The sequence below is a fragment of the Lygodium microphyllum genome, chromosome 9 (genome assembly GCF_053477565.2).
Source record: "Lygodium microphyllum isolate KBCC chromosome 9, Lygodium_microphyllum_v1.1.10, whole genome shotgun sequence".
NCBI lineage: Eukaryota > Viridiplantae > Streptophyta > Polypodiopsida > Schizaeales > Lygodiaceae > Lygodium > Lygodium microphyllum.
The window spans coordinates 4,501,139-4,573,227 of NC_141143.1; the positions used below are offsets into that span (position 1 = coordinate 4,501,139).

The window sequence follows — 72,089 nt, forward strand, 5'->3', positions numbered from 1 at the left end:
TTTTCCCTTGATATTCATAATTTTTAGCTATTTTTAAGCACTTCTTGGCATCAAAACTCCGCTCTCATTGCCGACCACAGGATAGGGCGACTCAGCCCGTCAAATCCCACAATAGATCTGTACAAAACAAGCAAAGGAAGCACCAAGCTGATACAAAATAGATACATATTAAAACACAGCACAATGCTCACCCTACCCCCTGACAAAACCAAGGCATGACATCCACAAGGAGTAGGCCTAGTATAATCTGATAGAAGGTCTGAAGCTAGTCACCAACTAACTGCTCCAACACGGCCAAACTAAAAAGAACTATCAAAGAGGTTGCCCTAAGTGGTGGTCTGAACTACCTACCTAACTAAGGACAACACAACTAGGAGCTTCTATTAGGCGAGGACTCCTATAGCCTGATCAAGAAGTATTTTCTTTTAGCACATTTCTTCTTTTAGGTTTTTTATTTTATTGACATACTCGGGCATGTAAAAAGGAGGGAGCTGAGCGTAGTGACCCAAGGAGAACAGGGCATCGGTCTCAGGTCCTGTCTTGGTACCCAAGAACCTACCAAGCCCTCGCAAGGCGACACTTAATCCTTTTCTAACGCTCACTTTTATTTTCGCTCCAACCTTCCTTATTTTCTTCTTTTCTAGCAAGATGCCACGCCTAGGAAGACAAGGCATCGGCCCCGGGTCTGACTCGTCCCCAGGAACCTACCAGGCCCTCCGCTAGGCAATGATCAACTGCTTATAAATTTTCCTTTCTTTTCTTTTTTGTGATAGGGGTTAGAACCCCTTTTTACACACCTCTGTATATATTTATTTTCTTTAAGATATTCAGGATTTTTCTTCCCTTATCATTATTTTCTTCTGGCAGGCTTCTCTAACTGCCTCACAACTAACAAGAACTCCTAAAACGGCTACCTAGCAAGCTAGCAGAATAGGGTCACTAGAACTGCCTTCTAAAACAGGTCTTTCAATGCCTGACAATGTCTTTACAAGAGGCAACAACTACTCAGACCTCCCTTAAACATACTGAACCTAAACCTGGGACTTCATGCCTTGGACGCCGGTCCCCAATAAGAAACGAAAAATCCCCTTAACAAGTACACAGACACATATAACATAACAACCACAGTACTCATAAAGGAGAGATATCACCTGGATAGGCCCACGAGAAGCTTCTGCGCAACAAAAGGCTCCTTCCAAGCTCTTTTTCTGAACCTGTCTAGCACAAAACTAAAACAAGAAACCATTAACTGCACCTGCACTAAACAGACAACTGGCCCTCTTCGCCTAATGAAATAAAACACTTCACTACAAAACTTAATTGGCCCTCTTGGCCTAACGAAATAAAACATTCAAAACTTCGCAAAACGGGCCCTCTTGGCCTAACGAGATCAAACAGAATAACACCTACACATCCCTCCTGGGAATAGCACAGATATACAATAATAAGCTCCTTCACAAGGAGGAAAACACAGGGCTCATAGCCCTAAACTAAATGCATAAGGTTATGACCCATCCCTCCTGCATATATAGCAAGAGGCGTACGCATAAGATGCTGTCTAATCAACCTATGGGTCCAGGATAATAATGGTAGATTGGTCTCGGCTACTCTTTGCATCACCCATATCAACCATCGTCTGCCATATATCGCATGCTCTGACAACATTCCCCACAAGCGATCGGGTCCTGTTTCATCATTGATCACAATATCCAAACAAGGACCACAGTTAAAGAAAATGTCTTCCTCATAAGCGAGATTTGCCAGTGAATCCACAAACTGATTCCAATATCATGGAATCAGCTGAAAAGACACTCTCAAACTCTTCAAATACGGTCATAGCAGTCCGATGATACATACAAAGGATGGGATTCCGCACTGTCTATGTCCCATCTAGCTGATTCAGGATCAACTGGGAATCCCCTTTTACTAACAACTGACGAATACCACCTTGTTTGGCAATATACAGTCCCATAATCAAGGCTTTATACTTTGCCATATTGTTAGTGAATCCTACCCCGAGATAAGCAGCTAACTTCATCGTAACTCTTCATCAGGGATCTCGGATTACTACCCCAACACTCCCTTTTTTATTAGGGCCCTGGACGCTCTGTCAAAATATAATGTGTACGTCCACAATGTGTTTACATAGCCTGCCATCACAAACTCCTCTATTCGTAATTATGGTAATCAAAGTTTAGCATATTAAGAGGATGAACTGACGACTCCATCCCACCTTCTTCATTAAACTCAACAGGGATACTTGTCAATAGTCGTAAGCAGTGATGGCAGAAGACTTTAATCTCCCACACAAAGGTTCCATCTTCTTGCTCAATCACTTTGTATCCTTTGCTCCACCAGATAAGTTTCCCCTGATGGTATCTCTGCTCCAGATATGGGTGCTCCAAATAAGGAATTAATCGATCCATCAACCAGCTTTTAAGCTCTTTTGCATGTCTCAAATCATCCCCAGCATGGACATGCAATACATTTCTCTATATTAGCATACTTAGAAATAATAAGGTTTAATCTTATTAAGATTAACCTTATTCTTAAACTCTACTCCCTGTAGATCAGCTAATAGGGCCGTAGACCTATTTTCCCCTAACCTAACAATCTTGTAGGGGCCATCCCATTTAGGTTCCAGCTTCCTGGAAACAACTCCCTACACGCATCATAATAGAGGACTAATTGCCATTTTTTAAAGGTATACTTCTTCGCTCTAAGGTCGTGCAACTGCTTCATCTGACACTTGGCTACCTCCTGGTGTAATAAGCTCTGCAATTTCAGCTCATCTAGGTGGGCTATGGTCGTGAAACGTTCAAAAAGGGAATCCTCATCTCCCAAGGAGTGGTTAATTGCAAACCGTATGGTCGGCAATTCGATTTCAAGGGGTAACACACACTCTTCCCCATAAACCAATTTGAATGGAGTATGGCCGGTAGCTCGCTTGAACGTTGTATTATACGCCCATACTGCCACATACAACTTCTTGTCCCAGTCCCGTTTCTTCTCGGAGACTATTTTAGACAAGATCCCCACAAGCTACTTATTAGTACTTTCAACTTGCCCATTTGCTTACGGATTATAAGGAGTCGTTTTATTATGCTTGATTTGCCAAGCTTCAATCAAGCTTTTAATCACTTTATTAAAAAAATGGGTTCCACGGTTCGACACTAATTCTTTCGGTGGACCAAAACGGTAGATAATCTGCTCTAAAAGGAAACTTGCAGTCTCTTTTCTATTGTCCTGCCTCGTCACCCGCGCTTCTGACCATTTTGTAAAATAATCAGTGGTGGCTACTATAATATACCTCTGCTGGGTAGTAGACGACGGGGTAACAGGACCCACAAAATCAATGCCCTACTTCTCAAATGGAAGGATAGCCATGATAGGCATAAGTGGCCGTTTCCTATTCTCTCTGCTGTCATGTCTCTGACAGGTATCACATTTCTTTACATACTCAGAAGAATCTTGGAAGATGGATGGCCACCAATATCCGGCTCTTAAAGCTTTCTGCGCCGTCAACCATCCCACGAAGTGCCCTCCACATGCAGAGTCATGACACTCCTCTAAGATGAAAGGAACCTCGTTAGGCATTACACATCGGCGGTAAATATCATTAACACCCTGTCGATATAGTGTCCCTGCGATCAAGGAAAACTTCAATGACTGTTGTTTGATTTTCCTCTTTTCAGACTTTGACAAACCAGCTCCTGTCTCTCCTATTGATAAATAATGCGTAATAGCAGCATACCAAGATGGGATAGAAGCTATATCAATTTTAAACATTGCCTCAATATCACTTCCTTCAGCCAAAGTCTCTTTCGGCTCCCCAAAATCCACAAGGCATTCCACAATACCTTGTAGCCTCGGTGGCTTACTCTTAATATCATAATCGAACTCCTGCAAAGTGATTAACCACTTACGATCAGGCGGCTACAACTTGTTCATAAGCAATCTAAGCCCTTCCGCATTCGTATAGAACACTACCTTTTCATAGAGGATGTAGTGTCTGAATTTCTTAGTCCCAAAGACCATCGCAAGACACAACTTCTCCATGTAGGTATAATTGATCTCTGAAATGCCCAATTTTCGACTAGCGAAAGCTATCGGATGATACCGCGTTTCCTCCCAGATTTGGGCTAAACAACAGTTGATACTATGCATGGTGGCTGCTGAAAATATATAGAACATCTCGCCCCTTTTAGGTGCTTTTAAAACAGGTGCTTTTACTAGCTCCTGTTTCACATCCTCAAAAGCTACCTTACAAGGGTCGCTCCATTCAAATAGACAGTTAAAGGATAATAAATTCGTTAATAGCAACGTTCTTTCTGCCAAGGCATTTATAAACCTCCGATAGTACCCTATCGATGACAGAAAGCTATGAACCTCTTTCGGAGTGCGTGGTGGACTCATAGCAACTATAACCTTGATCTTTTCAGGGTCAGTTGCTATCCCTACTGAACTGACCACATGGCCTAACAATAGCCCATAAGGTACTCCAAAGACACACTTCCGTAGGTTAAGAGCGATAAAAAATTGTCTGCAACGCTCAAAGCACTTTCTTAACATAACCAACATCCTTTTCCTTACAGTGGCTGCCCCCAGGTCATCAATAAATACTTTCAACTCATCTGGGGAAATGTCACCAAAGGTCTTATCCGCTGTTCGTTGCCATGATCCAGGTGCATTGCATAAACCAAAGGCCATCACATGGTACACAAAAGTACCAAAGACAGTAATAAAAGTTGTTTTCAACTTGTCCTCTTCTGCAATTGCCATCTGGTTATATCCCGCAAAGCAATCCATGAATGAATATATTTCCCTACCCGCTAATTGATCCAAAATCTGATCAATATACGGCAATGGGTAGTAATCTTTAACCATTTGCTTATTCAGCTCTCTAAAATCCACACATAATCGGATCTGGTTGTTTTTCTTCTTCCTGATAACAACTGGTGAACACCATTCTGTGTGTTGTACAGGGAAGATTAACCCAGCTTTCCTTAACTTCTGCAACTCCTCAAATAGCCCGTCCCTCAATTCAAAAGGCATATGCCTTACCTTCTGACGCACAGGACGATTGCCTTCTTTTACAGGAATAGTATGAACAGCCAGGCTGGGAGGAATACCTCTCAACTCATCATAACTCCAAGCAAAGATATCGCGGAATTCTTGAATCAAGGATACATAGTCCTCCCTTTCTGCTAAATTGAGCATGGAACCTAATTTAATCAGCCGCGAATCATTTGGCGTGCCAAGGTCTAACTCAATCACATCCGCATCTCTTATCCTATCTTGCGGCTCTATCGGCTCATTTAGAGTTATCTGATAGATATTCTCTGTAGTGGACCCCTCTTTAGATTCATAGCTGGATGATGTCTCACTACCAGATGGATCGTTTGCTGTCTCTAATTCCGTAGAAGATAAAGGAGCTCTCTCACTTTGAGGAGACCCAGGATAAGCATCGACTATTACTCGATTAGCACCTCTACCTAGAACCACTCGACTGGCGGGTATATCGACTTGACAGTTTGTTCGTAAGATCCAAGGCCTACCTAGCAAGACTCGATAGCTAGGGTGTCCTGCAAATCTTATCACCCTAAAGTCCAAAAAACATTCTACACTCGCAACTTTAACATGGACCTTAGTAACGCAACCTTCTGGTTGTCTTAGACTATCATCAGCCATTCTCAGAAGGGTGGAGCTGTCTTTCTGGATGCCTAGACCCAACCTCTCCATCAATTCTGAACTCATGATATTGACAGAGGATCCAGTGTCTACAATGGCATGTTCCACTAATATTCCATCCACATAAGCTGGAACCCTAGGGCAATTCTTTTCAACATGGTCAAACCAATCTTTTCCTACCCGTGCTATGCCCAGAGGTTCCACAATATACCCGATACGCAGGATCTTCTTAAATTCCTTACGTACTCCTGGAGATAATTTGATCAATTGCAAGAGGTTCACATCTGGTTTAACTTCGCAAAGAGAACTTGCTAAATCAAAGTCATGATAAGTAGCCAAAGCTCTCTTTTCTCGCCAAACCATCCTCTCTTTTGGTCTTTGGACCGGTTTTGGTGCTTCTTTCTTAGCTCTTGCCTTCTTTCTTGGCACTTCCTCATCCTTTTTAGGGTCAACTTTCTTGTCAACTGGTCTTAGCGGTCCCCCTTCTATGCTAGAAGTCTGAACTTGCGTCCCCTTATCCCCTTGTTTAGGGTTTGCCTCAACCGGTTTTTCCTTATCTTTGTCAACCTCTTTAGTCTTTTGGCCTCTTGTCATGGCTCTTAAGTTAGAGGTTTTCGCATCATTAACTCGTACAGCCTCAATAAGACTGACTCCATTGCCTTGTGGCAACTCTTCTATATTTGTTTTTCCCCTCTGCAATATTTGCCTAGGTGCATCATTCTGCTGCAAGTTATTTCCTTGTGCTCTATGATTCACTGGGCCCGGCTGTTTACTCCCTTGTTGGAGAGAACTAATCTTACTCCAACAGGTAGCAGCTAAATGGCCTGACTTTCCACAAATGTCACATTTCACATTTGGACAGTTTCTGGAGAAGTGCTGTCCACCAAACATTTACAACTGAATCTAGAGGGTCCACCCTCTTTAAGGCATCGACTCCCTATCAGATTTTGTCGCTTCTTCAAGAAATTAACGTCGACAGCTATTTGTCGATATTGTTCGGAAATCATATCGGTATAATGCTTCATCATGTCCTTAACTTCACCAAGGACATTAGATGCACTCGACTCATAGCCTCGATCATCAACCCGTCGTTCCATTGGCCTAACAATCTGATTTGGCATTGACTGTTGACCCACAGGAACAACATTAGAACTCGAAACTTGGCCTCCAACATTTGATGGAGCCAACTGACTTGCCATAGGCATGGTCACACTGGGAGGAGCCGGTAGTAAAGGTACATTCGAAACCACACTCCCTCTCCCAATAGGGTTAGTCATAGGCATCCCTTGACTTCCATTCGTCAATGCTGGATTGCCGCTAGGTACTAAACTCCCGTTAACATTCATTCGAGAGAAGTAGGCCATTTGTAATCGTGCTTCTACTCCCTCTGCCCACGTAATAGTGGTGTCTATATCTGCCAAGGCCACACTGCTCAATTGTACTTGGATATTAAAATCTAACCCATGCAAAAAGTATTATAATTAGGCAGTCCGCGGAATGGGAATGTAAGTTTGTAACTTACGGAATACTTCAACTTCTTAGCATATGCTTTCACATTCTCATGAGGATCTTGACGTGTTACATTCAAGACCCGCAACCAATATTGGCCACCTCTTTCAGGGGCATATTCCACTCAGAAAGCTGCATAGAATTGATCAATGGTGGTTATGGTTCCAGACTCTATGCTGTGATGCTATACCGCAGCCCTTCCTTTTAACGTCATATTGAAGAACATCATGAGATGTCCCTCGTCCTGGATACGATAATTGAACATCAATCTCTGAAATTCACAAATGTGAAATTCTGCATCCTCTTCTGCTAACCCATTAAAAATGGGTAAGGGAACTCCTAAGGCTTGTAAATTCGGCGTCCCTGTAAGAATCGCAATAGGCTGTGCCATGGCGACAATCGGATTAGCAAAAGGAGCTTGAACAGACGGATTCACACCCCCACTTGAAGTGGGTAAACTTGGTGGAGGAGGGGAAGAACTTACGCTTCCTCTTGCACCTAACGGAATATGTGGAGCAGTTGGATGACTAAGACCACTGCTTTGTATACGTACTGGGATACTCCTTTGAGGAGAATGACGGCTTATGATCTCTAACTGCCATCTAACCCTCTCAGCACGTTCTGCTTTCTAGATTTCGGCTCGACGGGTCCTAGTCCGAGGACATAAACCAACTTCCTTTTGGTCCCTAGAAACCCTAGATCCGAAAACCACCACTTATAAGTGGCTCCTGATAGACACACCACTGATGGGACCTAAAATAGGCCGGCACTGGCTATAGCACTAGTCGGACCTCATGCTCATGACACACAAATACCCTCACGGCCTCGCGGACCAGGAGCGTCAATCTAATACTGAAGGACAAACCGCCCTAAAGCTTAATTCCTGCGTTTATAGTTTATAGCCCAATATTTTTCTTAAACTCCTCAGAGGGAGATCCCAAAGTACTTAGGCATAACGCCTCGTCACACACACATAGGAGGCACTCCACCGACTAATAGTCGGAGCCCCATTGCAGCTCTTCTACACCTCAGGGATTGGCCCTTTGATACGCTGCTAAACATATAACACATACGAACACAAACTTCTCTCAAGGTACTAATATTTTACGTTCCTGGATGTACCATTTCTCACTACACTTTCCCCTTAGGACCCAACGACTAACCTACAGCTTAGGACATCCTCCCACGCTCATCGTTGGTCTCAATCTAAGGAAGACAAGTGCCATGCATCCAGGAGATTTTTCTGATACCTTTTAATTATTATGCTTAATGCAAATCATGTATGGCTATGTGCTTAGACAAAAGAAAAATCAGCATCGTGCATAGTGCATAAAGCATTCTTTCCATGAATTTCACTAACGCGTGCTGCATTGAAAGGAGGCATTGAGCCATATGCTCATGCTACCATCCTCTTTATTTAAACCGTTTCCTATATGCCAAGTGCAATGCATAAATCAAAACTTTTCTTATATTTCAATGTTTCAGTCCCTTTTCATCTAACTCTTAGCATTTTGCATTTTCCCTAATTTTAAACCCATTTTTCCCATTTTTTGGTATTTTCCTCTATTTTCTTCAATAAAAATGACTAGAAATTAAGATTGATTGTGGGTTGTGGCCCTTAGGTTCTTTGACAGCAAAATTTTAGGTTTTGTTAATATTATATCTCATATTTTCCCTTTATTTTGCAAAAAATCTCCATTTTGCCCCTTAAACGCATGTTTTACGGGTTTTATACTGTTAATTTCAGCCATAACACTTATGATTTTCTGATTTTCTGAGCATAAACTGATCAAACTCATAGAAAACAACAACATAATGCATAATCAGTCCATGGGAATAATATTTCATCAACCAAATAGCATAAAAACTCATTTTTCCTTCATAAAAATTGAATTACCGCTTAGGCTTTGTGTCTCGAGATCTCGGTTTTGCTATGGGACTACATGTTAGCCCTCATTCAATGTCCAGCATCTTCAAGAACAGCACTCTTCATGTCTTCATCCACCCCGGAAGCAATCCGGTCTCATCTGGACAAGCTTTCCTCCATCATTCTTCATTGTCTTCTTCCACACAAGAACAACCCCTTAAGGGAGAGAGAGGGAGGAGAGAGAAAGACTAGAATCAGAGATTTCCAACCAGGCCACCATTTGAGGAGCGAAAGGTGGCGATAAGATCAGCAAGGAGAATGTAGGCAAGCCCCATGCTCAATTGGGGGGGTTGTTTGCAGGCAGGAGATTCCATCCCATCATTCCATGGTGCAAATTTTGGACGTCTTCATGGCGCTTCTTCTTCACGCTTTGTTCACCTCTCTCTCTCCACGTTTTGGTTTTTTTATGCCTCATAAAACTTGAGCCCCCTAACTCCCAAAAAGCACAACCCCACTTGGCCAAAACAAGTCCACCTTTTCAAATCTTGACTGGTTTCTTGGCCATTTCCCCGTTCGGACTCCGAATTGAGCTCTGAAAAATCCTGGGCGTCCGGCTTGACATCCCGCATTGTCCGGTTTCTCTTGACAACCCACATGGAAATCTGAAAAATTATCAAAAATCAACGAGTGTCGCTCGGGCGCCTTTAAAGCACTTTGACGCTTAAAATCGTCCTAGGTCGCCGCCGCTTTTGACATTGAATATTTTTCCCTTGATATTCATAATTTTTAGCTATTCTTAAGCACTTTCGGCATCAAAACTCCGCTCTCAAGGTACTCCCTAACCTTTGCGCTCCCCTTCTTAGCCCTCTTTCGAGCTAAAATTTTTGCCTCTACGTCTATCACCTTTTTTCCAAGAGGCAACATCATGGCACTCTCAGTTTTTAGTGTGACATTTGTGTCAGCTTTCTTTCTTCTTTGCCTACAACTTTTCTTTTCGATTGAGAATGCATCAAAGTTGCTTGGGCCCTGGCAATGATATGTCGGCTTGCTTTGTCTTTGTGCCGGTCATGACATGCAATGAGATGGGCGTGTCCTCCCCATCAAGTGTTTGACACCAAAAAACCCCAATGGGATAGATGGCATGATTGCCAAGCTAGGGGATGATTTCCACCTAAGGTAATCTGCAAAGAGATGAGTGATTCCACACTCAGGGTATTTAACATCGGTCTTATTGCGATTTGCTTGCTTCCTTTCTGGGTAACATGAGGAGATGTGCCCTAGCTTACCACAAGTCTAGATTGGTTGCCTTTGCCTCTACCTCTACCTAACAGCATCATGGGTACAGGTTGGTAATCCATAAGGATTGCATTGCCCTCTTTGTCATACGAGACGTAAGGGTGCATGTAAGGCTCTTTGTCATTCGGCTCCTCCATATAGTGGATTGGTGGAGCAATGCTTGTCACTGGATGGATTATGTAGTGTCCAGGTGGTCTAGGTATGCCTATGGGGTTTATCTCCATCCTACGAATGGTCAGTTTAGCATCATTGTCTGCAGGGAGAGCCAATGGGGCTCCCCTTCCAAAGAAGTTTTGTGGCTTATTCGCTAGGTAAGGCTATCCATATGGTTGTAAGTATGGGTATCTCCTCAGTAGCCTGCAATATAGGGTATCATGGTCGAACCTACCACAATTTATGCAAGGTGGTTTCTGCCACAGTACACACATTGGATGTGAGGGCATGTTGGTCATCTCATCATCTCTTGTAATTTGGATAGCTCCATCTTTGTCTCTGCTAGCTCGTGACTTGGGTCAGTGCCCTTTTCTTTATCCTGAGTACTTGGGCCTGAGACATTGAAGCTCTCTCAGAGTTTTTAGCATTAGTCTCCTCTTGGGTCAAGATCCTAGAGCTTCTCTCTTTGAGTTGGTCGTCCACTCTAATTGCCTCATCGAAGACCCTAGCTAGCATGTCTCGATGCAAGCTTGAATTTCCTGCCAAGGCCTTGTAGAGTTTCTCACTTTGTATCCCATTGATTAAGACTGTGGATACTGCTCTTTTGGTGTGTCGCTTTCCAATTGGGATTCTCCTGAAGAGACTCTGCATGTGGGTGGCATAGTCTCTGATGTCCTCCTTGTCTTTCTGCTCAACAATGTCTAGACTTGTGTACCAGGTCCTACCCTTATCACCTAAGCATAAACTGAAAGGTTGTGAGTGCTGAGTAAGATCAATGAAGCTGTTGGCCTCATAGACTTGCTCGAATCGCTCTATGAAGTTGTATAGATCATCGTTTGGCTGGTACTTGTCTAACTACTTAGTCACAATGGGGATTCTTCATGGGCTCTTAGAGCCTTGGTTAACTCCTAATCCTGCAAGCAATGAGGTTGCCAATGCAATGTAGCTTTTCTCTATTGAGACGAGCTATCTAGTAGTCCTTTCATAAGAAGATCGCTCAACGTGAGATTGCCTTCTAGCACTCTTTACCTCTCTACGTTAGGTCCTGTCCTATTTTTACTTACTACGGCTAGCACTCATTGAATCTCATGCATTTCTATATTCTAACGTAAGCTCCTAGCTTGTTGCTCTTGATTGTAGGCCGCTATGCTTTGCAAGGCCTTTCGTGCTAGCTTCCTCTCCTCTTCGAGGTTAGCTATGATTTCCTCGGATGGTCTACCATGGTGGTTCATTGGGGTCTACAAATCGTAATTGGTGACCAATTGTTGAATTGACATAGGAAAATCACCTAGATCAAGCTCTTCGCTACGTCTATGGTTAGTGCTTGACTCTACCATATCCACGGCCTCCTGCTCCACCAAGTTGTCGATGAGATTGATCAAGTCAAGTAGATCCACTCCTCCAATGGTGTTAGTCCTTGTTGCATTTGCTGACTCCTATGTTACATCCTTGCTTGGTCCTATACTTGGGGTTCTCAATCACCCAACTACATTTTAGGGTCTTCTCTTAGTGGTGGGTTCATTCTAATGGTTAAATTTGAGTGAGTTTCTTATTATTCACAAACAGTCCTAAACTTACACTCACTCGGTGTGCGTGCATGCTCTCTTCCATGCACCGTGCGAAATCAGGCTTTCAGCTTTTCTTAAGTACACTTTAAGTGTTGGAAAAAAATGTGGGTGCAAATACAAAGAGACAATTGTAGCTCTCGCACTCTCTTCTACGTACTCAGCCTAATGGGACTCTAGGCTCAGTTCATGGTGGTTCTTATTGGTCATTAGGGTCTGTGATGTATCGTTCAACTCATTCAAGGTCAAATTGGGGTATGTTGCTAGTTAGCCTACGGCTCTAAGTGTGTCGAATATGCTGATATGAGTGTTAGCACTATTCTTGGCCATTTGGATGCGATTTCTAGGGTTAGATTTTCCTGTAAGGCTTTTGGCGAATTCTCCTGTTGCGGGTTGTACTCTTCGTCATCCCAGATGCACTTAATTTATCAATTTTGATGTATCAAAATCTGGTCCAATTCTACAATGTCCGATTCTAGGAATTGGATGTTTGATTTACCAAGTGCCTGATTTTAGCTGTCCAATTTACTCTGTTAGATTTGAAGTGTTCGATTATGAATGGTCTAATTTTTATGTCTGATTATGGGATGTTTGATTTTCAAAATTGAATAGGGTATGTCCGATCCGACAAGATACTTTCATCTGATTTGAGTGTGTCCTTACCGAAATTGGATAGGGTATTCGATTTCCAAAATCAGACGAGGTCATAGGTCCGAGTGTCTGATCCTCATGATCTGACACATGGGAGTGGTATAATTGTGTTGGCCCTATGATTCTCAAAATTGGACGGGTGTAAGGCTTCTCCGAGCATCCAATTCTTGGAATGGGACATTCGATTCTAGGAATCAAACACTAGTAAGGTGGTCCGATTCCGTTGGTCGAGGGGGCGAAATGGTGAAAAATTGAATCGACAACATGATTATGAGCAAGCTAGCAGTCGAGGACTTCCAGAATGTAACTATGAACACAAGTCAAGTTTTGCATATAACTGGAATGCACTAACAATGCCGGTGGGAGTCGATCAATTCGTAGGAAACCTTGGTTGTCCAAGCTCTCTCTCTTTCTTTCTCTCTCTCTCTCAATTCCACAAGTGAATATGAGGTCTCCCTTCGCTTCCCAGGGTCTTAAACCCTTGTTGGACTCAATCTTAATTTTTTTGATTACTCCCTGTGCGACTCTAACACCTCTAAGCACTATTTTTTCCTGTTTTTTCCCTATTTGTGTCCTGTTTGGGCATGTTTCACATCAGCAACCCTAAAGCTTCCTGCTTCAATTTCTCGGTCCTATCCTACTCTAAATGCAACAAAAATCAAAAGAAAAATATTGAAATGATTTTTCCTACTTGCCTAATCATCAAAAAACCAAAATACTTGTTGCTAAGATTAATGACCCAAAACCTTCTACATATCTTAAGCTTCGATTCAGGGATGAAACCCTTACTTCGTTGCTCGATTTGAGCTGCGCAGGAGCTCAATCTTGAATCCGTTAGTCCTAGTGGCAATGGAACCAAAATGTAGAGATGAGCTCATGCTCAACCACCAAGACCCACAGACTGCTTATTGTTTCAAGCACTTCAAGTGAGCACCTATGGCTATCTCTCACCTAGCCGACACACCTTTGATTCTACTGGGGTGTAGTGAGCTTACCTTGATGCCCAAATGAGTTTCCTCCTCCCTCAAGAACACCGGTAGCTCCATAATTCAAGATGCAAGCTTAAGCATCTTCAAGCCTTGACCTCCAAGCTCCATCCTCCGTAGTAGCCGTGCGCGAAACAAGAGAAGAGAAGAGAAGAGAAGAAGAGAGGAGCTGATGGAGAGCATTACCTTTAAGATCCCTCACCCTCACACACTCACTCCTTCACACTCTCACACCTCCCTCTCTCAAGCATACACAAGCAAGCAAGGAGGAGAAGAGGAGAAGATGAGTCCACTTTGCCACACATAAAAGAATGAGCTTCTCATTCAATTTTTAAGTTTATATACAAAACCCTAATCCCTTTTGGGCGGCCGTGGCCTAGGCCCTCTTTCCCATTGTCCTCCTATCTTCTTAGCTTCCTTTCTACCACCGGTCTATCCTTACAAATTTCACAAAGGGATCCTGGTGCTCTTTTACAAAAGTTTCAGGGGCACCTTGCATTTAAAAATGCGCTTTTGCCTTTGACTTGGATTTTGAGGCCGCCCTTGCACTTTCAATTGTTTCCCTTCTTGCTTCTTCTGTTGTGTCTGATTTCCTTCTAGGCTTCCTCTTTCAGCTCCTGACTTGTGCTTTTTCACTTTTTTCTGCTTTTTCTTATGCTAAGGTTATTATTCTCCTCCATGGAAGTCTCTCTCTAAGAGTGACAATTCTAGTTGGATATAAGTAAAATCTTCAATGATAGGCTTTATGACATTTCTCAATTGTGGGGGAACATTGAGGATGTCAAAGGATTTATTATCAATTATGGGCATTGGCTTCAACACTTTGTCAAAGCCTACTCAAGCATCATTCATAAAATCTATGATGAAGTCTTTTTAGTATCTTATAAACATAGAATAGCTGAAAGTTAACAGTTCCTTTGGAGTCCATCAATTGTGGCAACCCTAGATAATCTATTTGAAATATCCTTGACCACTTTAATAAATATGGATTTTGGGATAAGATGGTTAGTTTCTTTCTGGGCTTTCCTCATTTCTTCGAAGCATCTCTACACGTGAAATCACCTTGACTTCCTTTTTCTCTTGGCTTGGGTTGGTTTGGAAGGTTCCCACCCAAATGGCATAGCTAAAGCTTGGGTAAGTTACTCATCAATATGTGTGTAGCACATGGGTTCAAAATAAGGTATTTTTAAAATACAATTTTTATACATTTTTCACATACTGAAGGGTATAATATAGAGGGACTATTTACAGATTGAATAGAAAAGGGTTATGTTTTATTTAGGAAAAACTCAGAGATAAGGATATTTATAAAAAGGCCTTGAATGCACGTGATGTAGAGGACATACATATAGTAACCTCCCCGAGAGCTGAAGGCTCACCAGGCTTAGGAGAAAGAAGGGGAGGTCATTGCTCTCCTTGGGAAAGGATAGTACGAGGCGTTGAAGCTTGAGGACTAGGAGAAGTTGGTATTTGATTGTCATTTGAAGAAATGTTTCTTCAGTTGGAGTCTCACCGTGAACCTCCTAAGATATTGTGGGATTTTGTAGGACAGACTAGCCAAGTTGTTCTAAAGGAACATCAAAAGCTTGTTACTGTGGCTGCTAGATATACACCTTACAGTCTACTTGGTCCTAGCCATTGAACATTGCCAAGAGAAGAATGAGAAACTTGGGAAGTTGGGAAGAGAAGGATGTTGAAATTGGGAAGTAAGGGGCAACTGCCATCATGGCGCAAGAAGAAGACTAATAGCAGAATGTGGAGAGACAATCATGCCATTGTAGACCAAGGCCATAATGGCACAATGGGAGAGACAATCATGCCATTGTAGACCAAGGCCATAACGGCACGATGGGAGCTTGTTCTGGTGGCCAGGATGTGATCACATTTGCACCATTGCGGACAAAATTGGTGAGTGGAAAGGAAGCCGTCACGATGCAAGGAGATGTGCTATTGGAGGCCGGCTAAATAGGATCACATAATTGCAGATACTATTGGTGAGTGCATATCAAGCCATCACAACATGAGAAGATGTGATTCCAAGGGATCGATGAGCATGATCACACCATTATGAATGACAGCAAGGAACTCGGTTATGAGCTGTGAGGGACGATTGCTGCCATGGCGCAATGGAGAGTGTATGTGTATACACAACAAACTCTAGACCACTTACTATATAGAAAGTTCACACTATAACTAGGAAGAATAGCAACCAAACTAGGAAGAATGTAGAATTTTCTAGTTATAACTAGATAATTTTGTCATCATGAATCTCTTCTAACTAGTAAATCCTTTTTTTAGATAGTATCTAGAAAGTTGAAGCCTTATCTAGTAACATTATCTAGTAAGTTATTGTATATCTAGTAACAATATCAACATAACTAGGAAATTTTTGTTTTCACTAGTCATAACTAGCAAGTACTATCATCTAACTAGGAAATTATGGAGTCTTTCAAGTTAACATAGACTCACGATTTTGCTAGGTAAAACTAGTAAATAAATATTAGTTTATTTGAAATTTACATTTGTATATTACTCACTTATGAGCTAAGCTTTCGATTCCACACTTATAGCTATACTCACTAGTTTGTGTAGATTATGCTTAGTCTAGCCTATCCATAGCTTATATCTAGCCTAGCTTATACATTAGGCATAGGATAAGCACATGCTAGGTTAGGCATTGGCTCGATAATATAAAGTAGGAACATTATATGCTATGCATAATAATACAACTTATATCTAGCATTTTCTAGGCACAAGGTAACCATAGAATAGGATAGGGTTGTGTTAGGTGTTGGCTCCTAGAATATGCTTACCCTATGTCTAAACTCTTCCTAGAATATGCTTAGACTATGTATACATATAGGGTTGGCTTATAGTATTTATTTGCCTAACTTGCCATATGTGTACCCTATGCCTACCCCTTGCGTATTTATGTTAGACATACCTATGTCTAGCCACTCTATAGCCTCTATTAGTTTGTCTGTATGAGGAGCCTCTGGATATACCTTGCCTATATCACTAATCCAATCTAAACCTAAGCCTAAGCTTAAGCTCTACCTTACTACGAGCCTAGCCCTAACACTAACCTTTAATGTAGTATAAGCCCAGTATATATTGAGTCTAATTCTAATTTAAGGTAAAGAATATAGAGAGTAAGATAGGCTTATACATCATGTGTTACTTCTATAAAAATAAGTTGTATTTAGTCATTTTGTGGATTCTCATTAATTTTGGCCTATTTGTAGTACAATTCTAACTTTTTATATGTGTGATGATCATATTGTGCTAAATAGACGATAATAGGTAATTAATTTGTTTTACTTTTGGTGAGCAAATAACTAGACAAGTATAGAGATGTAATGATTATAATATTGATCATTAGTGGAGTGCAATGTGAAATTATTACTATTATGGAGACTATTATCACATAAAGCTATTTATATGCTTTAGCTTTAAAGCGATTGTACTCATCTATTTAGAGTGCATTATTGTCTCTATTTTCTTTTATGTTATTCATAGTCATTCATTTTTTCATTAATTAATTGTAATTATAATATTAAAAATAAAATATTAGAGCTAAGTTGAGGCTTATGTTAGAACTAATCATTTCGAGTGCGATTGAGTCATCCTCATTTACACTGTTTGCTAGTTATAATATGCTTTTGTAATTAATTTGGCTCAATTTTCCATTGCAATCATCGCTCTGATACCATCGAGTTGATTCTTACACATGGTCTATGATCATAACAACAAAGTAATGGTTGAAGTATTGGTGTAGTGAACCACTAAAATGTTACACCACATACTTCATAGATTATCTTAAGGGACTGAGAATTAGCAAGATTAGTTGAAGAAGTTGATCTCTCACTTGTGCACAAGTAACTAGCTTATTGACGAGTGGAGCATTTTTCTCACTTGGCTATAGGTTGAGGTGTACATGGCATCTCCCCTATATCATAAGTACCTTGGGGGGGTCACTCATGAATATATGTATATATAACGTGAGTTCAAAATAAGGGGTTTTTAAAACACCCATTTTATACATTTTTTACATACAGAAGGGTGTCATATAAAGGGGTTACTTACAGGTTGAATAGAAAAGGGTTATGTTTTATTCAAGAAAAATTCACAGATTAGGATATTTATAAATAGGCCATGAACGCATGTTATATAGAGAATATATGTATATAGTGAACCCCCCCACCCCCCCCCCCCCCCCCCCCCCCCCCCCCGAGATAAGTACCTACATGAGTCTCATCTTGCAACATATCTACAAGCTATCAATATTGTATGGGTATATATTTGCATGAACCATGGCTATGCATGAGCATTCACCACATTGGTTAGTACCCTTGAACCACACTACCTTTTCCCTCTTCATCATGCGGACCACACATTGCCTTTTTCACCCAACCACTTAAGCACCTTAGTCCACTCAACTACTATGTAGATAGGCCACATGATTGTTTAGCCACATTAGAGAACTCGATCACTTGAAGCACATCGTCCTAACTACTTGGAGCACTTTGGCCACACGTTTAATTCGACAAAAATTCAAGCACACTCTTCCACGTGCACATACTCAATCACATAGTCACGTAGTTGCACAATCATTCACTTTATCTCAACTCACTTTACCATCTCCACTCTCTTACCTTTGATCACGAGGCACCCCCTGACCACATTGAGAACTTCATTTTTTAATGAGAATAACCTCACTCAGCAATTTAGGCCACATTAGGCACTCATGAATCACTCTAGGTAGCATTAGCACATGATTATATAATACTTAGACACTATACCACCATCACACTCTATTACTTAGTGCTCATAGCATAGTGATGTGGATGGTTTTGGGAATGGGAATGGGAATGGGGATGTGGACTAGAATTGCCCTCCTTTGTCACCATCAAAGAGGGCTCTTATAAGTGGATGGGATTGAGATGTGGGTTGGTTTGAGGATAAGCTAGGTCTAGGATGGCAAGCTAGAAAATGGCCATCCCATGTCATTATGGCTCATAGCATTTTACTAAAAGAACACCTTATCCACTCGATTACTTAGACATATTGAAGCAGATGATTACCTTACGCACTTAGGTAATATATAAGGCCAAATTTGCACGATTCTTGGACAAGAGTGCAAATACTTTCACACATTGTAGATGCATTTGTACACACACTTTCAAGTACCTTAGGATAAGAACTAGGGTACAAGGTCTTTGGGGCAATTTGTACATGTGTGAGAGTAAGATGCCATACATTAGTCCACTTGTACATATCGTGTTTGGAGAAATTGAAGTGCGAGTGTGGACACACAAGTACATTTGTATAGAACATCTAGTATGCATTGTGCATAACATACTTTTATTTTATTTGAATTCTTCTTCAAGCTTCTATGTGGTTCTTTGAATATGAATTAGCTCTCTTATAGATTAGGAACCCTTCACATTAGCAAATCTTGTAGGAAAAAGGATAACATGCAATCTATTGATTTTAGTGGGGATTAGAAGAATAAGGGTATATAGCACATGAAAGACAGTGTGGAAGAAGAGATTTTACTAATGGCTAGTAGGGTTTTGCATGTTTTCTACCTAATTAGCTATGAAGCCAAAGAAGCTTTGTAAGACCTCCATTGAGACAGCATGATGCATATAGATATCATCAAGATAAGGTTTCTTAAAAAGGGCATCTATGATGGTGTTGCCTAGCTCTATGTGTATTCAAAGTGTGTTGGACTCACAAAAGGAAAAGAAGTGTTTGACAAGTTCCCAGTACCAAACAAAGTCTCTTGAAGTGCCTTGATCACTAGAGATAGGCAAAGCATGGACATGGTGCCAAATCTTTGAGATGTTTTGGCAACATCTCAAAGGTGAGTGTCTACAAATTTGGTCACCCATACTTGCATTATGAAAGCTTGTATCAAAGAAGGGAAAAAAGATACATACCAAGGTACACAAGCTGGGGCTTATTTAGTCACTTTTGGTTGCATCTTCAAGGCATGTGGATGCATAGAAGTGGCATAGAAGGGCTAAGAAATACACATGATATAGTAGTTGTGGCATTGTATTGGTAGATATGTGCGTTGAACTTAGCTTGTTTGCAAAAGCACAAGAAGTGTTTAATAAGCTGCCAACTCGAAATTTAGTTAGCTTACTAACCAAGCCATTGAAAGCCAAAGTTGGAGGCTTTGATCATATATTACACGACTCTTTACATATTGGAGGGATTTCAGAGCACTAAATATTGGAGGGATTTCGGAGCACTAATTAATGGTGCCAGGTTACCATCATCGATCTAGACAAGGTGGCTCAAAAAGACCATTCGCTGTGGAGGTTGGGGCATAAACATGAGTCAACACTTGGTCACTCAGTTCTGTTGAACTCCATTGCTAGCCCCTTTTCCTCTATACATGCTTCTTCAGCAATACATCTATAATAGTTTTACTTGACAAATGTCACAGAGCATATCATGCTCTAATACCATGAAGAAATTGTAAGCAAGAAGGGAATAGAGACGGAGCAAATAGAGATGGAGCTAGATGCTCTCATCCTCTTCCATTATTCTCCAACAATTATTATATATTCACAGTCTCACACACTACTAATAAGATGACTAGGTTATACAACCAAACCATAGTTAACTAATAAAAGTTAGTTTACTTCCAAGATTTTCAAGATTTTCTCACCTTTTGAGGCCTTTGGACAAGGTTTAGCAGGTCTCTTTCTCTGTATCTAGTCAGCAAGAGGGTGAAGGTAGGCTTGGAGAATTTATTGTTGATCGAATAGTCACTTCACTTGCGCTCTTATTAGTGCTTCCTCAAGTTACCTAATTCTTGGTTGCCCAAAAGATCTTCTACGTTGGTTTTTATTTTCTACCTCACTTGACTATAGAATAGAGGGGTTAACATCCACCACTCTAAAGGTATTCTTGTTATTCAAAAATTCATGCCATCTTGGTCTTTCATCTCTTGCACTCAAGCTCTAACATACTCGTTCAAGCAATGGTTGCTTGCTAACTACAATTACTTTATCCACATCTATCACCACAATCTATTCAAAAGGAAAACCCTTTGTTGGCATGAATGATAATGACAATTCACAAATAAGGCAAACATAAACTCATGATTTACAACTTCAACAATTATGCAATCTCTCTTTTCCATTGAGTTCTTTTCATCATAATTGACCCCAATGCAAGTAATGAAAATAGTTCTCGTGTTAGAAGTAGCTCAAAGAGGTAAAAAAATCCATATGAAATCCAAAAGGAGAGTAAGGGAGGGAGTACATATATGACAACCAAAAAAGCCAATTCAAGGTACATTAGTAGGTTGAGTATTCACCATCATGCTAGATGACACTACAAGAAATAAGGAGTCGCATTGCATCATAAATGACTTGATCCTTATTTGAAAGTAAGATGTTCTAGAACAACATATATGATAGCTATAAAATCAAAGATGTTGTCTACACATAGATTCATTACACCTATCACCACATTTGCTTACATTATTCATAGATTCGTTAGACCTACCACCACGTTTGCTTAGTACACTATACATAGATCCATTAGACATGTCACCACATTTTCTTACACTCAAATAGGGAATAGTTGATGAAATGAAGGGCAATTGTTTAATATAGTGGATAAACATTTAACACATACATGCTTACAAGTAGGCCTCATGTTCTTCAAAGAAATTAAACTATGCCAAATGTGTGCCTCATGTTCTTCAAAGAAATTAAACCTTGGGATAGTTAAACTATGCCAAATGTGTGCCCATGTTGGAACTACCAAGTTAATTGGTTACGCTTATCGTGACTACCATCTTATGTGTGCAGCTCACCTCTCAAGGCTATATAATATAAGTACAACAAGGATAAGTAAAGTTTACCGATTTGGTAGTGAGAGGAGGGAATATCTCTTAAGTTAGGATTCGAATGCAATTCGATGGTGAAAATATTGATTCAACATTACAACTTTAAAATTAAACCTTAAGCCTTAGAAGCTATGCATTGGTTCAATATTAATGCAGCTTCAGCAGCATTCACAAGCAGGCTACCGACCTCTTCTTATGGCTAAGCCATGCCCAAGCAAGTTCTAATACCATGTTAGAAAGAGCGGATCTAGAGCATGGCAAGAGCTATGGAGGATTGAAGATGAAGACAAGACTTATGTTGACACATGCAAAGAGAGAGTGACTCTTACACAAGTGAATTAGGTTCCAAGATAGATTAGCTTGGACTCATAAAGATAAACTTGTGTAACAAATTGACACCGACAAGACATTGAGTGAAAGTACAAAGCATCATGATATTGTATTTATTCAATGTGAAAGTGAGAATCAAGTACAATGCTTTATAGAAGTTGGATTTGTTCCACTCTCCTCACTATGCATATGGGATTCATGACATCTCTTCCTGGAGCATACATCATTTTTCTATTTCTGAATAGTGGGTTGGTTTGAGGATAAGCTAGGATTGGGATGGCAAGCTGGAAAATGGCTATCCCATGTCATTATGGCTCATAGCATTTTACTAAAAGAACACCTTAGCCACTTGATTACTTAGACATATTGAAGCACATGATTACCTTATGCACTTAGGTAATATATAAGGCCAAATTTTCACAATTCTTGGACAAGAGTGTAAACACATTCACACATTGTAGATGCGTTTGTACACACACTTTTTTAAAATTTGAACTATTCTTCAAGCTTCTATCTGGTTCTTTGAATATGATATAGCTCTCTTATAGATTAGAAAGCCTTCACATTAGCAAATGTTATAGGAAAAAAGATAGCATGCAATCTATTGATTTCAATGGGGATTAGAAGAATAAGGGTATAGCACATGAAAGACAGTGTGGAACAAGAGGTTTTAGTAATGGCTAGTAGGGTTTTGCACGTTTTCTACCTAATTAGCTATCAAGCCAAAGAATCTTTGTAGGACCTCCATTGAGGCAACATGATGCATATAGATATCATCAAGATAAGGTTTCTTAAAAATGACATCTATGTTGGTATTGCCCAACTCTATGTGTATTCCAAGTGCGTTGCACTCGCAAAAGGAAAAGAAGTGTTTGACAAGTTCCTAGTACCAAAACACAAACTCTTGGAGTTGCTTGATCACTAGAGATAGGCAAAGCATGAACATGGTGCTGAAGCTTTGAGATGTTTTGGCAACATTTAAGAGGTGAGTGTCACTGTTTTCTACTCACCTCCTCTTCTGTGATCATGGACATCACCCCCACATAAGCTTTTTGTATCATCCTTAACAATCTCATTACCAGAGATTGCACTTCATATTTCACAAACTCGATGCCTCTTTTGTCCATAAATTCATAAGGATCAACAAAATTGACCGCCTTATTAGAATACATACTTCAATCCTTTTCAAATTCATACAAGCAATTGGTATAAATGTGATAGCTCACCCATAGCTAAAAGATCTTGACAATCCTTTTTAGAATAGTAGAAAGGTGATGCAAAAAACTACATCACTCTAGAGTATGCACAAATGCTCTAGAACATTAGAAAGGTGATGCCAAAAACTACATGAATCCAAAGTAAGCACAAAAGCTCCAAAATAAGGCAACAAATCGATACAAAATTTAATATTGCACTTGTTGGTTGCAGCTGCCAATTGGTTGCTCTTGCAACTGCCTATGACATACTTCAATCCAATTCAAATCACACAAGCAACTGGTATAAATATGACAGTTCACCCATAACTAAAATATATTGACAATACTTTTCAAAACAACAAAAAGTTGATGCCAAAAACTATACATATCTTCAAATACATCCACGTTGAGGTATAAACTTCAGAAACATATCTTCAATGTGTTTTAGAAGAATGAAACTCTGAAGAGTTGGAGAATAGATGACCTCCAAACACAAGTCTTGAGTCTTTAGGTACTTCTACAGTAAAAACATAGCAACTCCATCCTCCTCATTGTCCATCCTCCTCATTTTGTCTATGTCATTGTTCATGGCTTTCTTCCCCTTAGTCTTGCTTTTCTTAGGGAGAGGAAGAGTAAGCGACACATTATTGGGTGCTAGTACACGCTTCTTTGTTCCCCGAGAGATTGGAGGTCATTGAGGTAATGGCAAACTTGCCTCATGATGGTCTAGATTGTAACCTTGGGTAGAGAAGGGTTGAACCCCTAGCAGATTGTGTAGCTTGAGGTGTTGACCTTGGTAGCTTGAGAGAGAGAGAGAGATGCACCGATTTACACTGTCATAGAGAGAGAGAGAGAGAGAGAGAGAGAGAGAGAGAGAGAGAGAGAGAGATGCCGGGACCGTTCCCATGGTCATGTGCCCCAAGGAGGTCAAGGGCTATGGCACATGCAAAGCCAACGAGGGCATCTTTCGCCCTGGCCACAGTCCTATCTCGTCATTAAGGACCTCGTCACCAATGGCGCCTTTGTCCTTGAGATTGTCGCTCTGCTCATCACTGATGTCGAGCTCACGATCACCGATGTTGTTGTGTTGTTCGACCGACAGCAACAAGGGGCCATGCAAACCTGCACCAGAACAGCGTGAAGCTTCATGCTGCGCTCAAACTAACTTAGATGGTGGAGGTGCTCGTGTGGCTTTGGAAGCTAATGAAAGATGTGGCTACCTCTGTGTGGCAATTTTTGGTAGATAATCAGACTTCCTTATCAGGCCCAGCACAAGGACAGGTTCCCCATTCTTCAAAGAGCAGTATGTCTTTACAGCCAGTGTTCTCTTCTTGCACAGGATGTAACAACAAAGATACTTTTTGAGCTCATGGAGAGGGAAAAGAGCAACTTGTCATTGGTTTTATAGATGTGAACACAGCAGATGAGCTGTTGGCTATTGCTGAAAAGGTATGTATAAGATTTTTGTTTCAGTTAGAACAACTTTGAGATCTGATGGTATAACTTAATCAATAACACAAGTGATTGATCAGTGTGAGCTTTTCTGTCCTTTACATTGATTTCAAGTTACATCATGCATGAGCTTCTAAGTACAAGTGAATGGTTTTCTATTCTAAGTGACTATTTGGGGAAAAACCATGCATGAGCTTCAAGCAATATATTGAGACCGTGCACATTTAATCAAGTATGAAAAGAATGGTCATTTTAAAAAAATGGTAGTGGGCAACTTCAAGCTTGTTATACAGTGAGAAGGGGAGGAAGAGTTCCAAGATGGGTGCCAAATACAGAAGCCTTGGTATCGGGGAAGGTATGATAACCAGGTAATGTTTGTATGTCGCCATTAGGGTTCACTAAGATGGGATATGGTAGGAGGTGGCCAGGCAAGTCGACAACCGTGTCTTGTGTGTAAAGGTTCCATAGATGCTGGGCTATACTTTGGACCTTAGCCACACAGTTTAACGCCTCTGGGTAGAGAAATTCTTGGTGCAAAGTTCCCAAATGTTCACTCCAAAGGGACAACCGAAAGGCATGCACTTGTCCTCGTGGGGATTCCCCAGCATAGTGTGGTTGGAAGGCTCCTATTGCAATCTCCGAGTCACGAGCACCATCCAGGGATCTCTGGTTGCAATTTGCTGACCCGACGATTATGTACTCATCGTCCACTGCAAGACATGTTACGATCAATCAATCAATGAATCAATCTATCTCTCTGTCTGTCTCGTGTTCGTGGATAAGTCAACTAGTGATCCGACGCGGTCGGACAGTATATTACACTTTCAGAAGCGTGCGGTGCAATTATAGATTGACCTTTGATGAGATTCCTTTCTTTTGTTGTGCTTTATTATTATTATCATTGAGATCTTGCAGACACGTACCTATCATGGTTTTTGCATGCACGTAGATCATGAATCGACGATGCAGTTGCGCACGGCTGTAAGCGGAGCCAGGCTTGGGGGCATGAGGGGGCTGGTACTCACCAGGGAGGCGGGTCTCACGGTTGCCCAGGCAGAAGAAGTTGAGGTAATCAGTGGGTTTGGCACGGCCACTGAGGCCTTTCGCATCGAGCGCCTTAGCGATGCGGGAGTACATGGTCTCCATGGTGAGGCGCTGCCAGTGGAGGATGGCCTGGACGCTGGAGCTCTCGGGAATACCTTCGGGCCACATGGGGAGAACCACGTACACTGCGAAGCGCTGTCCAGCCTCGATTTTGCTGAGGATTTTGAGGGTGAGCTCCATGGGCACCAGCTGCAGGGCGCCAGCGTCGCGGTGCGCCGCCCAGGAGGCCGACCCGCCCACGAAGTACTGGTTCTCGATGTACACGAAGCGTCGGGCCCTCCGGATGGCGCACACGTACGCGTCTTGGATGCCCCGGTCGATAATGTTGTCCTTGCCCACCACCAACCCCAGGCAAGACGCCATGTCGGGGTCGCGCGGGAATCCCGCCACCGCGCCCTCGTCGATGGAGCGGAGGATCTGGGCCGTCCACGCGTCTGGCGCGTCGGCGGCGAGGATTGGCACCGGCGGCCAGAGGCTGCGCACGCGCTTGATGGGGAGGAGGGCGTCAGGTGGGGAGCCCTGGCGCAACCAGCGCTGCTCAAAGGTGAAGAGGATGTCCCAGGCGCAGGGGCCCTCGACGCGGGCGTGGATGTCATGCCAGGGCTGGCGGGGCCCGCCGTGCCGCGGCGAGGCGTCCTCGAGGCAGCTCTGGTGGAAATCGGACCGGTGGAGGGAGTCGAGCGTGCGGAAGAGGCTGTGGGAGGGCGTGTCGTAGCGGCCGTCGCACAGGTCGATGCCGCCCAGGAAGCTGACCAGCTTCCGCTTTTTCACATTCAAGGGCTCCTTCTCAATGTCAGCATCGACGTCGATGTCGTCGCTGCCATCATCGTCGTCGTCGTCGCCGCCGGCCAGCTCGTCATACTCCTCCAAGCCATCGTCGCAGTCGTCGGCGGCCGGCTCCTCGTTGGCTGCCACGTCTACGATTACCACCTTCTGGTGGTGTGTGAACATGAGGCCCACCTCCACGCCCAGCACCACGCTGGCGCCGTCGTCCGGGTTCCGCGGGCACAGTACGCAGTGCACCTTGGAGCCCTGGAAGTAGGCCTGCGTGTTCTCGTCGTGCGTGTGCATGACGCCCGGGGTTCTTACCCCGAGCACGCTGACCGACGTCCGATCGTCCCACACCAGCAGCAGCACCCGCACCCCCTCCTCCGCCTTCCGCTTCAGCAGCTCCCCGAGCGTCACGCCGTCAGCCCCCGGAATCATCCTCTCCATGTCCCTCACCAGGCTTATCTGTGTATACACCGACCAACCCGCCATGTATATCACGTGCCTCGCCCTCGACATCGCCTTGTACATGTCCTCCCAGCACCTCGCCGGCTCGTATAAGCACTTCCCGTCCCCCCCTGATCGGCCCGGCCCCATCGGAATCCCTGGCTTGAATCCATTCCCTACGTGTGCATCCTGATATAGCCTCACCCTGTTGCCCTTCTGTTGCCTGAAGTAGCTGTACAGGAGCCCGTGTTGCATCGCCTCCGCGTTGAAGCCTGCCCCCCAGCGTATCAACGGGTCATCCTCCACTTTGATGAACTGCAGCTTCACCAGAATTCTGCCCCTGATTTGGGCGTCTTCTGGATGGTGGTGGCTTATCAGATCATACCATTCTTCTATCACGTCTCCTGACAGCACCTGAGAGGCAGGGATGTGGGCTTTGCCCACTATTTTGGAGCCGAGCGGATGATCATCCTTCACATTGATGGTCACTCCAGTCGCTTCATATGCACAGAATGCATGGAATGACTCGTTCCACTGAGGGTTGAATGGCGCATGCTTCATCACACGCGTCCTAGCAACCGTTGCATGCTCACCAAAATTAATGGTGGCATACAGCTTGCTCAGCCCCGCCCCTATATGAAAGAACTCCTCCATCTCCTCGATGATTAGACGATCATAGCACGTGCACAGCTGCAGATCAGAAGAGACAATTTCCCAGTTAGCTCCTGCATATTTAAGTCTATTATAAACGTCGCAAGATCCTCTATCAATCGACAAGAAGACGCCATGTGGTATGGATTTCTTATTGCGGGGCTTGACTGAACTGATGAATTCAGGCCGCGAAATACCAATTAAGCTATGTTGCCATGCCCCGCGAGACAGCCTATCAGAGCGAGATCCGGGTGTTATGTCACTTTAATGTGTGAAAACTCCGTAGTCATATGCAATCAAATCGATAATCTTAAGTCTTGGGGCAATATGCATGATTGCTCTCGGCTCTCTCGTACTTATACTAGGCCTAGGGTATCTCTCTTAGTTACCTTTCGCAGGAAATGAGGACATCTCCTGTGTTCATTGACGAGCTCAACTGCCTCGCAGACGGTTGCAAGGAGCACCCCATGGAAGGCAAATTCTTCCATTACTTATGATCTACTCAAGTGAAACTGGTGCTCGGGAATCGGTAAATTGATTGTACCTCTGTATTATAACAGCATACATTAGCTATCATGTAGCTTAGCAAATACATAAGGGGTCTTGGTCACATGATCCATGTGTCTATAAGAGCGCTGGGATTATTAAAATGTTAAATAGTGAATCAACCGATCGACTTTTCTTGACTTAAGACGATTGTATCAGGCTTGCGCGTATTACGTGAAGCAATGCTCCTTGAAGAATGCATGGTCAGGGTCGAGATCCTCTTTAGTAGGTCCACTACCATCTAATTCCATCTACCCCCACTCCCACTAGTCACAACCGAATAATATCTTTGTTACACGAGACAAGTAAACTCTCTCTGAGGGGCCCTGATATGTCGTAAATCAATGACAGGTCAAAAGTCTTAGCGTGCAATCATCTCTCTCTCCCCATAGTAAGAAATCAACATGAACAGGTGTGGGTGCATAAGATCAGAAAACTTCTCCCCCATCAGATATCGACCCACCCATGAGATTTCCATTCACTCTTCTTGGAAACATAACTTTCACGATTACTGATCGTTCCGTGTACGTACGTCGTTAAGCTACTTAGTAACTGTAAATGTCTGTTCAATCGAGCATCGTTTTTCGTAATATTTCACCAGTGACCTGCGTCTAGTGCACCTCTAGCGAACCGATAAGAGAGCATCTTAGTTGTCATCCATCAAAATGATATTTTCGAGTATATTACTCCGGTTCTGGCCTCCCCAACTGAACAATCTCAAAACAGCAAAACGTAATAGTTGTATTAACGTATTCCTCTGTTACTGCACCTTTTTCCTAGTTAAAGACACACCCGAATGTCCAAAGGGTGGGCCTTCCTCTCCAAACATTAACCTAGGGAGTATTATAAGTACACTAGCATTTTCCGGTACACACATAGGATAGGTTGCGAGCCCAATAAACAATGGAGCTTGATCTCACTAGGACCCTTCCTCCTCGGTGACCCTACCAAGGATATGGACCAACCAAGTGTTTGAGTGGGCAAGAGCCCAAACTTACACAAATACACCATGTGAATATAGGTGTCCAATCAAGTGATCCACCAACCAATGAGACTTGAACCCTTGAAAGTTGACCTTGTGATTATGAGTCCAAGTGCCAACTCCTAGGCCCTCGCTCTTATTTCGCATCTTTTAATAAAATACATGCCAGCAAGATTAAATGATCACCTACTATTTGAATTAAATTTCTTACCACATGCAAACTTCCAATGTAGATGTTGTATCTTTAATTATTTTTTAAAAATGTATACATTTGTTATTGAATATAGGAGCGGCAAAAAAGTGAAGATATTAAAAATGTAAAATGTAAAGGTAGTGACCAAGGATATTACAAGACAAGAGGCTGAAAGCATCACAAGTGGCCATAAATAGTATCTACTATAAATAGTGACTCTCAAGAATAGTAAGTAACAACTTTTATAGCTAAAAATAGTTAGAAGAGACTAAGGCATGGTTTAGATAAATAATAGAGTATTTCTTATTGAAGATAGTTAACATTGCTTGAATTTTTATTTCTTTTCATTTTCCACTCTCAAGACTAGTCCATTGTATTTTCAAGTCAATTGTAAAACACCACAACATAAGGAGATTAATTATTAGAAAAGCGAGAGTTTGGCTCACTCCTATGTATATTTGATATCTCCACTATAACAAAAAGCTCCATAGACGCGCTTGTAGACACAATATTTGAATTGTGTTAAAAAATGTCGGGCGCATTTATTACCGCGTCTATTGCTGCGTCTAAAATTTCGCATCTAAAAACGCACTTATAGTCAGAGTTATGGACGCGTTGACAGACACGCACAGTCGGACCATCTTTTTCAAACTTGGTTAAAAAACACACAAAAAAACCTCCATAGATGATAGTCTATAGCATGTAAAGAGAGAGAGAGAGAGAGAGACAAACAGACAGAGAAATCAAACAAGATTGAGAGAGAGAAGAAGAACTCACCTTCTTTGCTTGTTCCGACGGGTGGCGGCTAGGTTGCAAGCTCCTTGTCCTCCTTCTCCCTTCCCTTGGTAAGTTGCTTGAATCTTCTTCTCTTCCTTGCTGTTTGGCTCTTGTTCTTTACTCTTTGGCTCTTCCTTCCTCCTGTCCTCTTTTTACTCTTATTTCCTTCCCTCATTGTCTTCATGAAGTGATAGATAGACATGATTAGTGATGTCGAGCTCGAACTGCAGAAAACGCGCAAAAAACGCAGAAAAGCACTGGTTTGAAAAGAAAGCCACAACTTTTTAAAAAAAATTTAAATATTTGCATAGCGCGTCTGTAAGCGCGTGTATATGTGCAGATAATACTTATTACACGCGCTGATAGACGTGCAGTAACAATTAAACTGATTAGATGCTACCTTTTGGTTGTTTTTGGATCAACATGACATGACTTTCCTAGTCTTTCAATATCAAAATGTTTGCCTCCATGTTGTAAGTATCAATGCATGCATTTAGGGAATATGACATATATACCAAATGAAATTACATTTGTCCTTATGATCCAGGTGTAATTATGTCGTATATACATCCAATCATGCCCCATACATGCATACAAATATACATCCAATCATGCCCTATACATGCATACATGCCACATAGATGATTAAATGCACGCAAGGCAATCAAGACTTTGTTTTCTTTATAGCACTCCACAAACCGTGATCCTATAGATTTGGAGACTCGATGTACAGAGAGACATGGTCTCACTACACTCATTGATAGATTATATGTGCATAGTGGTCCAACAAATCAAGCCTCTTTCTTATTTGTAGGCATTATATATTTGCAAGTATTCAATATATAATGGCTTTATGGAACATTATTTAGCACATGATGCTAGAAGATTAGCATCACTAATTTACTACACGCATTGCTATCCATGTCAATATATGCATTAAAAAATGCAGCTACTTGTTGCGATGCTAATAGTGATTGATTTGTAGAGAAGTATATACCGATGCTTTTAGTCAATTGGCATATATGTGGTGACTTACTAGACCATACCACTTGCAATTGCATACAAGTATCAATATGTGGATAAAGCACAAATGGTTTTTAGCTAGAGAGAGATAATGCAATGAAGGTGTATACGAAAGAGATAGAGAAATGCATATTATCCATCAATCAATCAAAGATATGCACATGAAGTGACTTGATATAGTAATTAGAGTATCGTCATTTTTAGGATGCTCCATTGACTTCTTCAAGTTCCCATAACCTTGAAGTAGATAGCCAACCACACTGTCCATGGAAGGAAAACTTGACATCATCAAATTAACCAAGTTAATTTACTTATACATTTCATAGATAAGAGATTTGTAGTTGGCTTGTTGGTATTGCAAAGTATCCTTACAGTGATCTATTTTAGTCACCAACAAGTGGACACACTGGCTAAAGATGATGAAAAGAGGACATGTGCACATTGGCTACATGTGGTCCACCTTATCTAAAATTATATGTGAGCTATAAGTGCACCTTGACATGATTGGAATAGCTTGCACATGCACAAGCCAACTGATTTACATCAATCTACTCATGCTATGAATTGGCATGCATGTCTTGCTTTTGCTTTGATTGTATTGATTGTGATGTATATTCCTCGAGAATAATGAGAATCAAGGGACTACCCTAAAAAGTGAGGGTACTCCCTTGAATCACCGATTACGCTTTGATCTATAAGTTTATGCATGGCTAGGTTAAGTGTACAACAAATGAGACATGTGAGTGTATTGATCAGTTCTCTCTCTCTCTCTCTCTCTCTCTATATATATATATATATATATATATATATATATATATATATATATTGCACATGCACAAGTCAACCTTTGATCTATAAGTTTTAGCCATGGCTAGGTTAAGTGCACAACATATGTGACATGTGCATGTATCGATCACTTCTCTCTCTCTCTCTATTGCACATGCACAAGTCAATTTATTTGCATCATTCTACTCACACTATGAATTGGCATGCATATCTTGCTTTTGCTTTGATTGTATTGATTGTGCTGCATATTTGTTGAGACTAATGAGAGTCAAGGGACTACCCTAAAAAGTTAGGATACTCTCTTAAATCACCAACTAACCTTTGATCTATAAGTTTATGCATGGCTAGGTTAAGTGCACAACAGATGCGACATGTGCATGTATCGATCACTTCTCTCTCTCTCTCTCTCCCCCTGTGTGTGTGTGTGTGTGTGTCTCCCTCCCTCCCTCCCTCCCTCCCTCCCCCTCTCTCTCTCTCTCTCTCTCTCTCTCTTGCACATGCATAAGTCAACCTTTGATCTATAAGTTAGGTATGGCTAGGTTAAGTACACAATAGATGCAACATGTGCATGTATCAGTCACTTCTCTAATAATTATGTCGTATATACATCCAATCATATCCTATCTAATCACATTTGTATAGGGCATGATTGGATGTATATAGGGCATGAAATCACATATATATAATTAGCTTTGAATGATTGGATATATATTTGTAATACTCAAAAAGAAGTAAAGTTGGTAATGTATATCATGTCCTATATATGTATGCCCTATACATGTATATCATGTCATATATACATGTATATCATGTCCTTATGATCCAGGTGTAATTATGTCCTATATACATCCAATCATGCCCTATCCAATCACATTTGTATAGGGCATGATTGGATGTATATAGGGCATGAAATTACATATATATGATTAGCTTTGAATGATTGGATGTATATTTGTAATACTCAGAAAGAAGTAAAGTTGGTAATGTATTCAAACAAGTACTAGTTGTTAAGAGGTTTGGTCATATTTAGGGACTTTATGAGAAATTAAAAATATGTGCGTTTATTTTAACATCTATAGGCGCGTTTATAAACGCGGATATATAGACGCGTTCTGTATACTAGCGTAAATAGACGCGCTGATACACGCGCCCCACTACAAGATATAGACCTTATAGCGACGTTTAAAGCGACGAAAATACAAACAACAAAATTTGCCCCCGTCGTCGCAAAAAGCGTCGTTATTGACGACGCCATGGAATCGTCGCTATTTGCGTCGCTATATGCGTCGCTATTTGCGTCGCTATATGCGTCGCAAATGCGACGCATATAGCGACGCAAATAGCGACGCATATAGCGACGGTTACAGAGAATTTGCGACGCTGATAGCGACGACAATAGCGACGCCTGCAGTAAATTTGCGACGCAAATAGCGACGGTAACAGAGGAAAAAAAAATTTTGTGGCAGGGCAGCAAGCTGCCCTGCCACATATAGCACTGTGTGCTGTATGAGAGCCATACAAAATAGTTTCTGCACTGCTGCATACAAAGCGTTTGCAAACAAAAAGAATCTATACTGAAATCATAAAATTGATAGATGAAATAAATACATGATATCGCATAAAATGCGATTGGTACAATCATAAAACAATATCACTAATACATAGAAAATGTCTACATAGATCGGGCGACTAAAAACTAAAGGTATGTGAGCGCTAAGGATCCGAGGGCGAGCTACAAATCGTCGTCCCCCGAAAGCTCGTCCCTCTGTAAAGGAGCATCAAACGGATTCTGCAGAAAAAGAAACAACATATCAATCCACCATACAATAATGCATTCAAATATCTCATGGTAACTACGGACATGAAAGATGAGAGACTTACTGGGCCGCCGCGTCTGTACAATCGGTCGATCAATGATCTGAGACCGTGCCTCTCTGCATATTGAGTCTCAAGGCCTTGCGGATCACGATTTGTAATGGAGTGCTGCAAAGAAAACAAAATGCTAACTGTTAGAAATATGATTTTCAGTACAAATAATATCTCAAAAAAACAAATAAGCAAAACAAAAGAGAAACTTACAAAGTCCTCCAAATATGTCCTGTGGCCGCCACTCCCAAGATGATGTACCGATCCGGCCTCGATTCGTGCCCTCGCCGCCTCCCGCTGCTGACTCCAACGTCCTGGCGAATTTGTAGCCTCCTCCCTCAGTCGGCGCCAGTCCTCTACATCTAACCACTCGGGCTTTGGAGCCCCACTCTTGATTGCCTTGCGTGCGTCGGATCGTCTATGTGACATGTATGCACGCATGCAATCCATCATCCAGCCCGTAGAGAATCTATCCACTGCGGCTGGCACCGGGAACTCCTCATGCAAGGATGCTATTATGTACTCCTTGCTCCCCTCCGGTATGTTCCTCCAATGATCCAGGACGTTGTGCCGAAAAACTTGTTGGCACAACTCCCTCATGCGAGCTATCACCCTCCTCCCCTCATCATTCATGATGATAGCTCCTGACCTGCCATCCACTAGGTATCCATAATCCCTAGGAGTGTGCCTCGTATGGGCCCTCTCCCATCTCCGTCCACGCTCCTGGGCATATCCAGGAGACCCCTGAACATCCGGTGTACCGACGGGGGTACCCTCTCCCGGAGTGCCACTGAAAGGGGTGCCACCAGAGGGGGTGCCACCAAAAGGAGTGCCACCAGAGGGGGTGCCACCAAAAGGAGTGCCACCAGAGGGGGTGCCACCAAAAGGCGTGACATCTGCCGACGGCTGCGCAAAAGCCGGAGTAACTGGAGTGGACGTCCCCACAGGTGTGACAAATCCTGGAGGTGACCGAGCTCTAGCTGAACGACGAGACGGAGACACCGCATCCGTGTCTCCACAGCAGCACCCCCCTGATCCTCCTGCAGTCGCAGTCCCTCCCTCTGGCCCAAGTCGCGAGCGTCGAGATCGTCTGCTCGAAGCTGAAGCATCTGATCGCACTGAAGCTGATCTAGCAGAGCGCCCTGACGAAGAACGAGACAGCTCCTGATCTGCTATCTCTCTGAATCTCTCGAGCTGATCTGGAGACATACGTGCCATCATCTCCTGAAACTCCTCATCGCTCATCCCTCGACTCATCCTGAAAATAAAGATACCTGCAGAGATAAAAAATAATGTTAGAATAATCAATTGAAACTATACAAAGCGCATTAATATAAATCATTTTTGAAAAATCCATCTTAAAATGCATATCTTATCTACCTTTATGGAAGATCTAAACAACGAATTGAGTAATACAATTCTCCAAGAATGAAGTATTCTATGGTCCCATGTTAATCTCCTGACATAACTCTGCATACACTGGAAGGTCGATAGACATGTCACCACAAAAGAACGAGTCTGCCTCGTTCTCAAAAAATTCTACGACTTCTGTATTTCCATCATTGTTAGCCGATGCGGGCTCCAAGCTTGCGGTGGCCTCCACCCCTTGTAATTTCGATCCCTCTATTTGCATATATTCTTCATCTATGCCTGGAACATCGCTTTGATCGTATACTCTCGCACCTCTAGGAGTTGAAGGTATAACATACCACCATCGAGGTTGTCGGGGATTTGGATAGAAGATTACCTATTCACAAACACTTACAAACCGTCTTCAAATCATTGTGACATAAAGCATGTCGTATTACAATTAGCAAGCAAATGACTAGAAGATTACCTGTTCACAATGTGCCGGCAACACAAAGGTGTCGCGCAAATCCATCCATTTTTTTTCGGAATCTATTTCGAGAAATCCAGATGGACCTCGTCGAACCGTTGCGCCAGCTCCTCCAAGTACCACTTTGAACCACTGCACATCGAATATTATCATGGAGAAGCTACGGTAATCCACCGTAATAATACTTTGCAAATTCCCAAAATACTCCATCTCATCCACAACCGTGTTCGGATCCGTTGCTCGTCGCCGGCTCTCTTGCTCAAACCTTGCCATGACACCACAGTCCATTGTGGAGCGTATTTTGTCAATACGCTCCACCCGAAAATGCCGTCCGCGCGACCACGCTGCACTATATATTTTGTACTGCACATTGAAACACTCAAATTAGATGTAGCAAACAAATTCAGATACGACACATTCTAAACCCCTCATTACCTTTGGACTACATCCCCTCGAGAACTCCCACTCCTCCACTGAGACCTCTGCCCCTTCGCTGGATGCTGCGATCAAGGCTCCATGCAACCATCGTGTTGACATAAACCGCGGCATCTCCTCCATGCCTTCGGGATATCGAATCGGTCGGTGACGCGTACTGCGTCGGAATTCAGCTCGCGCTTCCTCTCGATCTTGCCTTGCAATCTGGTACTTGGCGAGCCACGTCTCCATGGAGGCATGGTGCAACATACAAAAGCGATTCACTTTCTCTTCCATTGAGGCATCCATTCTTTTTTCTACCCCATTTCCAACCACCACATCTCCAGTCAGCCTGTCATCGTCCTTGAGCGTCCATAGCATTTCATTGTCTGGTTCCACCGTTGGTAGCCATTGTGAGATATGCACTAATGCCTCTGACACCAACCAACCCTCCGCCATGCTACCTTCCGGACGAGCTCGTTGTCGCACAAAGCCTTTCAGGGTTTTCATGAAGCGCTCCAGGAAGAACATCCATCGCGTATGGACAGGTCCGGCAATCTCCACTTCGTCCACAAGATGCACAAGAAGGTGAACTTGTATCGTGAGCATGCTAGTGGGCAGGTATTTCTCAAAGAGACAGACCGTCTCAACTGCTCCCCGCCTTGCGGATTCAATAGAGGACGTCTTAATCTCTTTCTGTGAGATCCATTGCACCAAAGTCGACAGCTTGTAAATGGCCCCGCGAATTTCTGGAGTTAGGCATCCCGCGATCGCGATCGATAGGACAAACTGCCACAAATGAGAAAGCATTAAGAATAATGGTCACTTTTCAAATTTCAAAATGTCCACGCTTATTAAAATCCATTCTGTTCACAAACCTGACATATCTTATGCCAATCATGGGATTTTAGCCCAGACATTTGGTCATCTTTAGAAAATGCGGACCTGAGAGAACGCATCATACCCGTCGGAGTGCGGATAGACTTGATTACTTGCTTCACAATGCGCTCTTCTTTGGTAGACAAAACCCAGGGAGCGCGAGGAAGCTGCACTCCCCCTTCAGCACTCGACTGCGGCCAAAGCGCCTCCATCTTACCTACCTCCTTTAAATCCATTCGTGACCCTATAGTGTCTCTCTTTCCTGTGATGTGGTCCCATAGCAAGCTGCCCACATTTTTGAAAATATGCATGGGATCCAACAAGTGGTTGACCTGTAAGTGGGTCCAATATGGCAACTCGTAGAAAACTGAGAACCGTCGCATTCCATTTGGATGTGATTCCGGGTTTACCATTTTCAGCTCGTACCAGCTTGCAGCGTTCATACGTGCTGGAGGTCGTCCAAGAAAACCTTCCCTGAGTTCATGATCCTCCGGCAAGAAAGTGGCGTGTCCTTGATATACCATCTTCTTCATGGTTCGTGACCTTCGGGAGTCTAACTGTGGGCCACACAATGGACATGCATGATAACCTGAGGTAACGAGACCTGCAAGGCGATCCACGACCTAGTGAATACTTGATTGAATGAAATAAAATATAGATATTACCGGCGTGAACAAAGGTCTGCTCACCTGAGCACTCTCCCAATCCCGGAAAGTCATGCATCGTCCACATGAGAATGGCTCGAATGTTGGCTGACCGCCGACCATCGCGCCTGCTCATATCTTGCACCGTGACCCCCTCCTCCCACAAAATCTTAAGCTCATCGACTAATGGACGAAGATACACGTCCATATTTTTTACTTTGTAGCGGCCCGGGACGAGCAAGCTAAGGATGAGATGTCCTTTCTTCGTAGAAAGCCATGGAGGAATGTTGTAGTTGACAAGCACTATAGGCCACACACTGTAAGAAGTCGAGCGCAGACCGAATGGGTTCACACCATCCATGGCGAGACCGAGCCGAAGATTCCTTGGCTCTCGCGCAAAGCCTGGGAAGGTAGAGTCAATGTGGCTCCATGCGCGCGAATCTGCTGATATTCGTTGCACTCCATCCGTAGACCTATTCTGCACATGCCACGTTGTCAAGCTTGCCATGGCAGACGTGCGAAACATGTGGTTTATGCGGGGGATGAGCGGAAAGTGTCTGAGGACTCTTTGAGGGATGGTCTGCCCTTGCAAGTCCTGTCGATACCTGTGAGCACCACACTTTGGACATGTCTCCATAGTCTCGTATTCATCTCGAAACAATATGCAGTCGTTGATACATGCATGGATGTTATTGTAGTCCATGCCAAGCTTCCGTAAAACATGTCGTGCATCATCACGAGACTCAGGCATGGTGTTTGCAGGTGGCAATATATGATATTTCAATAACCTGAAAACATCATAAAACACCTTGAAAAATCCATCCATATTTACAATAATACTGTTTTAAAAAAAAACAATGAAGTCTGTATGCAAGGTACCTGAATAACTCAGTCACACTCGTATCGCTCCAACCGTATTTCGCTTGCACACTTAAGAGTGCAAGCAATGTCTTCAACCGAGATACTCGGCACCCATCATATAATGGTATGGATGCTTCCTCTCTAAGCGGGTCAGATGTCTCAACATCCATGGGAATCAATGCATCGATCATTGCCTCCATCTCAGGCTCCAAGATTGTAGGCAAGTCGGGAAGGTTGTCTGTCTCCTCTGGCATTGACGATATAGATGGGCCTTGCGAGTGGTCTATTGGCTCCTGCCATCCATCCATCTCACATCCACGAACTCTTCTAATTGGCCGCAAAGGGTGCACTCCCCCTTGGGTCGAGACATCACCCCCCTGGACACAAAATTTGCCAACAAGACCCAATCTTATTGTGTATGGTTTTCAATTAGCTTGAGAGTACAATGCATGAAAAATGCTAACTTGAAAATACCGTTTGCTGAAAATCTGCAATCGCCTGATCAATAATCTCAGGTTGAAACTCGCCAAATCGTCGTACGTGTTCTATAGACAATCGGCGTTTTCGTCTAATTGCCAACTTGCATTGAGAGCAAGGACATGGGACACGCTGATTAAGATACGACTCGCGGTCTTGAACAATAGGACCTTCTTTGTTTGCCATCTTATCTACATTACAGCAAACGAGGCTTAAATGGATAGCTTTTTGGAGATGTACGTCAACTTGCAAGTTGACCATAAACCTTGCATTGTATATAGTAGTCGAGAGATTTTCCGATGTTATATCTCGGCCTTGTATCATGCTCAACGATTTGTTTGTCCCGGTAGATAATTTTTTGTTATATCTCGGCTTTGAGTATAAGTAATCCATTTTAAAATTAATGCGCGCCATCTATGAAATTTTACAACTATAGTAATAAAATTTATTTCAATCAATTCTACTCATAGTCATAAGACCTGAGAGAAATTATCCTATACTCAATTTAAGGGATCTCCACTTCTATAACAATAATTTTGGGTTAATTTTGATGAAGTACGTGGCCGTATGCAAAGCACATTGCATACCATTATCGATACGTATATTATCTTAAATTTCATTCCCTTCCCTCTCCCTCTCCCTCTCCCTCACCCTCTCCCTCTCTTTCTCTCACCCTCTCCCTCACCCTCTCGTTCTCTTTCTCTCCCTCTCTCATTTCCTCCCTCCTCCTCCCTCTCCCTCTTTCTCCCTCTTTCTCCCTCTCCCTCTCCCTCACTCCCTCGCTCCCTCTCCCTCCCCCTCCCTCTTTCTCTCCCTCTCTCATTTCCTTCCCCTCCCCCTCCCTCTCCCTCTCCCTCTCCCTCTCCCTCTCTATCTCTCTTTCTCTCTCATTTCCTAAACAAGCAAAAAATAAAGTGATTTAAACATCCTCCAAGCAAAAGGGAGAGGGAGAGATACAATGCACTCTCCCTCTCTTTCTCTTTCTATCCCTCTCTCATTTCCTTCCCCTTCCTATCCCTCTCACTCTCTTTCTCTCTCATTTCCTCTCCTAAACAAGAAAAAAAAAAAGTGATTCAAACATTAAACAAGCAAAAGGGAGAGGGAGGGAGAGAGAGAATGCACTCTCCCTCCTTCTCCCTCTCTTTTTCTTTCTCTCCCTCTCCTATTTCCTCCCCCTCCCTCTCCCTCTCCCTCTATTTCTCTTTCTCTTTCTTTCCCTTTCCCTCTCCCTCTCCCTCTCTTTCTCTCTTACTCTCTCGTTTCCTCTCCTAAACAAGCAAAGAAGAAAGTAATTTAAACATTAAACAAGCAAAAGGGAGAGAGAGAGAGAGAGAGAATGCACTCTCACTCTCTTTCTCTCCCTCTCCCTCTCTTTCTCTCCCTCTCTCTCCCTCTCCCTCTCCTTCTCTTTCTTTTCCTATCCTAAATAAACAAAAGAGAACGATTTAAACCTTCAACAAGTAAAAGAAAGAGAGAGGGAGACTCACCAATGAGATATGGCGAGCGTGGGCGGCTTCTCTTTGCAACGAGGGCTCCTCCTCTCCTTCGCGAACAACGACGGTGGCGGTGGCGGCGGCGGCGGCGGCGGCAACAAGTCTCTTCCTCCTCTTCTTTCACAAAGCCTTGGCTCTCTCCCTCGCTCTCGCTCTCAAAAGGCGAAGAAAACAAAATGAAAACGGCGCTCTGGTTTCGGCCGCGCTTTTTTTCCCTGCGGCGTCGCTATATGCGTCGCTATTTGCGACGCAAATGCGACGCAAATAGCGACGCATATAGCGACGCAAATAGCGACGCAAATAGCGACGCCAATAGCGACGCCGATAAACGCCGTCGCTAATCGGCGTCGCTATTGCCCCAGTCCCTTGTAGTGCCCGCTTTTTCGCGTGTACAGTGCACGTCTATAGGGCCTTTCTCTTGTAGTGCTCCCAGAGTCACAAACACGTATCTTTTTAATGCACAAAATACCACACATCATGAAGATCAATGGACAAGTTTGTTTGTTATGATAGGAGTCCATGATAAAAATCTAAGTGAACATGATGTGTAAAATGAATACAATATTTTCTTTTTGTGCATGTAATTTTGAGCTTAAACTTTCTAATGTCCCACCTTCTTGCCTCCACCACAACTATTGCTTTGAGAGAGAAAACGAGAGTATGCATCTATATGCATGTGTGTGTATGAGGGTGAGAGACTAAGAGAATGAAGCTTCTCTTTCTTCAATCATCTCCCCCTCTTCTTCTTTTCCCTCCTTTCATATAATGTGGCAGTCTTGAGACATCCATACTCTTCTAAGAGAAGGAAAGAGACTAAGGAGTGAGAAGTGTGTGAGGTATCAAGAAGAAAAAAACTTATTTTCTATATAATTCTTCTTTGTCATAGCAATGTGAAGAGGAGCAAAGCATAGGAAAATTGAGAGTTTGATGCAAGCTATAGTGAATGGAGTAAGAGATAGACAGACTCGAGATGTCGAAACTCCAATAGTCACAATGTGTGATTGGCTTTTCCTTATTCATTAGTCATTAAAAGAATAAATAATAAAATAATAATGATGGACACTCACCACCTACAATGTACAGGTATGCGATTCCCCACACCTATAGTGTACAGGTACATAAGAAATATAAGTGTAATGAATATACTAGCAATGTAGGCATAGGTTCCATTACCCCTGACAATCTTTCATTTAAAAATGCGAATGTACCTCTAGTGAGGAGAGAACAAGGAAAAAGTGACAAAGTACAAATGTACATAGAGTATCATGGGATAAGGAAAGATATCATCTCATCCTATACCCATCACCTTCCTAAGAAAGGTAAAACATTTTACTAAGAGACTATAAGTGAATAAATTTGCTAGATTTTGATCAATTGGAGATCTTAACAAGCTCAATGAACTTATCCTCAATGACCTTCATGACAAAGTAGTAATGCACCTCAACGTGCTTTGTCTTCACATTGGAGACCAAATTCTTGGCTGACTAAATAGAACTCATAGAATCCGAATATAGTATAGGGACCACATTAGTAATACCAAGGTTAGCCTAACTAGAGAGCCTCTTTGTACACCTCAATAGACTGCAACATACTCTATCTCTGTAGTAGATAGGAATGCACATTTTTACACCCTGGACATCTAAGAAACAACATCTCCAACAAAGATGGAGACCTAGCTAGAGGTGGACTTCCTATTGTTTACATGTCCTATATAATAAGAGTTAGTGTATCCCACAACTCTTGTATCCTAGTCACCATAGCACATGCACATATTATAGTATCATTAAGGTATCTCATGATACCCTCCATAGCCTTCTAATGCTATTGCTAGGTGTAGCCATATAGCATGGCACAACTCCCACTAGAAAAGCTATGTTAGGACAAGCAGGTATCATGACATACATCAAATAGCCCATTGCAAATGCATAAGGGATCCTGGCTATCTCAGTCTTCTACTCATTAGATTGGGATAATTTGCTTGATTGACCTTCACATAAGAAGGTAAAGGAGAGCCAAGAAGCTTAACATCCTGTCTATGAAACTACTCAAGAACCTTCTGGATGTACTCCTTCTATGACAAGTAAAGGAGCCTTAGAGATTTTGCATAATATGCATCCCAAGAATATGTGAGGCATGTCCCATATCCTTCATCTCAAAGCTCTTCTTGAGCTAAAATTTTAGGGCCTCTAGCTCATCATGAGTGCTCCTAGCAATCAACCTATCATCCACGTAGAGTACCAGAATCATAAGGCTACCATCAGGGGCCTTCTTTATGTATAAACATAGGTCCATATCAGTGTGTGTGTACATCCTTATGAATGCATGAGAATGTCAAACTTGTGATACCATTCCCTAGGTACCTACTTAAGGCCATAAAGACTCTTTCTCAACTTGCACATGAGGTTTTCTCTACCTTTTTTCTCAAACCCCTTGGTTCCTACATATAAATCTCATCATGCAAGTTTCCCTGTAAGAAAGCTGTCTTTACGTCTATTTGATAAAAGGTTTAGATTAAACTTTGCAAACAAAGCCAAAATGGATCATACAATAGTTATCTTGACTATAGGAGAGAATATGTCATCAAAGTCAACACCATGCTTTCTGATTAAAACCCTTAGCAACCAATCTGGCCTTATATGCTGGCTTCAGGCATCTAGGGATACTCTTTAGCTTATACATCCACTTGTATGGCGAATCAAGTTTTCTATTAGGTAAAGGAATCGAATTCCACATATGATTTTTTTGGAATGAGTCACAACATGACTGTATGGGACTCTCCTACGAGTGACTATCACCTCTCCACATGGCCTCATTGTAAGTAAGAGACTCACTAGCATCAGTCACCATAACATAGTCTATGGAGGGTATAAAATACTAAGGTTAACGTCTCTCTCTAATAAAGCATCTCATAGCAAGTTGTGGAGCGTGTACATCCTATCTAATAGCATAGTCATGGGCCATTGGAGCATTGATGGGACCTGAAATGAGCCGGCACTGGCTATGGCACTAGCCGAACCTCATGCTCATAACAGACAAACACACCCTCACGGCCTCGCGGGCCAGGAGTGTCAATCTACTGCTAAAGGACGAACCATCCTACAGCCTAATCTATGCATTTATAGTTTTTATAGTTTTGTAGTCCAACGTTTCCCTTTCTATAAACTCCTTAGAGGGAGAACCCGTACACACTAGCAATAAATACCACGATAATCACATACATGGGAGGCAACCTCTCAGTGGAAACACCACGGCCCCACTGCAGCTCTCCTACATCGCATGGATTAGCCCCTTGATGCGCTGCCCAACATATAAAACAAACGAAGAAACTCTACTCTTTCATTTTGAAACTACTCCAGGAGATACCATGTGTCCTTACCAAATAATCCCCCAAGAAATGAACATCTATCCTACGGCTTAGGATGCCTTTTCACACTCAAGCGTGGGCCATTGTCATTGAAAACAGGTGCTATGCATCCAGGTTTTTTATTTTGACACCATGATTTACATGCACATGCAAAGATGAATGATCCTAAAGTGCTCAAACATAATTTTCAAATCAGACACGTGCTGTGCACAACCAGGCTTTTCAATGCTTATTCACTAGCTCGTTGCGGCGATGTAAGGATAGCATCGAGACCACACTCGTGCTACTATCCTTTTAATAAAAGTACACAAACTCTATGTCATGAAATGCATCAGAAAATCAATAACAATCAGCATGCAATTCACACCATTCAAACATCCCAACCCCCTACATTTAGGTATTGCTTTCGTTGCATAGCTGTAGAGGTTCATTTTGTCATGTTTTGATGTATAAAAAGTGATAAATCACAAACTTTGACAAGGAGATAGAGCAAACTAAAGCTAAACCTCATGCTTTGCCACTACCATACGTCCACAAACAATCATTATATTTTTTCTTATTTTTCCAAGACGTATTTCTATTTTTTTTCCTTATTTTCTCTATTTTGTTGATTTATTTGGCAATAAAATATGCTATTTTTTATTTTTCTTATTCCAATCACTTCAGCATACTAACATTCAATTTATCTTCCATTTTTTTCCCATGGGAACACCTTTCACCCATCCGAAATGGAAAAACTACAATTTTACCACTTAAAAACTGCATTTCAAGTTTTTGGAAATTAAATAGAGCATGTGAATCATTGCAAAATCAAGATTTTCTGATAAACAACAATTAATCATGATGCAACCAGCACACAAACAAATTTTCATCCAATAAGAACATAATTATCATCATAAACTATAAAAAATCCTTCATTTTCTTTATAAAAATGGTCATACAGTATTTTTATGTAACCCGAGATGCCTTGAATGGCTGCATAACTAGCAAACGGAGCCTCCATTGCTCTCAATCCAATGTTGTACTTCAATCTTTAGCATCTCCATCAATCTCCATCACCATTTCCTTCATTCTCCCTCCCCTGTTCCTCCTTCAAGATGGTACACATGAACAACCCATAGGGAAGAGAGAGAGGGAGGAGAGAGAAAGACTAGATTCTAATCTCTTCATCCAGTCAGCCATATCTCGTGCGAAGATCGGCGATAGAGTCAGCCAAGAGGGAGAAGTTAAGGCCCAATCTCTGTTGCATAGCTTATTTGCAACCTCCAATCATGATGGGGGGGTGGCACATTTTTCGACGCATGCATCCTCATGCTTCTTCACGTTTTTCTTTCCAAAAATGAGAGAGGGGGGGTCAAAGGTCCCAAAGGGCACCCGCCCTTTGGTCCTCTCAATGTCCACCTTTTCAAATCTTGGCCAAGTTTTGGCCTCTTCCTCGTCGGGGCTCTGTTTCAGCCTTTGAAAAATCCTACACGTCCATCTTGGTATCCTGCACTGACTGGCAGCTCCTGACATCCCACACGCCAGTCAAAAAAATTATAAAAAATCCACAAGTGTCGCTCGGGCACCTTTTAAAATCCGTCTTTCACTTGGTGCTTAAAATCGTCCTAGCTGCAGCCGCCGCCTTTGATGTTAAATATTTTTCCCCTAAATTTTGGATTTTTTGACAAATTTTAGGCACATCCCGGGCTCAAAACTCCGCTCTCATTGGCGACCACAAGATAGGGTGACTTAGCCCGTCGAATCCCACAACAGATCTGCACAAAACAACCAAAGGAAGCATCAAGCTGATACAAAATAGATACATATTAAAACACAGCACAATGCTCACCCTACCCCCTGACAAAACCAAGACATGAAATCCACAAGGAGTAGGCCTAGCATAATCTGATAAAAGGTCCGAAGCTAGTCACTAACCGATTGCTCCAATATGGCCAAACTAAAAAGAACTATCAAAGAGGTCGCCCTAAGTGGTGGTCTGAACTACCTACCTAACTAAGGACAACACAACCAGGAGCTCCTACTAGGCGAGGAATCCTATAGCCTGATCAAGAAATATTGTCTTATAGCACATTTCTTCTTGTAGGTTTTTTTTTTTCCCATACTCGGGCATGTAAAAAGGAGGGAGCTGAGCGTAGTGACCCAAGGAGAATAGGGCATCGGCCTCAGGTCTTGTCTCGGTACCCAAGAACCTATCAAGCCCTCGCAAGGCGACACTGAATCCTTTTCTAACGCTCACTTTTATTTTCGCTCCAACCTTCCTGACTTTCTTCTTTTCTAGCGAGACGCCACCCTTAGGAAGACAAGGCATCGGCCCTGAGTCTAGCTCATCCCCAGGAACCTACCAGGCCTTCGCAAGGCGATGATCAATTGCTTCCAAATTTTCCTTTCTTTTCTTTTCTATTTTTATAGGGGTTAGAACCCCTTTTTACACACCTTTGTATATATTTATTTTCATTGAGATATTCAGGGTTTTTTCCTCTATATCATCAACATCATTTTTCTTCGGCAGGCTTCTCTAACTACCTCACAACTAAGCAAGAACTCCTAGAACGGCTATCTAGTAGGCTAGCAAAACAGGGTCACTAGAACTGCCTTCTAAAACAGGTCTTTCGATGCCTGGCAATGTCTTTACAGGAGGCAACGACTACTCAGACCTCCCTTAGACATACCTAACCTAAACCTAGGACTTCATGCCTTGGACGCCGGTCCCCAACAAGAAAAGAAAAGCCCCTATAAGTACACAGACACATATAACATAAAAACACAGTACTCGTAAAGGAGAGATATCACTTGGATAGGGCCACGAGAAACTCCTGTGCGACATAGGCTCCATCCAAGCTCTTCTTCGAACCTGTCTAGCACAGAACTAAAACAAGAAACCATTAACTGCACCTGTACTAAACAGACCACTGGCCCTCTTGGCCTAATGAAATAAAGCATTCCTCTACAAAAACGGATCGGCCCTCTTGGCCTAATGAAATAAAACATTTCAAGCCTCGCGAAACTGGCCCTCTTGGCCTAACGAGATCAAATAGAATAGCACCTACACATCCCTCCCCGAAAGAGTACAAATATACAATAATATGCTCCTTTCTAAGGAGGAAAAATAGGGCTCGCAACCCTAAGCTAAATGCATAAGATTATGACCCATCCCTCCTGCATATATAACAAGAGGTATACGCATAACATGTTGTCTAATTAGCCTATGGGTCCAAGATAACAACGGTAGATGGGTCTCCGCTACTCTTTACATCACCCATATCAACCATCGCCTGCCATATATTGCATGCTCAACTAACATTCCCCACAAATGACCGGGTCATGTTTCATTATTGATAGCAATATCCAAACTAGGACCACAGTTGAAGAAAAGGTATTCTTCATAAGCAAGGTTTGCCAGTGAATCCGCAAACTGATTCCAGTAACGTGGAATCAGCTGAAGGGACACTCTCTTAAACTCCTCAAGTAGGGTCATCACAGTTCGATGATACATACAGAGGATGGGATTCCACACTGTGTACGTCCCCTCTAGCCGATTCAGGATCAACTGGGAATCCCTTTTTACTAACAACCGACGAATACCACCTTGCTTGGCAATATGCGGTCCCATAGTCAAGGCTTTATACCCCGTCATGTTGTTAGTGAACCCTACCGTGAGATAAGCAGCTAACTTCATCGTAACTCTACGTCGGGGATCTCGGATTACTACTCCAACACTCCCTTTTTTATTAGGGTCCCTGGACGCTCCGTCAAAATATAATGTGTATGTCCACAATGGGTTTACAGAGCCTTCCATCACGAACTTCTCTATTCGTAATTATGATAGTCAAAATTTAGCATGTTTAAAGGATGAACTGACGGCTCCATCCCACCTTCTTCATTGAACTCAACAGGGATACTTGTCAATATTCGTAAGTAGTGATGGCAGAAGACTTTGATCTCCCACACAAAGATTTCGTCTTCTTGCTCAACCACTTTGTATCCTTTGCTCCACCATATAAGTTTCCCCTGATGGTATCTCTGCTCCAGATATGGGTGCTCCAAATAAGGAATTAACTGCCCCATCAACCAGCTTTAAGCTCTTTTGCAGGTCTCAAATAAGCCTTGGCATGGACCTGCAATGCATTTCTCCCGTGTTAGCATACTTAGAAATAATATGGTTTAATCTTATTAAGATTAACCTTATATTTATATTCCACTCCCTCCAGATTAGCTAGTAGAGCCGTAGGCCTATTTTTTCCTAGCCTAACAATCTTGTAGGGGCCATCCCATCTAGGTTCCATCTTCCCTGGAAATAGCTCCCTACGCACATCGTAGTACAGAACTAATTGCCCTTTTTAAAGGGTATACTTCTTTGCTTTAAGGTCGTGCAACTGCTTCATCCGACGTTTAGCTACCTCCTAGTGTAATAAGCTCTACAATTTCAGCTCATCCAGGTGGGCTATGGTCGTGAAACGTTCAAAGAGTGAATCCTCATATCCCAAAGAGTGGTTAATTGCAAACCATATGGTTAGCAACTCAATTTTGAGTGGTAACACACACTCTTCCCCATAAACTAATTTAAATGGAGTATGGCCGGTAGCTCGCTTGAAGGTTGTATTGTACACCCATATCGCCATATACAACTTCCTGTCCTAGTCTTGTTTCTTCTCAGAGATTATTTCAGACAAGTTACCCACAAGCTGCTTATTAGTACTTTTGACTTGCCCGTTGGCTTGCGGATTATAGGGGGTCATTTTATTGTGCTTGATTTGCCAAGCTTCAGTTAGGCTTTTAATCACCTTATTCAAAAAATGGGTTCCATAGTCCGACACTAGTTCCTTCGGTGGACCGAAACGGCAGATAATCTGCTCTAAAAGAAAACTTGTAGTCTCTTTTGCATTGTCCTGCCTCGTCGCCCGTGCTTCTAACCATTTTGTAAAATAATCAGTTGCTACTATAATGTACCTTTTCTGAGTAGTAGACGACGGGGTGATAGGACCCACAAAATCAATACCCCACTTCTCAAATAGAAGGATAGCCATGACAGGCATAAGTGGACGTTTCCTATTCTCTCTGCTGTAATGTCTTTGACAGGTATCACATCTCTTAACATACTCAAAGGAATCTTGGAAGATGGACGGCCACCAATATCCAGCTCTTAATGCTTTATGTGCCGTCAACCGTCCAACAAAGTGTCCTCCACACGCAGAGTCATGGCAATCTTCCAAGATGAAAGGAACCTCGTCAGGCATCACACATCGGCGGTAGATATCATCAACACCCTGCCGATATAGTGTTCCTACGATCAAGGAAAACTTCAAAGCCTGTTGTCTGATTTTCCTCTTTTCTGATTTTGACAAACCAGCTCCAGTCTCTCCCGTTGATAGATAATGCATGATAGCAGCATACCAAGATGGGATAGAAGCTGTATCAATTTTAAATATTTCTTTGATATCACTTCCTTCAGCCAAAGTCTCTTTCGGCTCCCCGAAATCCACAAGGCATTCCACAATCCCCTGCAAGCTTGTTAACCCCAACACGAAGAAAGCAAAAGGAAATAAAAAAGATGCAGGGCAAAGGCAGAAAAAAAGGTAGCTCGACTGAAGAAAGAAGAGGAGAAGAGGCCAAAAGCGCAAGGGTAACCTTAAAAGTCCAAGGCAGCTGCAAAAGGGGAAAGGTGCATTTTAAAATACAAAGGCGCACCCTGAAATCTTGTAAAAGAGTGCCAGGCAGTGGAAAATCCGGAAAGCTAAAATAGAAGACAAAGACAAAGGCCAAGGCAAAGAGAAACGGAAGACAAAGGCGCACAAGGAAAAGCGCAAGTCAAAACTTTTGTAGAAGAGCGCAAGCGCACCATGGTCTAATTCAAGGAGCGCCGAGCTCTCACCCATGCAATTTGTAAATGTAGACGGGTGGTGGAAAGGAAGCTAGGAAGATAGAAGGACTATGGGAAAAAGGGCCTAGAGGCTATGGCCGCCCATGTAAAAAAGGGGATGACCGCCCAAAAGGGATTTAGGATTTTGTATATAAAGTTGAAAAGTGAATGATAAGCTCATTCTTGTGTGTGGCAAAAAGTGGCTCTCCTCCTCTTCTTCTTCTTCTTGTTCTTGCTTGCTTGAGCTTGTGCTTGAGAGAGGGAGTGTGAGAGTGTGAGGGAGTGAGTGTGTGAGGGTGAGGGACCGTGGGGTGGAGAAGCTCTCCATCTTCTCCTCTTCTCTTCTCTTCTCTTCTCTTCTCTTCTCTCGTTGGCGGTGATGGAGCTTGGAGAGTGGAGCTTGAGGATGGAGCTTGCTTGAAGCTTGCACTTGGATCGTGGAGCTATCGGAGTGTGCGAGAGAGGAGGTAACTCGAACAGCATGGAGGTAAGCTCACTACACCCGTAGATATGGATGGCGCGTCGGCTATGTGAGAGGTAGCCATTAGTGCTCGGCTTGAAACGCTTGAAACAATAAGCGGTCCATGGGTCTTGGCGGTTGAGCGAAAGCTCCCACATTTTGGTTCCATTGCTGGGACCAATGGATTCAAGCCTTGAGCGCTTACGCGCTTCAAATCAAGCATCAAAGTAAGGGCTTTTCCCAAACCAATGTTTGAGATAGGTAGGAAGAGAGGGGATTGAAGATGGTATTTGATCTCCTTGGCAAGTAGATTTTTTGCTTTTTTATGATTTGGGTTGTGAAATGAAGTAGTGTAGGTCTTTACTTTGTGATTTGGGTGCATTAGGGTAGGAAAAAACAAAGAAAAAGAAGAAAAACAAGCATCAGGGTTTCTGCTGTCATAACAGGGCATGAGGGTTTGATTCGTTTGCCGATTTGCATTTGGGAGTTTATTGGCTATTCTAGGTATATACAACTCTTTCCCTTCACCCATAGCTTTGATCTGGAGGTGTGTATGACAGGTTGTGACCTGAACAATGTGATTTAGGCGATTTATCATTGCGCCGACAAAAAACGCGCCGCGCTCGGCGTGTCCGAGTGATGGCGATTCTGGGCCGAGTCCCAGAATCGGCCCTCGGCCCACTACCACTTGAACCACTTGACTCGGCCCTCGGACCACTCAGCCACTTGGCCCTCGGCCTGGCCGACTCGGCCCATCCGAGCAATCCACTCGGCCCGGCCGACTCGGCCCAAAAACTCATTCGGCCCTCGGCCCTCGGCTGGTCGAATTTGGGACTGGGCCCAAAAACTGCAAAATTTCTTGAATTCCATTTTGGCCAAAAACTAAGTTGTTACCACCAATATAGACTCTAGAAATCGTATAGAGGCAAAGGCACATCATAGACCTATCACTAGGCTAAAATCCACAGCAAATAGTCAAAAATTAGCTGCCAGAGGTCCTCCCAATCATGCATGGTATTTACCGTAACGGCCCTTCGGGCCGAGGGGGATCGCCCCCCCCCCCCCCCCCCCCCCCCCCGACCCCCCCAGAGGGGGCTCTGCCCCCTCCGCACCTCCCCCGATAGGCTGGAGAGAAAATGCATGCCACAACAGGTCCTCCGGATTGGGCCCTAGTGTAGTAATGGCTCTACACAAGCATAGATCTTCACTTGCAAAGCAACAAAAAAAAGCCCATACCCAAACAAAGACAAACAAAGACCCTAGAACCTCAACGGGCCAATCTAGCCATCAAGGGCAAAAAGGCCGCACCACAAGAGCACATGGATATTGTGTTCAAACTGCATCTAGTCGAAGCAGAATGCAACATCATCAAGCTATCAATGCGAGGATGACTAGACATGATAGTCCTGACGATAGATGTACCTTGAGCAGCACTGCACAGATGACCCAAGACCTCAGTAGAGAATCTACATCTGACTGTGTAGTTAGGGACTCAAAGGCATGTATTACAAGGCTTGAAGCTATAAACCGAGACCCGGAAGATGAAGACATAGTGCCACCTGCTTATCTTAGGGTCAAACTCACCGCAAAAAGAGAGCATAGTGTTGATGCTCTCATTGATGAAGGAGCAGATTTCAATATCTTAACTTATGAAGCATGGACTCTACTAGGTCAACCAGAGCTCAAACCAACTGATGCAACTCTTAATCCTTACGGGGAACACCCACAAGAACTTCTAGGGAAGTGCAGAATCATTGTAACTATTGAAACAAAAAGCTTGCCAGTCCTGTTCTATGTTCCTCCAAATAGCGAGAATTGTGGAAAGGAAATCCTCCTAGGAAGGCCCTTCAAAAAGGCAACGAAGTGTGAAGCCGACTATATAGCACAGAGGATACACCTAACACTACCAGGTGTGAGGATAATCATGCCTTTTAGCAAGGGTGACCTCACCAAACCTCGAGGGAAGGGCAAGGAGCATTCTGACATACCAAGCAAGCCTAGTAATGAGAGCAAGGAGTTGTTGAAAGAGTTTATACAAGCGCAAGTTGAACGGAGAGAACCAGTGAGTGAGGCCATGCTTGAAACAAAAAGGTTACGAGACAAGGCCAAGGATAGGGTTTGGACTTACAAATATCATAGAAGACCACGAAAGAAGCCCAAACCTTATAGACAAAGGCATCGATGGAGAGCTAGCACAGCGCCGCAATGGATATCCAAGGCATTGCTTCGTGCTCAAGGGTATTATGCAGGCAACCGATGGATTTGGGTACCAAAACCCCCTACTAAACCACCTCTGTCAGAAGCCCAAATTATGTCAAAAGCAAAGAGGCGTAGGAGGAAACCTAAACAAAAATCCAAGTTTCGAACCAAAAATATTAGAGTGATTGAGCCCCTCACGATAGAAATCAAGAAACCAAACATGACCTATCAAAAAGTAGATCCTCAGCCTAGCGTGCTTAGCAAGCAGATATCAGAGGTAACTGTCGAGTGTGCACAAGGTCCACTAGTACCCAAGGAGCCTTTGACTTCCCAAGAGGGTAATGAGCACCATAGGCACAACATTGCTCATGATAAGGTTGACTGCTCAACAAAGATAATGACAGAATTGTCTAACAATCACGAGCAAATTCTCCAGTCAGTGCCAAGCCCACGTAGAAGTCCCAAATCTCCTACATTCTCTTCACCTAAATGGACACGAGAAGCACAGCACCAGCAGCCTCGTGCCACTACTCAACCTGCACAAGTGAATGCGCAAAGGGCAACAAAAGACATGACCACTTCTGATCTACCTAAGGACTTGACACCGCAGTCTACCAATGTTAGCCAGTCCACTGAACTAGCCACCACTACTTCCAATTAGGAACCACAGCAGTCAACAACCTTTGGCCATGACAACACCCATTGCGGAACATGTCCTTAGCAATTCACCTTTGGAAGAGATGTCGCAACAAACATCTTGACACCTCCAATCCTTCCAAAGCACCTAAAGCCTAGGCTTGAGGATAAATCTCTCAAAAACTTGGGCAAAGAAATGACGTATCTGACCAATGAACCAGAGATGAAGTGCATGGTGAAGCTTGATCACAAGCTAACAGCCATCACACGTGCATACATCCATGTGGACATCGGAAGGCCAACACTAGAGCACACAAAGCTCATAGCTGAACCACTGACTTGGTATGAGTAGCAACATGTTTGTTTCTGCTATGCAGCTATTGTTGAAGAAATCATGAAGGACATCCCAAAAGCCACAGCTAGAGAATTGCGCTTGATACCCTCATTTTATACAGCTCTATGTGAGACCAACAAGGAAAAGCTTGAAGCAATCAAACGAAAAGGAAAAGGACAAGGTACCTTTGCACAAAATTGGTACTCCAACCAAAGTTTGGCAGCCAAAATTGGCCACTGACTAATGACACTTACTGAGCAAAGGAAAGCCCTTTGGACATCAATACATGATTCCACGTACGTTGCCCCGACCTCATTGAGAGTGTTGGCAACTGCCCATGATGTCCAGCTTCCTACCACTGTCCAAAAACATCCCTTGTATGACAAAGTGCTTCTAGAAGAAGATCTACACGTGGCTAGCAGGCTAGGAGTAGGGAGCATGGTACTTAATGTGAGCGCATATGTCTTCTGCCTCACTCAAGACCCTGCAATCCTAGATCTCTATGCTTCCCATCAATACAACCCTGACTTCTTCAATTGGTTTCTTCCAAGCCTACATGACAAAAACCCTAAACCGTCTCATGGTTCTACACTAGAGTCACCTAAACCTCCAGAGCAAGAGAACAACAGCTCTAAACACAATACTCACCTTGACAAGAAGCAATGGAGATAGGTTCTAATAGATAAGGACAAAAATCTAGAGCAAATACCTAACCAGGAGAAACTGTCAATGCAATCGAATGCGGGGCTAAACAGAGGAGAATTAGCTAGACAGCTAGACTCTCCAAAAAGAGAGGTAGTTGAACCCTCGCAACCTAGCAAGGCTGTCCAACCTAGTGAGGCCGTAGCAAAATCCCATGACGACATGCCACAGAAAGAGAATGCTAAGGCCCAACCAAGCCCATCAACTACTGACCTAGTTCAGGATCCTGAGTCCTTAAAGGATACACCTCTAGTGCCCAAGAGAAAGAGAAGAAAACAACAAAAACAACGACAGTTGCAAGCTACTGCAGACGACAAAAAGATTGGGACCAAGAGTACTGAAGAGATGATGAACAAAGCATCTGGTTCATCCATAGATAAACCCATTGCCATCTCTCCTAACAGCGGTGAAATCTCACACATCCATGTGTTCTGATAAATCAAAGCAACAATTACCGTCAATTGTTGCTTGCGACACTCAATCCACCGATAGAGAAACTTGCATTGATCAATCAAGAGTGGATACAACATTGTCACAATAGGATACTAAGACCATGCCGATCACATCCGAGGAGAACCATGACACAACTACCATAAAGCCTCAGGAGAAACATGAAAACCTCGAAGGCATAAGCAATCCTGGCATTGATCAATCTTGCTTATCTAGGCTTGAGCCCCGAGCTATGCTAAAGCCTAAGGAAGCCCTTAGAACTTTGCATGAGATAGCAACCGAGCAAGCCCTCATAGAACATAGAGATGTTGTAGAGTGCTGGACCGAGTGGGACACTAAACTGAAATTATTTGCACGTGTCTATATTCATGCAGACATGGGCACATTCCCTAGGGAGCAGCTTGAGGAATATTTGCCTTATCCGCTATCGTGGGAAGAGCAAGAATATCTTGACGGACATTATGACAAGCTCTTACATGAATGCATGCGACTCATCTCCGACGAGGAGGCTGACAAACTATGCTTAGCTGTGACATTTAATGAAATGCTCTGCCAGCAACTAAGGCGAAAATCAGAGGGTAGAAGCCAATTTGAAAAATATTGGTTTGAAATCCGCGCTACAATGGCCGAACTTGGAGCCCAAATCATGATTGTCTCAGAGGAGCGAATGGCCAAATGGCAGTCCCAAAGAGACCCGACCTATGTGGCACCAACTTCATTTCGAGTTCTAGCTACAGTTCGAGGTATGGACCTAGCTAGAACTAGCCTAGAGAGCCCTTTGATTGATAAAGTTCTCACTGAGGAGGAGCTACATGTTTCCAGTAGACTCGGACAAGGCACCATGCTAATCGATGTTGCCAAATATTTATTATTGCTAAGTAGGCTACCACAGAAGCTAGATATGTGTGCCACACTCGAGTACAATCCTGAGTTCTACAATTGGTTTTTATCCTCACGAAGTGACATGGTTTCATGAACATGTACATAAATAAACAATGTGTTTTGTGACTGTATAAATAATACCAAAAGAAACAAAGGCCAACACAACCCACGAGCAATGATGACCAAGTGCAGGTGATACGCATCAAGTCAAAACTAAGGGATTCAGGTTGGCAATGTCTTGTTTAGCTGGACATTTCCATTATGGTTGAAGCATTGACTTGCATGTACTCTCATGCCTTTCCAAGTGAATGCAGAATGACACAGGTCAATGTCTAGAAGCGTTTAATATCCAAGTCACCACAAGACCACCAACCTCACAAAGAACCATTATGGAGGAAGTAACATGAATACCAAGAAACAAAAGCCATGATGGAAACGCCACTGGATGAGAACCCAAGGACACCTCTACAGAAAGCACATATCGCAACTGAGCATGGCCAAAGCATAATCATCAATTATCTCCTCCTTCTTGGCCAAACTCTATGTTCGGGCAAGAGCCACGCTCTCAATAAGGGCGAATGTCTCTTCAGCATTCAAGATTCAATTCGCAAGATGCTCTGCCCTTGTCCATGCACAGCTCACTCCAAGTGCTACCTCAATTGTTCGATGTCTCACATGTTACAAAGAGGTTTGCAAAATCTCAAGTGTATCTCTTCATCTCAACAACAGTTTCTCTAGCATCAAGGCTGGTGACACAATCATCTCTGTAATATCCATTCTTCATAGCCTTTGGATCCCAACATTTCTCAATCCAAATGAAAGGCTAATAGCCTCAATGTATGGCATTGATTGTATTCATTTTTTCTACAAAAAAAGAAAGAAAGAAAAGAAAAGGAAAGGAAAGGAAAAAAAAACAAAAAGAAATCATACACGATCACAGCACCACACCTAGGAGTCCTCAAATTAGGTATGTCCAGTGACCTTGGTCGGTTGGCTCTGTCCCTAATCCCCTAGCCCTTTGTACATCCCCCACAATTTTGGAGGGCACATTAAGGGCAGGACATACCTAGGGAGCTCGCCTCGCCTATGGTTAGACCTGTCACCCTGAACCACTTGCACAATTCTTTTGCACTCAATCTCAATGCCATTACAATCAACAGTGGTAAGCAAGGCATGAAAGACAATGGAAAAGTACACCATACTTTTCAAGCACTACAAGTAGCCACTAGCTACCAAAAGCTAAGACATCAAGGAGCTCAATTATGCTACATTGCCTTGACAAGACCATAATGATGTCTCAAGCAATCTTCAAGTGTACTCCCCATCTTCATCGACAAATTTTTCCATCAACTTAGCCCCTTGCTTCACTGACCCATTGCTATACCAGGAACCATGCCGACAGTCTTCTAACTAAGTAATACCTAAATACGCATGTGTACTCACTTAATACTCACACTATAACCTATACACGGTTTGGGTCCTCAAGTGTAGGGCACTACTCCAGGCTTTCTTAGAGTTCGACATGTCTCCCAAACTAATCAAAATATGTCTTGCGCATGCTAAAAAGACTAGCACTACCCCTTAGGGAGAGACCACCTGAGAGGTTTTCCACATTGCAGGTATTAAAGACCCCAATGAAAGCACCGTCAACTCTACATCAAGACTCAACTTCATCATGCAAGCCCACTGGAGAATCATCATGAGAAAAATCCACCATGAGCATCCCAAGACCACAAACACCTGTGCTAGCTATGAGTGACCATTCCCAACAACGAGTAGCCCTCTCGCCACCTACAACAATCATATCACCAGTCAATTAGAACAGCAAAGTGCCACCAACGACCCTCACCCGCACCAACATCAAACCTCCCCCAAGGCACACCACAATAGTCCCTTCCACCCACGTCTTTGATGCAAGCTCCGCATGCTACCTTCGACGAAGAGTGCCATGGGACTGGCACTCGTCTAGGAGGGGGGTAATGTTAACCCCAATACGAAGAAAGAAAAAGGAAATAAAAAAGATGCAGGGCAAAGGCGGAAAAAAAGGTAGCTCGACTGAAGAAAGAAGAGGCCAAAAGCATAAGGGTAACCTTAAAAGTCCAAGGCAGTTGCAAAAGGGGAAATGTGCATTTTAAAATACAAAGGCGCACCCTGAAATATTGTAAAAGAGTGCCATGCAGTGGAAAATCGGGAAAGCTAAAACAGAAGACAAAGACAAAGGCCAAGGCAAAGAGAAACGGAAGACAAAGGCACACAAGGAAAAGCGCAAGTCAAAACTTTTGTAGAAGAGCACAAGCGCATCATGGTCTAATTCAAGGAGCGTGGGACTCTCACCCGTGCAATTTGTAAATGTAGACGGGCGGTGAAAAGGAAGCTAGGAAGATAGAAGGACAATGGGAAAAAGGGCCTAGGCTATGGCCGGCCATGTAAAAAAGGGGATGACCGCCCAAAAGGGATTTAGGGTTTTGTATATAAAGTTGAAAAGTGAATGAGAAGCTCATTCTTGTGTGTGGCAAAAAGTGGCTCTCCTCCTCTTCTTCTTCTTCTTGTTCTTGCTTGCTTGAGCTTGTGCTTGAGAGAGGGAGTGTGAGAGTGTGAGGGAGTGAGTGTGTGAGGGTGAGGGACCATGGGGTGGAGAAGCTCTCCATCTTCTCCTCTCTTCTTCTCTTCTTTTCTCTTCTCTTCTCTCGCTTGCGGTGATGGAGCTTGGAGCCTGGAGCTTGAGGATGGAGCTTTCTTGAAGCTTGCACTTGGATCGTGGAGCTACCGGAGTGCGCGAGAGAGGAGGTAACTCGAACAGCATGGAGGTAAGCTCACTACACCCGTAGATATGGATGGCGCATCGGCTATGTGAAAGGTAGCCATTAGTGCTCAGCTTGGAACACTTGAAACAATAAGCGGTCCATGGGTCTTGGCGGTTGAGCGAAATCTCCCACAAACCTCGATGGCTTACTCTTAATCTCATAATCAAACTCTTGCAAAGTAATTAACCACTTTTCCAGACGATCAGGCGTTGTAGCTTGTTCATAAGCAATCTAAGCCCTTCCGCCTTCGTATAGAACACTACCTTCTCATAGAGGATGTAGTGCCTGAATTTTTTAGTCCCAAATACCATCGCAAGGCACAGCTTCTCCATGTAGGTGTAGTTGATTTCTAATATGCCCAATTTTCGACTATCAAAAGCTATCAGATGATACCACTTTTCCTCCCAGATTTGGGCCAAACAGTAGTCGATACTATGCATGGTGGCTGTTGAAAATATATAAAATACCTCGCCTCTTTTAGGTGCTTTTAAAACTGGTGCTTTTACTAGCTCCTGTTTCACATCCTCGAAAGCTACCTTACAAGGGTCGCTCCATACAAATAGACAGCTAAAGGATAAAAAGTTCGTTAATGGCAACATCCTTTCTGCCAAGGCATTTATAAACCTCCGATAGTACCCTACTGATGACAGAAAGCTATGTATCTCTTTCGGAGTGCGTGGTGGATTCATAGCGACTATAACCTTTATCTTTTTAGGGTCAGTTGCGATCCCTACTGAACTGACCACATGGCCTAGCAATAGCCTATAAGGCACTCCAAAGACATACTTCCATGGGTTAATAGCGATACAAAATTGTATGCAGTGCTCAAAGCACTTTCTTAAGATAATCAACATCCTTTCCCTTACAGTGGCTGCCCCCAGGTCATTGATAAACACTTTCAACTCATCTGGGGAGATGTCACCAAAGGTCTTGTCTGCTGTTCGTTGCCATGATCCAGGTGCATTGCACAAACCAAAGGCCATCACATGGTACACAAAAGTACCAAAGACAGTAATGAAAGTTGTTTTCAACTTGTCCTCTTCTGCAATTGCCATCTGGTTGTATCTTGCAAAGCAATCCATAAAAGAATATATTTCCCTACCTGCTAATTGATCCAAAATCTGGTCAATAAATGGCAACAGGTAGTAATCCTTAACTGTCTGCTTATTCAGCTCTCTAAAATCTACACATAGTTGGATCTGGTTGTTTTTCTTCTTCTTGATGACAATTGGTGAACACCATTCTGTGTGCTGTACAGGGAAAATTAAACCAGCTTTCCGTAACTTCTGTAACTCCTCAAACAACCCGTCCCTCAATTCAAAAGGCATATGCCTTACTTTCTGATGCATATGACGACTGCCTTCTTTTACAGGAATAGTATGAACATCCAGACTGGGAAGAATGCCTCTCAGCTCATCATAACTCCAAGCAAAGATGTCGCGGAATTCTTGAATCAAGGACACATAGTCCTCCCTTTCTGCTGAACTAAGCATGGAACCTAATTTAATTGGCCGCGAATCATTCGGCGTGCCAAGGTCTAACTCAATCACATCTGCATCTCTTATCCTATCTTGTGGCTCTATCGGCTCATTTAGAGTTATCTGATAAATATCCTCTGTAGTGGACCCCTCTTTAGATTCATCACTGGATGATGTCTCACTACCAGATGGATCATCTGCTATTTCCAATTCAGTGGAGGATAAAGGAGCTCTCTCACTCTGAGGAGACTCAGGGTAAGCATCGACTATTACTCGATTAGCACCTCTATCTAGAACCACTCGACCAGCGGGTATATCGACTTGATAGTCTGGTCGTAAGATCCAAGGCCTACCTAGCAAGACTCGATAGCTAGGACGTCCTGCAAATCTTATCACCCTAAAGTCCAAGAAGCATTCTACACTTGCAACTGTAACATGGACTTTAGTGACGCAACCTTCTGGTTGCCTTAGACTATCATCAGCCATTCTAAGAAGGGTGGAGCTGTCTTTTTGGATGCCTAGACCCAACTTCTCCATCAACTCTGAACTCATGATATTAACGGAGGACCCAATGTCTACGATGGCATGCTCCACTAATATTCCATCCACGTATGCTGGAACCCTAGGGCAATTCTTTTCAGCATGATCAAACCAATCTTCCCCTACTCGTGCTATACCCAAAGGTTCTACAATATACCCAATATGAAGGATCTTCTTGAATTCCTTGCGTACTCCTGGAGATAATTTAATCAACTATAAGAGGTTTACATCCAGTTTGACTTTGCAAAGAGAACTTGCTAAATCAAAATCATGATAGGTAGCCAAAGCTCTCTTTTCTCACCAAACCATTCTTTCTTTTGGTCTCGGGACCGGCTTTGGTGCTTCTCTTTTAGCTCTTGCCTTCTTTCTTGGCACTTCCTCATCCTTCTTAGGATCGACTTTTTTGTCAACCGGCCTTAGAGGTCCACCTTCCATGCCAGGATTCAAGACTTGCGTCCCCTTATCCCCTTGCTTAGGGTTTCCCTCGACCGGTTTCGCATTATCTCTATCACCCTCTTTAGCCTTTTGGCCTCTTGTCATGGCTCGTAGGTTAGAGGTTTCAGCGCCATTGATGCGTATAGCCTCAATAAGGCTGACTCCATTGCCTTGTGGCAACTCTTCTATAGTGGTCTTTCCCCTTTGATATTTTTCTTGGTCCATCATTTTGCTGGAGGTTATTACATTGTGCTCTATGATTAACTGGACATGGCTGTTTACTCCCTTGTTGGAGAGAGCTAATCTTACTCCAATAGGTAGCGGCTAAATGGCCCGACTTCCCACAAATATCACATTTAACATTTGGACAGTTTCTAGGGAAATGTTGTCCGCCACACCACTTACAGCCGAATCTTGAGGGACCACCCTCTTCAGGGCGTCGACTCCCTATCAGATTCTGTCGCTTCTTCAGGAAATTGATGTCAACAGCTATTTGCCAATATTGTTCATAAATCATGTTAGTGTAGTGCTTCATCATATCCTTAACTTCTCCAATGACATTAGATGCACTCGACTCATAGCCTTGATCGTCTATCCATCGTTTCATTGGCCTAACAATTTGATTGGGCATTGGTTGTTGACTTACAGGAACCACATTAGGGTTCGAAGCTTGGCCTCCAACATTTGGTGGAGCCACCTAACTAGCCATAGGCATAGTCACACTGGGAGGGGCTGGCAGCAAAAGGTACATTTTGAACCATGCTTCCTCTCCCATTAGGGTTATTCATAGGCATCCCTTGACTTCCATTCAACAATGGTAAATTGCCTCCAGGTACTAGACCCGCATTAAGATTTATTTGAGAGGAGTAGGCTGTTTGTAATTGTGACTCTACTCCTTCTGCCCGCATGATGGCGATGTCTATTTCAGCCAAAGCCACACTACTCAATTGTACCTGAATATTGAATTCCAATCCATGCAAGAAGTATTGCAATTGGGCAGCCGGCAGAATAGGAATGTAAGTTTGTAACTTACGAAACACTTCCTTAAGCTTCTTGGCATAGGCTTTCACATTCTCATGGGGGTCTTGGCGTGTTACATTCAAAACACGCAACCAGTATTGGCCACCTCTTTCAGGGGCATATTCTCCTCAGAAAGCTACATAAAATTGGTCGATTGTAGTGATGGTTCCAGTCTCTATGCTATGATACCATACCACAGCCCTTCCTTTTAATGTCATGTTAAAGAACATCATAAGATGTCTCTCATCTTGGATGCGGTAATTAAACATTAATCTTTGGAATTCACAAATGTGAAACTCCACATCTTCTTCAGCTAACCCATTAAAAATGGGCAAAGGAACTCCTAAAGCTGGCAGATCCGGCGTCCCTGCTTGAATTGCAATGGGTTGTGCCATGACGAAAATCGGATTGACAATAGGAGTTTGGACTGATGGAATCACACCCTCACTTGAAGTGGGTTGACTTGGTGGAGGAGAGGAAGAACTTGCGCTTCCTCCTGCACCTAAAGGACTATATGCAACAGTTGGGTTACTAAGTCCGCTGCCTCTTATGCATATTGGGCTACTCTTTTGAGGAGAATAGCAACTTACAATCTCCAACCGCCGTCTAGCCCTCTCAGCACGTTCTGCTTTTTGTATTTCGGCTTGCCGGTCCTTGTCAGAGGACATAAACCAACTTTTTGGTCCCTAAAATCCCTAGATTCAAGAACCACCACTTGTTGGCAGCTCCCAACAGACGCATCACTGATGGGACCTGAAATGGACCGGCACTGGCTATGGCACTAGCCGGACCTCATGCTCATAACAGACAAACACACCCTCATAGCCTCGCGGGCCAAGAGCCTCAATCTACTGCTAAAGGATGAACCGTCCTATAGCCTAATCTATGCGTTTACAGTTTTTATAGTTTTGTAGTCCAACGTTTCCCTTTCTATAAACTCCTCAGAGGGAGAATCCATACACACTGGCAATAAATACCACGATAATCACATACATGGGAGGCAACCTCTCGGTGGAAACACCATGGCCCCACTACAGCTCTCCTACATCGCAGGGATTAGCCCCTTGATATGCTGCTCAACATATAAAACAAACAAACAAACTCCACTCTTTCATTTTGAAAGTACTCCAGGAGATACCATGTGTCCTTACCAAATAATCCCCCAAGAAACAAAAGTCTATCCTACGGCTTAGGATGCCTTTCCACACTCAAGTGTGGGTCATTGTCATTGAAAATAGGTGCTATGCATCCAGGTTTTTTATTTTGACACCATGGTTTACATGCACATGCAAAGGTGAATGATCCTAAAGTGCTCAAACATAATTTTCAAATCAGATACGTGTTGTGCACAACCAGGCTTTTCAATGCTTATTCACTAGCTCATTGCGGCGATGTAAGGATAGCACCGAGACCGCACTCGTGCTACTATCCTTTTAATAAAAGTACATGAACTCTATATTATGAAATGCATCAGAAAATTAGCAACAATCAGCACGCAAATCACACCATTCAAACATCCCAACCCCCTACATTTAGGTATTGCTTTCGTTTCATAGGTGTAGAGGTTCATTTTGTCATGTTTTGATGTATAAAAAGCGATAAATCACAAACTTTGACAAGGAGATAGGGCAAACGGAAGCTAAACCTCATGCTTTGCCACTACCATACGTCCACAAATAATCATTATATTTTTCCTTATTTTTCCAAGACGTATTTCTACTTTTTTCCTTATTTTCCCATTTTCTTGATTTATTTGGCAATAAAATATGCTATTTTTTTATTTTTCTTGTTCCAATCACTTCAGTATACTAACATTCAATTTATCTTCTATTTTCCCCCCATGAGAACACCTTTCACCCACCCGAAACGGAAAAACTACAATTTTACCACTTGAAAACCGCATTTCAAGTTTTCGGGAATTAAATAGAGCATGTGAATCATTGCAAAATCAAGATTTTCTAATAAATAGCAATTAATCATGATCCAATCAGCACAAAAACAAATTTTCATCCAATAAAAACATAATTATCATCATAAACTATAAAAAATCCTTCATTTTCTTCATAAAAATGGTCATACCGTGTTTTTATGTAACTCGAGATGCCTTGAATGACTGCATAACCAGCAAACAGAGCCTCCATTGCTCTCAATCCAATGCTGTACTTTAATCTTCAGCATCTCCATCAATCTCCATCACCATTTCCTTCATTCTCCCTCCCCGGTTTCTCCTTCAAGATGGTACACATGAACAGGCCATAGGGAAGAGAGAGAGGGAGGAGAGAGAAAGACTAGATTCTGATCTCTTCATCCAGACAGCCATATCTTGCACGAAGACCGGTGATAGAATTAGCCAAGAGGGAGAAGTTGAGGCCCAATCTCCACTGCATAGCTTATTTACAGTCTCCAATCATGATGTGGGGAGGGGGGGAGGGGATGGCGCTTTTTTCGGCACCTGCATCCTCACGCTTCTTCACATTTTTTTTTCCAAAAATGAGAGAGGGGGGGTCAAAGGTCCCAAAGGGCACCCCCCCTTTGGTCCTCTCAATGTCCACCTTTTCAAATCTTGGCCAAGTTTTGGCCTCTTCCTCGTCCGTGCTCCGTTTTAGCCTCCTCTAAAAAATCCTGCGCATCCATCTCGGCATCCTACACTGAGTGGCAGCTCCTGACATCCCGCATGTCAGTCAGAAAAATGATCAAAAATCCACAAGTGTCGCTCAGGCGCCTTTTAAAAGCCGTCTTTCACTTGGTGCTTAAAATCGTCCTAGCTGCAGCCGCCGCCTTTGATGTTAAATATTTTTCCCCTAAATTTTGGATTTTTTTGGCAAATTTTAGGCACATCCCGGGCTCAAAACTCCACTCTTAAGCATAAACTATTGTAGGTTGTCTAGCTGGTTATACAAGAGTAGAAGACTCCTCCTGAAATATCACCATACATATTATGCATGTGCATTCTAAGCCTATGGATCCCATAGGCAATATTCCATCTCACCTACATCCCCATAAATAAGAAAGATACATTTCACTCACTTAGGATGCAACTTATTACGCTTGTCCTCCTTGGGAACATGGCAGAAAGCCTCACAACCAAAGACATGCAAATGAGCATATGATGGAGGCTTCTCATACTTTACCTCCTTCCTAACTTGATAGTCTATAGTAGTGAATGGGGTTATCTATTGATTAAATGTATCTTAGTAGTAACTACTTCAGCCCATAAATATCACGGTAAGCCTACCTAGCTAAGCATACTACAAACTCTCACTTGAATTGTTTTGTTCATGTGCTTAGCCATAACATTCTAGGGTGGGGTGTACAAGACGGTCAACTAACACTTAATACCCTTTTTATCACAAAGCTACTTAAAGACTTTAGATACATACTCTCCCTCATTGTCATATCATAGGTGCTTTAGCCTATACCTAGACTAGTTCTCAATAATAGTAAGTCAATGATGAAATGTAGCCAATATTTTTTATTCCTACTTTATGGGATATGCCCAAATCTTATGTAAGTAATCATCAATGAAAGTAGTGAAATCCTTCACATCATTTAATGAATAATATCAAGGCATAGGTCCACAAATATCAAAATGAACAAGAGCTAGGGAACAAGACCTAGAGGCTCACTTATGCACGTAATGCCAGATTTCTTATGCAAACTACATGTCTACCTATCATAAAGATAAATATAATCATAAGAATCAAAACATTTATAGTTAAGAAATAGAATATATAGCAAGTTGATAAGCATTTTCATTCCCTTTAATGACATGTGTCCAAGGTGACAATGCCATAATGATACACGTGGTACTGCAACCACACTCAAAACACATTATTAATAGACCCAGGTACAAGTAAGGGATAAAGAATGATTGGCACTGTATACAAGGATAAGATTTCCATAGATAATCTTCAATGAGGAGTCACCAAAAGATACAAAATAACATGCATCATCTAACTATCCATTAGAGAGTAGGCTATGGGTCAGAGTCGAAACATGGCATACATCATGCAAAGTAAAGATGTTACCTGAAACAAACTATAACCATATATATCTAATAGGAATAATATCCAATATCAAGTCAATATCCAATCTAATAGATCTTGTCATGCTACAATAGGAGTGGAAGCACTCTCAATGAGGGGTAGCATGAAATGAATCCCATGAATGAATCAGCCAACATTGAGCATAAGTAAACAAGACATCAATCAACTTTGAAACATCAAGAGAAAAAGTTGCAAGTATGTGATAACCTTATCCTTTTTCTTTTCCTTGCATTTTTCAGCATGCATTTTATGGCACTATGACTGAATATGACATGGCTTTCCACAATAATGACAAGTCAATGCACACTTACAGCCACAAAACTTACTATGAGACTATCCATATGAGTGAGAATGAGACTTCTAAAAGTCTCTCCCATGGCTATCATTACCATTCTTAGCATCCTTACTACCTTTGACTTTCAAAGTATAAGAGCTACGAGAAGCCTCAACATTCTTTCTGTTAACTTCTTCATTCAATAATGCACCCTCTACATCCTGCAATTTCAATCCATCAACATGCATACGTGCACACATAGTAGTAAGGAATGTGTCCCATGATTTAGGCAATGTAACCAGCAAGAATAATGGTAGAAGAATGTCCTTAAAGTCAATCCCTAACAAAGACAAGAGGCTAAAAATAGAATTAAACTCATTTAAGTGGGTAGATGTGGAATTTCCCTTCTTCAATTCAAAGGTCCATAAGTTTCTTTAGCCAATACATATGAGAGTCAAGGCTTTGCTACATATCATACATATCACTGACCTTCTTCCATAATTCTAATGCAATCTACCCTTCAAAGACAACATTGTAGAATACCTATTTAGAGAGTGACAAAATGATTATAGACTTTCATAAGTCATCCAATTCAGCCGAATCCTTCATATCAAAGCATTCAAGTTTTATACCCTTGTGTCTCAATGGCTTAGTTTTCCATTTCTATATCAAAACTTGCCATATATGTGCCTTTTAGTAGCTACAATAAGTGCCATCCGATTTGTCAAGGTTAAAGAAAACATTTTCATTTGATCCACCAACCATCACACCAAAAAATGAAAGCATAGTACAAAAAGGAAACTTGCTATAAATGTCTACAAATCAATCCAAATCACAGCCAGCAAGACAAGGCCTAAACGGAAAAAAACACCAAAGTTTAAGCCTATCCACTAATTGTCAATAATGAATTGTCAAATAAAAGTATCTGCTCTCATAAATAATGTATAAACCTACAATTATATCACTGATATAATAAATGCAATAATGAATCCTAGATAAACTATGGGCAATCAATCGAGAAATTCCAAGCTCATGCTATTAGTTGTATTCGGCAACAAATGGGGTATGTAAGAGAAATTGGCAATGAAGATGCATACAATTGGTTTTGACAAAGATTAAGGGCTTAGATACTGGTTATGCAATATGGGAGAAGTTGAAAACTACCTATGAGATAACCACACCTATAAGTGCATTTAATGCGCAAGTTGGTGAATATGCGACTAGATGAGTCCAAGCCTACAGAGCTGAGCACTTGAGTGCATTTAGTGGCATTTTAAATTAGCTCAAGGATGCTAATTTGGATTTTGATGATAAGTTGAGGGAGATCTTTCTAATCATAGCACTGCCTAATTTTTGGGAGACCTTAGTGGTTTCTCTCAGTAATGATCCCAATCTCTCATATGATGGTGTGAGGGGTTCAATCCTAAATGAAGAAATTAGGCGTAAGTCTAGTGGAGAGGGCATCAACCCAGCTTAGAATGTTAGAGGCAGGGCTAAAAAGAAAAATGCAAATGCTGGATATAGAAGAAGAAGCAAGAGCAAAGGAAATGAAAAGAGTGATATTACTTGCTATCAATGTGGTCGGATGGACCATAAGAAGCCTGATTGCAAGTATTACAACAAGAAACAAGAGAGAAAGAAGAATACATGAGACAAAAAGAAGAAAGATGATAAGGCAAAAGTATCTGAGATAGTCAAAGGCAAGGAAAAGGCCAATGTGACCTCCAGTATAGTCATAAAGGAGCTCTCAGATACAGAGGCTAATGTATTATGTGCACTTGATTATGATGTCCTTATATGTCACATGCAAGATATGCAGATTACCAAGGCTGATGTGATTGATGCACTTTTGTCAAATGATGATGGTGTCACTCAAGCTTGGATTGTAGACTTTGGTGCCTCTTTCCATGTAACTCATTGCTTGGAGTGTTTTGCTATGTTCAATGCAGGCAGTTATGGAAAAGTATACCTTGGAAATAACCATGCTTGCAACATTGATGGGATTGGCACTGTACACTTGTCTTTAGATAATGGGCAAGAGCTTGTGTTGAAAGATGTCAGATATATGCATGGCATCAAGAAGAATTTACTATCTATTGGACAACTTGACTTGCATGGTTACACTACACTATTTGGTGGTGGTTTGTGGAAATTGAAAAAGGGTTCCATGCTGATTGCAAAAGGAACCAAGAAGGACACTTTGTATGGCAGCGTTGTAAAGCTTTGAATGGAAAGTTTCTTATGGTTGTTGAAATTGGTCGTCATTTGGAGTTGTGGCATAAGAGATTAGGCCATATGAACCAGAAAGGGCTTGATGTCCTTATCTCTTTGAAGAGGGTTGATGGAGAAGGCTCTAAACTTGACTTTTGTAATGACTGTTAGCTTGGAAAGCTAATGAAAATTTCCTTTTACTATGGTGTCTCTCATAAGTCCAATATCTTGGACTTAGTGCATTCTGATGAATGTAGTATGCCCGTGAAACTACCCGTGAAATCATTGGGCGGTGCTGCATATTTTGTCTCTTTTATTGATGATTTTTCCAAGAAAATTTGGGTTTATTTATTGAAAGAGAAAAGTAAAGCGTTTGCTATTTTTAAAACTTTTTGTGCATTTGTGACCACTCATGTAGGTAGAAAGCTTAAATGCTTGAGAACTGATAATGAGGGTGAGTTCACATCTACTAAGTTTAAGTCTTTTTGTGACCAATTTCTAAGACTGTAGATCATCGGGTGTGTAGGTCTACATGCCTAAGAAGGCAACCACATATGTACGACCCCTCTTTTCATTATGTAATTCTTACGAATGAGGGTGAGCCTCTTACATATAAAGAGGCCAAGTTATGTAAATTCAGCAGTAAGTGGGAGCTAGCTATGCAGAAAAAGATTAAATATATGTATGCTAATGATACTTGGGATCTTGTGTCATTGCCCAAAGGAAGAAAACCTGTTCCAAAAAATGGTTTTACAAAGTAAAGACAGTTGATGGGAAACCCAATTACAAGGCAAGACTGGTTGCCAAAGGGTATGCACAAAGGAAGGAATTGACTTCCAAGAGGTCTTCTCACCTGTTGTGAAGATGACCACTCTACATGTGCTTTTTGCACACTATTGTATTGGACTTAGAGTTGTACCAAATGGATGTGGAAACAACTATTTTGCACGATGACATTGATGAGGAAATCTACATGAAATAACATGAGGGCTTTGTACTTCTTGGAAAAGAGCAATTGGTGTGTAAACTAAAACACGACTTGTATGGACTAAAGCAAGCACCATGGTAGTGGTACAAAAAGTTTGACACTTTTATGCTCTCTCATGGGTCTACACACAGCCATGTAGATCATTGTTTTGTACATGAAAAAGGATACAAATGGCAGCCCCATCATACTTGTTTTGTATGTGGATGATATGTTGCTAACTGGGAAAAGAAAGACTACCTTGGATGCTCTCAAAGATCAGCTAAAATCAGCTTTCTCCATGAAAGATTTGGGAAATGCAGAGTTTGGGCATGAGGATTCGTAGGGATAGAATGTAGAAATTGGTGTTCTTATCTTAAGAAAAGTACATTGAAAAGGTACTAGATAGATTTAACATGGCTGAATCTAAGCTTTTTCGGGTGCCCTTACCTCCATATCTTAAGCTTAGTAAAGCCAACAATCCAAAAGATGATGTGGAAGACAATGCTATGAAGGGAGTCCCTTATCCATCAGCCTGGCTCTATTATTTATGCTATGGTTGCTACTTGTCCAGACATTGCTCATGCAATAGGAGTTGTCAGCATGTTTATGCCAAATCCTAGCAAAACACATTGGGAGGCTGTCGAGTGTTTTCTTTGATACCTAAAGGGTACAAGAAGAAAGTGTATTAGCTATGGGCAGGGTGCACTTAGTTTGCAAGGTTATTGTGATGCAGATATGGTAGGTGACTTGGACACTCACATGTCCGCTAGTGGGTATGTCTTTATAGTTGTTGGTGGGGTTGTTTCTTAGTGTTCCAGGTTGCAGAACATCGTAGCACTGGGTACTACTGAAGTTGAATACATATCAACTACTGAAGCTTTTAAGGAAGCTATATGGTTGAACAAACTTGCAGAGGATCTCGGCATGTCTATGAGTCTCAAGTGTTGCGATGTGATTCTTAGCTAGAGTACTGTGTATCTGGCTAAGAATGCTATGTATCATTCATGCACAAAGCATATAGATGTGCGATATCACTTTATCATACAAATTCTAGAAGATGGTCTAATCACATTGATCAAGATCAAAACACAAGACAACTTGCAAATGTTCTCACTAAAAGTCTAAGCAAGGCTCAGCATGAGCATTGCATACGACTAGTGGGAGTTGGTTGGAGGTTCACTTCGGACCTTTAAGTGGGAGGTTGTTGGGGCGTAAAGGACCTTTTATTCACCTTTGTCGTGTATTATTTAATTGTACATGTGGATGCACCCCTACGTGCCCTAAGTATAAATAAATTTTATTCTTTGTGTACCAACACATTGTTGGCACATCCAAATTGTATCGTTCTCTCTCTCTCTCTCTCTCTCTGTGCCATTCTCACTCACCTTCTCACTCCTCCTACTGCTGTTGCACACTCTCAACACACTCTTGATTGAAGAGGTTTTAAAAAAAAAAGTTGTTGCTTCTCTGTCCTCTCCTGCTTTGACAGTTAGAGGCAATAATGGTAGTAACAGTAATGTGATCGCCATGGGAGAGACTCTTAATAGTCTCACTTTCAATCACATGGATAGTCTCATAGTAAGTCCCATGGCTGTAAGTCCTCATTGACTTACCATTATTGTGGAAAGGGAGGGCATATTTGGCTACACTACGATAAGATACATGAGGATAAGCACAAAGAAAATTGAAAGCGTAAAGTATAGGACAAAAATGATGATCACAACATTATCCCTAGCAAGTCCAGTATTGAGATTGAAGATATTAATGTTGTGAAAACTAATTCTAATGATGATTTCATACTTGTAGCTTCTTCTCTTGATACTTCATAGATGACTAATGCTTTGTCAATGTATACTCAGTGTTAGCTTTTAGATTCAAGGGCTTCCTTTCATGTGACCACTCATAGAGAGTGGTTTCACTCCTATCGTAGTTTGACTGGATCCATCTCTTTGGGTAAGACATGGCACTCAAGATAGTTGGTATTCATGATGTACATCTGCAGTTTGGTTCAGGTTTCATATTTACTCTTCATGATATATGCCATGACCGGCTCTTGCAAAGAGCCTTATCTCTACTGGCACTTTGGATGATGCAAGTTATGAGGTTTCTTCTAGTGATTCCTCATGGAAGATTACTATAGAGATACTATCATTGCACATGGTGCAAAGTCCAATACTCTCTATCCCTTGTATCTGGATTAGTTGACCATATTTTAGTAGTGGATGTAGTTTCACATATGTCTCTTTGGCATCATCACCTTGGGCACAAGTCCTTGAAAGGAATGAAAATGCTTACTCATTTATAGTATCTTCCAACCCTTGACTATAAGTGCTTTGAGTCTTGTGATCATTGTTTATATGGCAGGTAGACATGTAATATGCATAAAACGTTTAGTATGCTACACATGGGTGAGCCATTGGCTCTCCTTCATTTGGATGTATATGGTCCCATGTCCTGCAAGTCATTAAGTGGCATGAAGTATTTTGTTACCTTCATTGATGACAATACACATAAGGTCTGGGCATATTCTATCAAGCAAAAATTAGAAGTCTTGGCTACATTTCAGCATTGACTTGCTTTTCTTGGGAACTAGTTTGGGTATAGGTCGAAATGCCTATGGTCTGATAATGGGGGTGAGTGCATCTCTAAAGCCTTTGAGAAGCTTTGTGATGAGAGGGGTCACTAAGCATCAGTTTATTGCCCCGTATAACCCATCCCAAAATGGTATGGTTGAGCACATGAATATGAAAATGCAAGAGCAAGTTTGCAATATGGTTAGCCAGACATGCTTACCATAGCACCTTTACTTGTCATAGAAGGAATACATTTAGAAGGTCCTTAACGATTTCATATGCAGGATATTAGGCCTATTCATTGTATTTTACCTTCTCATGTGAAGGTTAGTAACGTCGATTATCCATAATCTAATGAGCAAAAGCTCAAGATGGTCAATATTCCTTATGCATTGGTGATGGATAGTTTAATGTATGCCATGATAGTCACTCATCCTAACATAGAATTTGCAATGGGAGTTGTGGCATGCTATATGGCTACACATGGTATCATGAGATACATGAAGGGAACAATAGCTATATGTATTTGTTATG

At 42.3% G+C, this 72,089-nt stretch overlaps 1 protein-coding gene across 4 annotated transcripts; it reads right to left on the reverse strand.

Annotated features, from left to right (window-relative positions):
* Positions 1 to 23,411: 23,411 nt before the first annotated feature.
* On the reverse strand, positions 23,412 to 28,045 carry LOC148030768 (phospholipase D alpha 1-like). Of its 4 annotated transcripts, XR_015691799.1 has the most exons (4): positions 27,932 to 28,045; positions 25,496 to 27,774; positions 24,341 to 25,282; positions 23,412 to 24,242 (listed from the first exon to the last, which is right to left on the reverse strand). XR_015691799.1 is itself a non-coding variant. In XM_087684273.1 (3 exons), the coding sequence occupies exons 1-3, from the start codon at positions 28,009 to 28,011 to the stop codon at positions 24,858 to 24,860; spliced, it is 2,784 nt and encodes a 927-aa protein (XP_087540399.1). In that variant the 5' UTR covers positions 28,012 to 28,045; the 3' UTR covers positions 23,412 to 24,857. The 4 variants fall into 4 exon arrangements, 3 of the variants coding, with proteins under 3 accessions (XP_087540399.1, XP_087540401.1, XP_087540400.1); XM_087684273.1 differs by having other exon boundaries at positions 23,412 to 25,282; XM_087684275.1 differs by having other exon boundaries at positions 23,412 to 25,282; positions 25,496 to 27,581; positions 27,932 to 28,042.
* Positions 28,046 to 72,089: the final 44,044 nt, after the last annotated feature.

Bases quoted from the DNA above. Each gene is read 5' to 3' on its own strand.
- LOC148030768 (XM_087684273.1), bottom strand. From the start codon at position 28,011: ATGGGGTGCTCCTTGCAACCGTCTGCGAGGCAGTTGAGCTCGTCAATG. The intron at 27,775-27,931 runs GTAACTAAGAGA...TCGCTCTGATAG, and splicing joins GTCCTCATTTCCTGCGAAAG to GCTGTCTCGCGGGGCATGGC. The intron at 25,283-25,495 runs GTACGTGTCTGC...CATGTCTTGCAG, and splicing joins GCATGCAAAAACCATGATAG to TGGACGATGAGTACATAATC.